This window comes from Bison bison, unplaced genomic scaffold, assembly GCF_000754665.1.
Source record: "Bison bison bison isolate TAMUID 2011002044 unplaced genomic scaffold, Bison_UMD1.0 scf7180017864163, whole genome shotgun sequence".
Classification (NCBI taxonomy): domain Eukaryota; kingdom Metazoa; phylum Chordata; class Mammalia; order Artiodactyla; family Bovidae; genus Bison; species Bison bison.
This window is the reverse complement of record NW_011494735.1, coordinates 9,478,858-9,550,946: the sequence shown is the minus strand read 5'-3', so window position 1 is coordinate 9,550,946 and position 72,089 is coordinate 9,478,858. Positions and strand designations below refer to the sequence as shown.

Here is a 72,089-nt window from a genome sequence, read left to right as displayed (position 1 = left end):
AACATATGTCTATATGTGTTTGTATACATGTCAATAGGAATACATATATATTATGTGCGTCTGTGTGTGTAAATTTGGGAGAGAGTATTTTTTATGTAAAATTCTTTGCGTTTGGGGACCAGTATAGACTCATATAACCATCTCCCCAATCGAGATACTAAATAATTTCATTCCTCTAAAAAAATTCCCTCCTGCTACCCCTTCACAGGCTAGTCCTTCCCAGACCCTTAACCCCTAACAGCCACTGATTTCTTCTCTATCTCTATAGTTTTGCCCTGTCCGTAATGTCATTTATTAGTAAATGCAATTAGATAGCATCTAGCATTCTGAAACTTTTCACTAGTACAATGCCTTTGAGATTAATTTGTGTTGTATGTATCAATAGTTCGTTTTTTTATTCTTAAGCAGTATTCTGTGCCATTGAGTCAGTGATGCTATCTAAACAAATGGCTGACTCAGTGGCATAGATGGAAGTACCATAGTTTATGCATTGGCCCATTGAAAGTCACTTGGGTTGTGTTTGGTTCTTGGCGATTATGAATAAACCTGCTGTAAACTTTTTTGTACAGTTTTTTGCACGAGTATAAGTTTTCATTTCTCTAGGGAAAAACATGGGAAAGGGGTTGCTGGGTCATACTAAATGTATGTTTACATTTATAAGTAATTGCTAAATTATTTTCCATGGTAACTGGGATGTTTTGCATTTCACAGCAGTAATGTAAGAGATGCACATTCTTAGTAGTGCTTGGTAGTGTTAAGGGGCCTTTTGTTTTTGTTTTAGTTTTTTGTTTGTTTGTTTCTTTAGTCATTCTAATCAGTGTGTTGTAGTTTTAACATACATTTCCCTAGTGGCTAATGATGTTGAGCATCTTTTACTTATTTGCTATCTGCATTCAGGTCTTTTGCCCATTTTTTCACTGGGTATTTGCTTTCTTGCCATCAAGTTTTGTGAGTTCTGGATACATTATTTTGTCAGATATATGATTTGCAAGTGTTTTCTTCCAGTCTATTCTTTATCATCCTCTTAATAGTGTCTTTTGCAGGGCAAATATTTTTTAACTTTGATGAAGTTCAATTTATCCATTTTTTTGAGAGATCATGCTTTGGTGTTATCTCTGAAAACTGTTTCCCAAACCCAAGGTCAAGAAGGTTTTCTTCTATGTATACTTCTGAAATCTTGATAATTTCATGTTTATACCAATGATCTATCTTGAGTTAACTTTAGTGTAAGGTGTGAAATTAGGATATTTTAAAATATGGATATCCAGTTATTCCAATACCATCTGTTGGAAAAAGTACCCTTTCTTCATTGAATTGCCATTGCACCTTTGTCAAAACTCAACTGACTATATATCTGTGCATCTATTTTCTGACTCTATTCTGTTCCATTAATCAATGACTTTATTGTTTCACCAATACGACTCAATTCTGATTACTGTGGCTTTATCATATGTCAAAATCAGGTACTATCATTCTTCTAATTTTTTTTTTCAAAATTGTTCTGTTACAGTTCTTGCGTCTTTACATGTAACTTTAGAATAATCTCATCTGTATCTACAAAATATCCTTATTGGATTTTTATTTTAATTCATTTAAATCCATATATCAGTTTGAAAAAAAATGGTTTCTTAAGTATATCAAGTTTTCTAATCCATGAATATGGTATCTCTTTTCACTCATTTGGGTCTTTCTTTTTTATTGAGTGTTTTTTAGCTTTAGTGTATAGATTCTGTACATGCTTGCAGTTGGAATTACTCTAAATTATTTTTATGGAACTATTTTAAATTGTATAGGGTTTTTTTTCAGTTTATAATTGAACAATTGAAACTTGCTAGTGTATAGAAATACTGACTGCCACATATGGTAGTGGAACTTTTTCAAAGGAAACTATAGGATGGTGACTGGAATCAAAACCATTTCACGTGAGGACAGTTGAAGAAATTTCATCAAAGAAATGGATAAATTTGCTTTCCAATAGAAGACTGAAGGAGATAAGATAGATTATCATAATTGACTTCAAACATTTGAAAAACTATGAGTAACTTTAGGAGTCATACATTTATTTTACAGAGTTAAAGTCTGAAATTAGTGACAAAGTTGGCATTTCCACTACCTAACACATTTAAGAATTAATCTGTTGCAAGCTGGAACTCTCCAAGAAAAAAAATCTGTGAATATTTTTTCACAGTTTTTTCTATCAGAAGTCAGCCAAACTAAATAGCCTACTTATTTCTAAGCTTTTAGAAACATGTCCTCTGAGATTCCTGGGTCTGCATTTTGGTGTCTGGTTAATTTGTGGGGGAATTCTCAGTCATTGTTACAAATGTTTCTTCTCCTTTCTCACTTTCTTCTCCTCTGATATTTCTATTGCACATACATTATACCTTTTGTTGTTGTCCTTGGATATTCTGTTCGTTTTTTTTAAAATTGTTCTTTGTTCTCTTTGCTTTTGGCATTTTGAGGATTCTATCGATATCTCTCTAGCTCAGAAAATCTTTCATATCTTTGGAAAGATAGTCCCAACCAAAGATGATTAATACCTTTGCTCACAAGACTTGGAGAAACACTAGAGACTCATGGAGAATTGCCTTGTAAAAGAGTAAGAAGGAAGGACAAAGAGAAGGGAGGGAGGAAGGAAGAAGTAAAAAAAAGTCAGGGAGAGAAGAAAGAGAGAAAAGAAGGGAGAGAGAGATTTTCATATACATTCCAAAGGAAACAAATTACCTCCAGAGGTAAAAGTTGCCTAAATTAAGCTTGTTCATATGCATTAAAGGGCTTCTCTGGTGGCTCAGAAGGTAAAGAATTCACCTGCAATCCAGGAGACTTCAGTTCTATCCCTGGGTTGGGAAGATCCCCTGGAGAAGGAAATGGCAACGCACTCCAGTATTCTTGTCTGGAGAACCCGTGGACAGAGGAGCCTGGTGGGCTACAGTCCATGGGGTTGCAGTCAGACATGACTGAGCAACTAAGCATAGCACATATGCATAAAAAGACTTACTGTTAGACCAGAAAGCAATATTGTACAACTCTATTTGTATATTTGAATGAGAAGGAAATTTAAGGATAATGGGCTATTTGAGGAGATTGCTAGAAATATTTTCATCTTCACCTCCATGACCCAGTCCCATTTCTGATTATTTCAGATATATTCCGTGATAGGAGTCTCTCTCCATCTCTGATTTTTGCAAAGAATAATAATACAATTGTCCTAAAAGCTTTTGAGATGCAAGCTTGACTCTAAACTGCGTTTATTCTAGAATGTAAGCAAGATTGAGCATATTTTGAGGCCTGATGGAAATAAGACTAAAGAGATCTATTTAGGAAGAAAAATGAATAGAGAATGAAGGAGCTATATATAAGTGGCGTATTTTGTCCAGTCAATGGATACAAAGCCAATGGTATTAGCAGTGACAAGACAACCTTGGTACAAATATTAGTACCACCTATGCCAATATGGCCGGGCAGTATCAGTGTACACTTGCCCCAGAACCAGCAGAGATGACACCCGCACTAGGTCTTACCTAACAATTGCACAAAGAAGACTCCCCAGCAAAGCAAAGTAAGTGAAGTGAAAGCCACTCAGTTGTGTCCAACTCTTTGCAACTCCACGGATGGACTGTTGTCCTCCAGGCTCCCCTGTCCATGGAGTTCTCCAGGCAAGAAAACTGGAGTGGGTTGCCATTTCCTTCTCCAGGGGAGCAAAGTAAAAGAGGAGGCAAATAATAACAGGTGACTTCTCACACGTAAGCCACTTTTCGCAGGAATGTCAAAGAGACAAATGTACATGCAGAGTGTATGGTGGCAGAGCCAGAGAAATGTTTCTTATTTATAATTGTTTTACTTACCCATTTTGCCTCCTAGATTGGAGTAACCTGAGAAACATGGTTTGCTTACAAAAGAGTGACTTCATTTCTGAACACCAACATCTTTCTTTAAGTTATTCACTATACATTTTATTCCTATACATTGTAAAAGAGAGATATTAAACATTAGATCAAGCTTGTTACTTCTGTTAGATTATTTATATCTTTAGTGATTTTTAATACACTATTTTAATTTTTTAAATTTATTTTTATTATTTATTTTTGGCTGCACTGGGTCTTTGTTGGTGCCCATAGACTGTCTTTAGTTGCCGCGAATGGGGGCTTCTCCTCGTTGCAGTGTGCAGGTATTTCATTGTGGTGACTTATCCTGTTGTGGAGCACAGGCTGCCGGCATGTGGGCTCAGTAATTGTAGCACACAGATTTAGTTACTCCAAGCCATGTGAAATCTTCCCTGACCAGGGATCGAACTGGTGTCCCCTGCATTGGCAGGCAAAGTCTCATCCTCTGTGCCACCAGGGAAGAGCAATATGCTTTATTTTTGAGAGCAGTTTTCCGTTCACAGCAAAACTGAGGGGAAGGTACAGAGTTTTCCCATATACCTCCTGCTCCCACACATGCACAGCCTCCCTCATTATCATCCCCACCAGGGTGGTATATTTGTTATAATTGCTGAAGACAGATATCTTTTAAAGACAAACCTAGAATTAACCTTGTGACATTCTTTCTCCCCTCAAGCAAACATTCCTAATTCTTAGATACAGAAACACATAATTTTATGTGTTACATACTTTTTAAATCAATGTAAGCACCTATATCAACATATATCAGAAATCTCAAACATAAAACAAATGTATTCACATAGTTAAAATTCTATCTGCAGCTCCCTCCTCTGTTCACTCTCTTGAAATGCAGTTTCCCTTCTGCCTTTTAAAAATAGGTCATGTAGGCAGTATTGTTTTATTACCAAAATTCCAAGGGATTTTCTCTGGACAACTCCATGTCTAAAAACTAGCATTTTCCTTTTTGATAACTTAAGCAGCTACAATATCAGGACAAGGAACCCAAATTCAATTGCACAGATTATTTGAATTCCTCTCATCAAAACCTCAGCATTTATTTTAATCACAAGATAGTTTTCAAGCCTGTAATATTTTTTGTTTAAACTGGAAATTGGCCCGTATCACTCAGACCTTGTTTTTCTAAGCTGAGTGTGTCACAGAACTTGCACGTAGCTCTGTACTTTCTTATGGAATGAATATACCGCAATGGCTGATCCAAAATTTCTCACAGTAACGTTTAAGGCAATAAGCAAGGATGGTCCTTTGGGAGACTTCTGAGTTGGGTGTGCTGGTATCACCACAGCATCAGAGACACAGCTTGTCATCTTGCCATGAAGAAGAAACTCTATCTTGTTCAGTAAAAATAATGATGAGCATATCATTGTTGAGTATTTTTGTGTTGAATGGAGAAACGAGTGTTTTAAACTATCTCCCAAATTCCTGCTGCCTTCAGGATAAGGACAAAACCCTTCATGATTGAACTCTTGGTTCTCAAGGGCCTTTTTAACTGTAACTCTGGAGGAGTACACTAATTTCTGTCCTGCGAAGCAGAACTACTTGTTCCCAGGACAGTTCTTGGACATTCCAGAACACATTTACAATGTCTTGCTTGACTACCAAGATAGACAATGACCATGTTAAGGATAGATTTTACTAAATTAATTTTCTGAGGGAAAACTCATTCCAAAGTTCATGTTAGACACCTCTCTAAACATCAGTATGTGTCAGGGAAAGCTATGTTATGCCAAAGTAGCAAATAATCCTATACTCTAAGTGACTGAAAAAGCTTGAGGCTAGTTTTTCTCACTCACAGAATATGTCCACAGCTGGTCAACAAGGAGGGCTTTGTGGGGAACAGTTACCCTCAGGCCAACAACAACCAAGCTGATGGGAAGATCTCATCCAGAATATGCCGGGCACAGTGACAGAGGGAAAAGAGAACAGCAGTGCACATCCTGGCTCCTAAATGTCTGTCTGATAGTGCCATGGGATGTTTTTGTTCAATTGCTAAGTTGTGTCTGATTTTTTGTGACTCAAAGGACTGCAGCTCTTCAAGTTTCTCTGTCCTTCACCATCTCCAGAGCTTGCTCAAACTCGTGTCCATTGACTCAGTGATGCCATCCAATCATCTCGTTCTCTTGTCTCCTCCTTCTCCTCCTGCCTTCAATCTTTCCCAGAATCAGGCTCTTATCCAATGAGTCCGCTCTTCGCATCAGGTGACCAAAGTATTGGAGTTTCAGCCTCAGCATCAGTCCTTCTGGTGAATATTCAAGGTTGATTTCCCTTAGAATTGACAGGTTTGATCTCCTTGCTGTCCAAGGGACTCTCAAGAGTCTTCTCCAGCACCACAATTCAAACATCAATTCTTTGGTGCAAAGCTTTCTTTATAGTCCAATTCTCACATCCGTACATGACTACTGGGAAAACCATTGCTTTGTTTATATGAAACTTTGTCAACAAAGTTATCTCTCTGCTTTTTAATACACTGTCTAGGTTTGTCATAGCTTTTCTTCTAAGGAGCAAGCATCTTTTCATTTCATGACTGCAGTCACCATCTGCAGTGATTTTGGAGTCCAAGAAAAGAACATCTGTCACTGCTCCACTTTTTCCCCTTCTATTTGCCATGAAGTGATGGGACCAAATGCCATGATCTTAGTTTTTAAATGTAGAATTTCAAGTCAGCTTTTTCACTCTCCACTTTCACCCTCATCAAGCTCTTTATTTCCTCTTCTACCATTAGAATGGTATCATCTGCATATCTGAGGTTGTTGAAAGCCTGGCATTTATCATGATGTACAGTACATAGAAGTTAAATAAGCAGAGTGACAACATACAGCCTTGTAGTACTCCTTTCCCACTTTTGAACCAGTCCATTGTTCCATGTAAGGTTCTAACTGTTGCTTCTTGACCTGCATACTAAGTTCTAAAGAGACAGTTAAGGTGGTCTGGTACTCCCATCTCTTTAAAAAAATTTCCACAGTTTGTTGTGATCCACACAGTCCAAGACTTTAGCGTAGTCAATGAAGCAGAAGTAGAGGTTTTTATGGAACTCCCTTGCTTTCTCCATGATCCAACAAATGTTGGCAATTCGATCTCCTGGTTCCTCTGACTCTTCCAAATCCAGCTTGTACATACGGAATTTCTTGGTTCACATATTGCTAAAACTGAGCTTGAAGGATTTGGAGCATAATCTTGCTAGCATATGAAATGAGTGCAACTATACAGTAGTTTGAACGTTCTTTGACATTGTCCTTCTTTGGAATTGTAATGAAAACTGATCTTTTCCAGTCCTGTGGCCACTGCTGCATTTTCCAAATTTGCTGGTATATTGAGTGCAGCACTTTCAAAGCATCATCTTTTAGAATTTGAAATAGCTCGATTCAAATTCCATCACCTCCACTAGCTTTGTTCTTAACAGTGCTTCCTAAGGCCAACTAGTTCACACTCCAGGTTGTCTGGTTCCAGGTAAGTGGCCACACCATTGTGGTATCCAGGTCATTAAGACCATTTTGTATAGTTCTGTGTATTCTTGCCACCTCTTCTTAACGTCTTCTGCTTCTGTTAGGTTCTTACCATTTCTATGCCCATTGTGCCCATCCTTGCATGAAATGTTCCCTTGATATCTCCAATTTTCTTGAAGAAATCTCTAGTCTTTCCCATTCTATTGTTTTCCTCTATTTCTTTGCATTGCTCACTTAAAAAGGCTTTCTTATCTCTCCTTGTTATTCTCTAGAACTCTACGTTCAGTTGGGTATATCTTTCCCTTTCTCCCTTGCCTTTAACTCCTCCTCTTTCCTAAGTTATTTGTAAAGCCTCCTCAGACAACCACTTTGTCTCCTTACATTTCTTTTTCTTGAGGATGGTTTTGGTCACTACCTCCTGTACAATGTTGTAAACCTTCATTCATAGTTCTTCAGATACTCTATCAAATCTAATCTCTTGAATCTATTTGTCACTTCCAGTGTATAATCATAAGGGATTTGATGTAGGTCATACCTGAATAGTCTAGTGGTTTCCCCTACTTTTTTCAATTTAAGTCTGAATTTTGCAGTAAGGAACTCATGATCTGAGCCACAGTCAGCTCCAGGTCTTGGTTTTACTGACTATATAGAGCTTCTCCATCCTTGGGTGCAAGAAACATAATCGATCCAATTTCAGTATTAACCATCTGGTGATGTCCATGTGTAGAGTCATCTCTTGTGTTGTTGGAAGAGGGTGTTTGCTATGACCAGTGCATTCTCTTAGCAAAACTCTGTTAGCCTTTGCCCTGCTTCTTTGTACTCCAGAGCCTAACTTACCTGTTATTCTGGGTATCTCTTGACTTTTTACTTTGCATTCCGATCCCCTGTGATGAGAAGGACATCTTTTTTTGGTGTTAGTTCTAGAAGGTGTCATAGCTCTTCATAGAATCGTTCAATTTCAGCTTCTTCATCATTAGTGGTTGGAGCATAGACTTGAGTTACTGTAATATTGAATAATTTGCCCTGAAAATGAATCAAGATCATAGTTTTTGAGATTGCACCCAAGTACTGCATTTCAGACTCTGTTGTTGACTGTGAGGACTACTCCATTTCTTCCAAGTGATTCTTGCCCACTGTAATAGATCTAATGCTCATCTGAATTAAATTCACCCATTACTGTTCATTTTCGTTCCCAAGATCTCAGTCTTGCCATCTCCTGCTTGACTATGACCAACTTACCTTGATTCATGGGTCTAATATTCCAGGTTTTACTGGAATAGACTACTTTCATCACCAGACAATATCCACAACTCAACGTCATTTCTGCTTTTGCCCAAGCACTTCATTCTTTCTGGAGCTGTTAGTAATTGCCATCCACTCTTCCCCAGTAACATATTTAGACACCTTCCAACCTGGGGGCAACTCATCTTTCAGTGTCGTATCTTTTTGCCTTTTCATAGTGTTCATGGTATTCTCCAGACAAGAATACTGGAGTAAGTTGCCATTTCCTCCTCCAGTGAACCACGTTTTGTCAGAACTCTTCACTGTGACCCGTCTGTCTTGGGTGACTCTGCACGACATGGCTCATAGCTTCTTCATTGAGTAATATAAACCCCTTCATCATGACAGTGTTGTGATCCAGGAAGAGGAAAATATTCTTAGACAAGAACAAAAGGTTAAGATAATACTTAAAAGTAGTTCATGTTAGTCAATTGCAGTATCTTCCCACATTGCAGTGCTGTGCAGCAAAGATGATCAATACCACCACATACAAATATGCACAAACCTCACAAGTACGTTCAATGAAAAAATCTATTCAGAAAACTACATAAAGTTTAAATACAATCAGACTCAAGTGACAATGAAAAAAAGGGGATTATCTTGTGGAGGATGGAGGTAATATTGACTGATGGGCTGGCTTCTGAGCTGCTTGTAATGTTGGTTTTCAATCTGGGTGTGAGTTTCAGAAAAGTATTCTCTTTGTGAAAATGTATTAAGCCATATACTTGTGATATTGCCCTTTTCTAATGGATATTACATTTTATACTTCATTATCTTCATTATACATTAGACTTCAATGAAAAGAAAGGAAAATGTGTCCTCATCTGTTGAAACTCAATGAAAAACCAATCCCACTCTCTAGAGACATTTTCACCACCCAACTCAGAGAGATTTTTCATTTATCCTCTACCCAGGACAAATGAAACTCCCTCAGGAAATAAACGGCACCTGATAAACTCACAAGGAAAAAATTAAAAACATTCAGATATGATCAATACCAACTGTTGTATTGATAACAGTATATGGTAAACATAAGTTTCCATTTCCCAAATAGAATACCATAAAAGCCTATTAATTGATGAAAATCTAAGTTTACTAGAGTTACTCTGGTAAGGAAAGACACAAACTGGACAGTCTGAGTGATGACTCAGAAGAAGAAAATCAAGACAAGATAAATATAGGATTTTAGGGCCCGAGCTAGGTGGTTTTAAAATGAGTCTTGGAGGGCAGGGAACTGGTTGGGATTGGGTAAAGTTTATGACTTAATCGTTTTGGGTTAATGAACACAAAGAAACTAAGTCTTAAAGCTAGTTCTTGATAAATAAGCCATTTTCATTTTCATCACTTTCAATTGTGTCAAATTTATATTCTTGTTGAGAAAATCTCTGATTAAAGTACAGATTATTCTTGTAATAGAAACTTTCATCAATTGTTTCTTCCTCCTCTTCTGGATTGTGCAGACAAGTGAAGAATTTGGTTCATTCAAAACTTTAGCCCAGCATAAAATAATTTTTTCTCTTAAGTAACTGTTATTTTGAGTCTCTGCTACATGTAGCCAAACCTAACCTTTACAGAAAATCCAATAAAATATTTGCAAACATTATGGGTCAAATTATATAAGGCTTTATTGAAAGACATTAAGTCAGACCTCAGTGGTATTTTACAACCCATTGTCATCTATATTTTGTTTTTGTCACTCAATGGTTTTTTTACATTTTTCCATTGACAAGTGTTTTTTGGAACCTGTGCCGTAGAGGATATCACACATGGCCACAGGAGACAAACACAGAGTGTTCCTTACTTGTATAGAATTAAACTAGACACAACTTGAATGCCCATAAATAGATTAAAAGATTCAATATTTTAAAAGTTAATTATCCCCAAATTATTCTATAAATACAATAAAATTCCAATTCAAATTCAAAAAGAGTTTTTAGTGCAATTAACAAATTAATTATAATGTACAGGGAAAAGCAAGGGCCAAGAATAGCCAAGTCAGTGGTTTTTTCAAAAAGAAAAGAACAAGTTAGGGAGACTTCTCTTTCTAAATATGAAGGCATACTATAAATCTTTAGAACTGACACAGTGAATGCTAACTATGAAAGTTACAGTTTTATTAAATGACACAGGAAAGGCAAGAAATAAGAACTAGATCTACACATAAAGTCTGATCTTGGAAGAAGAGGCATTGCAGATTAGTCATTAAATAAAGATCTAACAATAATTGTTAATGGGATAATCTGTAACATGTACAGGTGGGGCAGGAAGATCCCCTGGAGGAGGGCATGCCAATCCACTCCAGTATTCTTGCCTGGAGAATCCCATGGACAGTGGAGCCTGGCAGGCTACAGTCCATAGGGTCGCAAAGAGCAGACATGACTGAAGCAACTTACTATGCACACACTGGTGGGAAGTCTCAAATTGTAACATATCCTTCCTACTTATTCTATAGATTCATATACTTTTAACTGGTTCCAACAGGATTATCCAAGTAAATTTTTCTTAAAGAATGCATCCATGCACACATACCAATACACACACCAAACTATAAAAATGATTTATAAATTTAGCTCTACTAAAATTTAGGATGTCTTTACAAGAGAAGATAATATAAATAAAATTAGTAAACCAGCCAAAAAATAGAATGATTGCTATGTAAACTAAAAAGTCTTATAATCAAAAGTAAAAGATAAACAATGAATAGAAAACTATAACAAATATGGACAATTTACAGAAGAGGAACACACAAAAAAGCAGTAAATACATTGAAATATATCTTACCCTCACTATTAACCAGGGAAACAATAATTAAAACAGCAGAATTTCATTTTAACCATTACATAGGTAAAATTTTAAGAGCCAAATCAAATCTTTACCACTTGGTAATTAAAATTCCATGCACACTCTCTCCTATAACCACTACTAAATTAAGTAAAAAGCCTAAATGGCAAAGAGTAAAAACAGTATGCTTTCAAAGTATGACCAGTGTTGTAGATGAAAATTAATATATTTCCATGGTTTTATTATTAAGAAGGAATGATAAAAATTTTAAACCAGCTTTTCAACTGAAGAAAGAAAAAAAGGTCAACAAGTAGGATAATAGAAGGAAGAAAATAATTTTTAAATGCACAATCTAGTAATTGCAAAATAGAAAAACAGAGCTGATAAACACATCCAAATGGTAGGGAAGGGAAGGGAAAGCAAACAGTAAAATAATAAAATCAAATATAAAAACTTTAAAAACCTAATGCAGTAGAAAAAACAAAAACATGAAACTGGGAATGAGAGAAGGGATATATCTGAAAATTTTTGAATACCACTGAGATAAAATGTTCTCTCAGAAAATTCAGATTTCCAGAACAGACTCAAGAATTGTTAAAAATATGAATAAACCAATGAAATATTATTTAAAATCACCTTCAAAAATAGATCTGGGGCAATAAATATTACTGAAAGTGCAGTCAAACTGGCAAGGACCAGTATTACCTATGTTACTTATGCTCAAGAAAAGCTGAACTGCTTTCTAACCCATTTGAAGTAGCACCTAGCAATAACCTTAATGTAAAGTAAACATAGCGTAGTTTCTAAAAATAAACCTCAAACTCCTGAATGTGCAGTATTAATTTAAAGTGTCTATCCTGTTGGAAAAGTTCAGGGTGTGTTAATAGACATACAAATGTGTGAAGTTGATGAATTTAAGAAAATATGTATAAGCTATCAAGCCTTTGTAATGACAGACAGAAAAGGCACCTGTGGTTGCCAAGGGGAAGGGGGAGGTGGGAGAGGGATGGACTGGGAGCTTGGGATTAGCAGATACAAACTAGTATATATAGAATGGATCAACAAGAGCCTACTGTGTAGCACAGGACTGTTGTTCAGTTATTCAGTCCTGTCTGACTCTTTGCGACCCCATGGACTGCAGCATACCAGACTTCCCCACCTTCACTATCTCCAGGAGTTTGCTTAAACTCATGTCCATTGACTCGGTGATGCCATCCAACCATCTCATCCTCTGTGGCTCCCTTTTCCTCCTGTCTTCAATCTTTCCCAGAATCAGGGTCTTTTCCTATGAGTCGGCTCTTTGCATCAGGTGACCAAAGTATTGCAGCTTCAGCTTCAGCATCAGTCCTTCCAAAGAATATTCAGGGTCAATTTCCTTTAGGATTGATTGGTTTGATCTCCTTGCAGTCCAAGGAGCTCTCAAGAGTCTTCTTCTCCAGCACCACAGTTTGAAAGTATCAACTCTTAGGCACTCTGCCTTGCCATATGGTCCAACTCACATGACTACTGGAAAACCATAGCTTTGACTAGACAAACTATATTCAGTATCCTGTGATAAACTAGAATGGAAAAGAATATGAAAAGTATATGTGTGTGTGTGTGTGTATATGTATATATATATATATATAGGCAAGAATCCCTTAGAAGAAATGGCGTAGCCATTACAGTCAACAAAAGAGTCTGAAATGCAATACTTGGATGCAATCTCAATAACAACAGAATGATCTTTGTTCATTTCCAAGGCAAACCATTCAATACCACAGAATCCAAGTCTATGCCCTGACCAGTAACGCTGAAGAAGTTGAAGTTGAATGGTTCTATGAAGACCTACAAGACCTAGAACTAACACCCAAAAAAGATGTCCTTTTCATTATAGGGAACTGGAATGCAAAGTCAGAAGTCAAGAAATACCTGGAGTAACAGGCAAATTTGGCCTTGGAATACAAAATGAAGCAGGTCAAAGGCTAACAGTTTTGTCAAAAGAATGCACTGGTCATAGCAAACACCCTCTTCCAACAACACAAGAGAAGACTCTACACATGGACATCACCAGATGGTCAATACCAAAATCAGACTGATTATATTCTTTGCACCCAAGGATGGAGAAGCTCTATGCAGTCAGCAAAAATAAGACCGGGAGCTGACTGTGGCTCAGTTCATGAACTCCTTATTGCCAAATTCAGACTTAAATTGAAGAAAGTAGGGAAAACCACTAGACTATTCAGGTATGACCTAAATTAAATCCCTTACGATTATACAGTGGAAGTGAGAAATAGATTCAAGGGTTTAGATCTGAATGACAGAGTACCTGAAGAACTATGGATGGAGGTTCATGACATTGTACAGGAAGCAGTGATCAAGACCATCCCCAAGAAAAAGAAAGGCAAAAAGGCAAAATGGTTGTCTGAGGTGGTCTTACAAATAGCTGTGAAAAGAAGAGAAGCAAAAAGCAAAGGAGAAAAGGAAAGATATACCCATTTGAATGCAGAGTTCCAAAGAATGGCAAGGAGAGATAAGAAAACCTTCCTCAGTGATCAATGCAAAGAAATAGAGGAAAACAACAGAATGGGAAAGACTAGAGATCTCTTCAAGAAAATTAGAGATACCAAGGGAACATTTCATGCAAACATGGGCTCAATAAAGGACAGAAATGGTATGGACCTAACAGAAGCAGAAGATATTAAGAAGAGGTAGCAAGAATACACAGAGGAGTTATACAAAAAAGATCTTCATGACCCAGATAACCATGATGGTATGCTCTCTCACCTAGAGCCAGACATCCTGGAATGTGAAGTCAAGTGGGCCTTAGGAAGCATCACTACAAACAAAGGTAGGGGAAGTGATGGAATTCCAGTTGAGCTATTTCAAATCCTAAAAGATGATGCTTTTAAAGTGCTGCACTCAATATGCTAGCAAATTTGGAAAGTCCAGCAGTGGCCACAGGACTGGAAAAGGTCAGTTTTCATTCCAATCGAAAAAAAAGGCAATGCCAAAGAATGTTCAAACTACTGCACAATTGCACTCATCTCACATGTTAGCAAAGTAATACTCAAAATTCTCCAAGCCAGACTTCAACAGTATATGAATCGTGAACTTCCAGATGTTCAAGCTGGATTTAGAAAAGGCAGAGGAACCAGAGATCAAATTGCCAGCATCTGCTGAATCATCAAAAAAGCAAAAGCATTCTAGAAAAATATCTACTTCTGCTTTATTCATTACGCCAAAGCCTTTGACTGTGTGGATCACAATAAATTGTGGAAAATTCTGAAAGAGATGGGAATACCAGACCACCTGAGCTGCCTCTTGAGAAATCTGTATGCAGGTCAAGAAGCAACAGTTATAACTGGACACGGAACAACAGACTGCTTCCAAATCAGGAAAGGAGTACATTAAGTCTGTATATTGTCACCCTGCTTATTTAACTTATATGCAGAGTACATCATGAGAAACTCCAGGCTGGATGAAGCACAAGCTGGAATCAGGATTGCCAGGAGAAATACCAATAACCTCAGATATGCAGATGATACCACCCTTATAGCATAAAGTGAAGAGGAACTAAAGAACCTCTTGATGAAAGTGAAAAAGTTGGCTTAAAACTCAACATTCAGAAAACTAAGATCATAGCATCTGGTCCCAGCACTTCATGGCAAATAGAGGGGGAAACAATGGAAACAGTGACAGACTTTATTTTGGGGGGCTCCAAAATCACCGCAGATGGTGACTGCAGCCATGAAATTAAAAGATGCTTGCTCCCTGGAAGAAAAGTTATGACCAACCTAGACAGTATATTGAAAAGCAGAGTCATTACTTTGCCAACAAAGATCCGTCTAGTGAAAGCTATGGTTTTTCCAGTAGTCATATATGTGAGAGTTGGACTGTAAAGAAAGCTGAGCACTGAAGAATTGATGATTTGGAACTGTGGTGTTGGAGAAGACTCTTGAGAGTCCCTTTCACTGCAAGGAGATCCAACCAGTCCATCCTAAAGGAAATCAGTCCTGAAATTTCATTGGAAGGACTGATGCTGAGGCGGAAACTCTAATACTTTGGCCTCCTGATGCAAAGAACTGACTCATTTGAAAAGACTCTGATGCTGGGAAAGATGGAAGGCAGGAGGAGAAGGAGACCGAGAATGAGACAGTTGGATGGCATCACCAACTCGATGTACATGAATTTGAGTAAACTCCAGGAGTTGGTGATGAACAGGGAGGCCTGGCGTGCTGCAGTCCATGGGGTCCCAAAGAGTCAAACACGACTGAGCGACTGAACTGAACTGAACTGAACTAAGTATTCCTGAAATCTTGATAAACTTGGAGAATTCTGGTCAGGTATCACAAGAAATTTGTATTTGTGACCGTCTAAAAATGAACATGTACTATTTCTTGGGTAGTTAGTAGAAGGTATTAGGGCCGTAGAGCTAATTTACTATTTGTTGATTAATGGCTCTTCCTTTTGCAAACAGAAAAGAAAATTTCATCAAATAGTTTTTACACTTTATTTAGTTTAATTCGTCTCATGTTCCTTTATACCCTCCCTCCCATATTTTTTCTTCCCAGATCTGGTTCCCTATACATGGAGCTTCCAATCTCAGAAGATATTTACCTTTTCTCTTCTCTCTCTGTCACTTCTCTTTCTTTTCTTTCTTTCTCTTTCCCTCTCTCTTTCTCCATCTACCAATCCCAACCTAAGGAATTACAGAAATTCACAAAAAGTAGTCCTCAGCTACAGCTCAACTACTAAAAACAAAGAGAAAATAAAATGAATACTGCTATACTTAGATCAATTAAAAGCTTCCTTCATTTGTAACCTAAATACAGAACAAAAACATAATCAAATTATACAGTCATTGGTAGTTTGAAGTAAAACAACACTTTCATTTGTCTGCTCATCCTCTCTACTCAACAAAAGTTCAACTCCATATTAGCTATATCTTTTATACTGTTCTGAATAGTAAAACCATTAGTATATTTTACACTGGATGTTTTACTTAATTATAAAATAAATTCTTCCTATCTTTAAATGATTGTTTTTCCCACAGAAAAGATGGGCCAAACAAATTGTATGTAAAGCAACTGCCATATTTCCAAGAGATCACCAGAATAATCTGATGATTAAGAAATACAAAGTTTAGTAGATCTACCACAATACAGGATAGCAACACTTTGACAAAGGCTTAATAGCCTTAGAAGGAGAACAGAAGGTGATGTTCATAGGATATGGGAGTCTGAGTACAAATGGCTTCGGATAGCTCTTGCAAAGCAGAGAACTTTTGTTTGGGGGATTGGGCAGAATTTCTGACATAATAGTTCAGAGTTGGTGGTACGGTGACCAATTCGTCCTTGGTTTCCCTGGACTTTCCCAATTTTAGCTTGAAAATCCCACATGCCTGTGTGTATTCAAGTCACATCATTGCAATTAAACTTAATTTTTTCATATTTTTATTGTGGCAAGGTATATATAATAGGAAGTGGGCTTCCCTGGTGGCTCAGACAGTAAAGAATCTGCCTGCAATGTAGGAAACCAGGATTCAATCCCTGGGTCAGGGAGATCCCCTAGAGGAGGGTATGGCAACCCACTCCAGTATTCTTGCCTGGAGAATCCTGTGGACAGAGAAGCCTGGGGGGCTACAGTCCCTAAGAGTCACAAAGAATGGGACACAACTGAGCGAATGTGCACGGATGCACATATATGACATTTGCCATTCTTTGGGGCTTCCCTGATAGCTCAGTTGGTAAAGAATCCATCTGCAATGCAGGAGATCCCAGCTCGATTCCTGGGTCAGGAAGATCTGCTGGAGAAGGAATAGGCTACCCTACCCACTCCAACATTCTTAGGCTTCCCTTGTGGCTCAACGGATAAAGAATCCGCCTGCAATGCAGGAGACCTGGGTTCAATCCCTGGGTTGGGAAGATCCCCTGGAGAAGGGAAAGACTACCCACTCCAGTATTCTAGCCTGGAGAATTCCATGAACTATACAGTCCATGGGGTTGCAAAGAGTCGGACACGACTGAGGGACTTGCACTTTCACTTTCAAACATTTCTTAATGTATGAGTGGGAATCACATTCACAATGTTGTGCCGCTGCGGCTGCTGCTGCTAAGTCACTTCAGTCGTGTCCGACTCTGTGCGACCCCATAGACGGCAGCCCACCAGGCTCCTCTGTCCCTGGGATTCTCCAGGCAAGAGTACTGGATTGGGTTGCCATTGCTGCTGCTAAGTCGCTTCAGTCGTGTCCGACTCTGTGCGACCCCATAGACGGCAGCCCACCAGGCTCCCCTGTCCCTGGGATTCTCCAGGCAAGATCGCTGGAGTGGGTTGCCATTTCCTTCTCCAATGCATGAAAGTGAAAAGTGAAAGTGAAGTCGCTCAGTCTTGTCCGACTCTTAGCGACCCCATGGACTACAGCCTACCAGGCTCCTCCGTCCATGGGATTTTCCAGGCGAGAGTACTGGAGTGGGGTGCCATTGCCTTCTCCGGGTTGCCATTACCACCACTTAATTTTTTTTAATGGAAATTTATGTTCATTCGTTTTTCAGTACAGCCGGCTGGGGCTGGGGATCACATGTTGAACAGAAATTTTCCTAGTTCATACTTTCATCTGGCCTTCAGGAACCAAGGTGCTGTTTTGGTTTTTTTTCTTTGCAGTCAAATAAGGTATAAAGTCTTTCTGTACACCGGAAGGTAAGCAGGATTGAAAAGGGCCTTGGATACCCTGCAGAGGTCAGGGAGCAGCACGAGAGAAGGTGAGATCTTCCAGAGCCCAATTCCAGGCTCCAAGGCAGGGAGGATTACAGCACTCCCCGAGGGGGCGGAGCCTACGGCAGGGCGGGACAGAGAAGCCACAGAGGTTGGGCGGGGTCAAGGGCGGGGCCTGAGCTGGGCGAGTCTGTTTCTGGTGACTCCCTCCCGCCGCGCTTAGGCCTGCTCCCGAAGCCAGCAGGACCGCGGCGCAGAAAGGCAGTCTAGTCCCTGGCCCACCTCCATGTTGGTGGTGACCTGAGCGGAAGCCTAAGTGGGATGCGGCTGACGCGGAAGCGTCTCTGCTCGATTTTTATCGCCGTGTACTGCCTCTTCTCGCTCTACGCCGCCTACCACGTCTTCTTCGGGCGCCGCCGCCGGACGCCGGACGTGCCTTTGCGGGGCCTCAGGAAGGGGGTTGTCCCGGTGCGGGAGAGGCGCGGCCGAGGTAGGATACCGGACCGCGGCCTCTCTTCTCGGCTGCGCGCCGGGTCGCGGGGCTGAGGGATGGTAGGGGCCGGGATAGCCGAGCCACGCTGCCACCAATCCGGCTCTCGGGTCCAGGATGGCTCCGGGGCGCACTTCTCCCCTTCCAGCTCTCGGTAGCCACCCCAGGCCTCGGGAAATCTCACATGCTGTCGCCACTCCCCACCCCTGGGGCTAACAGGTGCACACACTTTTAAAAACACATCTTGAATATCCAAGACGTTGTCACAAAATGCCAGATTCTCTGGAATGCCGCTGGCTTAAAGACATCTATTCCCATATTGAAACAAAAGAAAGTGAAAAATGAAGTCGCTCAATCGTGTCCGACTCTTTGCGACCCCATGGACTGTAGCCTACCACGGTCCTCCGTCCATGGGATTTTCCAGGCAAGAGTACTGGAGTGGGTTGCCATTTCCTTCTCCAGAGAATCTACCTGACCCTGGAGTGGGTTGCCATTTCCTTCCCGACCCTGGAGTGGGTTGCCATTTCCTTTTCCAGAGAATCTTCCCGACCCAGGGATCGAACCCCAATCTCCCTCATTGTAGGCAGACGCGTTACCGTCTGAGCCACCAGAGAAGCCTATTGAAACAAAGAGCCTTCTCTAATCCTGCGGTGACTTCGGAAGACTAGAGTGTTTTATCTCCAAGTTTTGATCCCTTTTTTGTATTTTGTTGACCCATGTCAGGTTCGGACTCAGGCTTATTTCTTTCTTTCAGAATTTTGCACAATAGTATCTGAAACTGTTGGACACTTTTCATGTTGAAGTCAAGTTTTATGTATAGTTTGCGTAACGTATATACAATCTATATAGAATTGGCAAAAGTTAAGCTTTAATAATACATATTACTGTACCCAGTTATTTTAGAAGGCTTTTTTGGGGAGCCTAACATTTTGTTAACATTTTATTTCAAGTTCTTTTGGGGTAATGGTTCAATCAAAATTAAGTTCTGATTTCCTTTTTAAAATTTTTATTGTGTGTTTAACCTGTTCAAATTCTCTTGCTTAATCTCTTTGAAAAATTGAAGTTAGGATGCAGGTAAAACTCCCTGACTTTCCAGGTGGCTGAGTGGTGAAGGATCCACCTGCCAATGCAGGAGATGTGGGTTGGAACCCTGAATAGGAAAGATCCCCTAGAGAAAAAAAAAGTAGCAGCCACTACAGTATTCTCACCTGGAAAATGCATGGACAGAGAAGCCTGGCAGGCTATAGTCCATGGGGATGCAAAAGAGTCGTACACTACTTAGCGACTAAACAACAACATCTAATTTAAATGGCTTGAATTTATCTATAACTGATGCTCTGCCTTATTGATAACACTTGGTACTCTTTTTATAACACAGAACAATCTACTTTGAGAAGTGAAGAATGGAATCCTTGGGAAGAAGATGAAAAAAAAGAACAACAACACAGACTTAAAACTAGCCTTCAGATAGTAAATAAGTCCACAAAAGAGAAAAAACTCTTCCATGTACAAATCTGGGGCAAAGCTGCCATTGGTAAGTTAATGTTTAAAGCTAAGATATGTAAAAGCATCATATAAAAGCACTATTAATACATTTAAAGTCCATTTCATCATTTGTTAAGATACATACTACATTTTTTTCACTTTTTTTCAGTATACCATTTCTATTTTTATTAGACAACATCTGTGTAAACACACACAAACATATGCATGTGCACCTGTCTTTAGCAGAGCACAGCTTTATCTGTAGACACAAAGAGCAGGTTGTGTGAACATCATTATATTAAAATGCCTATGTCAGCTGAATTTTCATGGAACTATGTGTTTATTAGACACTTGATGCAGAGTGTAAGATGTGGCCTCTGACCTTAATGGCCAAACAAGTTTAGGAAACATTGAACTAAACAAAGTTAAACAAGGTTCTTTGTTGCAGAAACTTTGTCAGAGGTTTTAATATGCCAGTGTTCATCATGAATGCCTCAGAAAGGGATATAGTATGTAGTTGATTAAACTTGGTTGCCCACTAAAGCAATTTTGCTCTGAGTATCATGAGAGTATAGTGTTCCAAATTATACAATATGCTCAATTAGAGAAAATGGCAACCCACTTCAGTACTCTTGCCTGGAGAATCCCATGGAGGGAGGAGCCTGGTAGGCTACAGTCCATGGGGTCTCAAAGAGTTGGACACAACTGAGCGACTTCACTCACTCACTCACTCACCCACCCTCAATGACAAAAGAGTCAGAAAGAACTTAGTCAATTAGAAGTGAGTTTTTTGGCCATTAAACATGCGTTAAATTTATATACAGTAAGGGATATGGATAAAAGGTACCAGGTGAAAGGAAAGTAAACAGAATAGTAGTACCTGACCCATAATGTTTCATAAATTCATAAACATTTGCATACATATATACTGCCTTGAAAATTACTGATCTCTAAAGTTCAAGTACCCAGACCCAGACCTCTAATCATCAAGTTCTAGCAATTTTTTTCTCTATTAGAACCTGTCATATTAATTTGTTTCTTTAAATTTGCACTTCCTCATTCTAGTCTTTAATTAAATATACTTCTTAACAGTTTTCATTATTCTAGACTTTTCTGATTTCAATCTAATAGGTACAAACTGGTCAGATGAGATTTATCAAGCATTGCATTCATCAGCCTGTTCCCCAGGCACAGTCATAGGATACCAGTTACAGAAATTCCCATTCAAAAGGGAGAAAATGGAAGAAGAATGGAGTCACAGGTTTAAGCATCTTTGATATCCAACCACGCAGACTCCATTAGGTTTCAAGCCCTGGGAGTGAGTAATCTATGGCTCAAATGTTCTTTCTGGATTTTTCAGCTCCGTGCTTGAGAAGTCATCGTTCCATTTTCAGGAAGGTTAGCATGTGTTTGCAGCTCAGTAGCTTTATCAGCCTGTTTCCTGCTGTTAGGATTTTCCAATAAGCTTGTTTCATTTCAACTCTCTCTCTGTCCCTTTTAGTCCAAGTTGGCAGTGTTTCTATTAATATAACGTTCTCAAGAACCATGTCAGTCTCCCATATGTATGACATAAAGATTCGCTTTATTAGACAAGAGTTCCTCCACAGGTGTTTCCTGGATAACCCCATCTCTATTTCTAGCTTCTGCTGATAATGGCTAAGAAAATTCACAAATCAACACCTAATACTAAAAACAAAACAAAACAAACCCCTCTACGTGATTGAATATTCTGACCAGACATTAGCAAAAGGATGTCAGCTACATCTTTAGTCTTCCATTTTCAGGAAGGTTAGCATGCTTTCTTGACAGTGAATCCCCTAATTTTTCCTCTCTTTTGCAATCTGAAGAGGCTAAGAATTTTCAAAATCATCAAGTCATGATTCCTTTTTGCTTAATGTTTTTCTAAGTCTCTCTTTTCAACTCATATCTTATTGTAATCAGCGAGAAGAAATGAGGCCACAGCTACAACACTTTACTTAGAAATTTCTTCAACTAACTATCCAAGTTTATCATTTACAAGTTCTGCTTTGCACATAAGTGCAGGAAACAATTCAGCTGAACTTTCTACTTCTGTTTATAACAAGGATCTTCTTTACTCCAAACTCTAATAACATGTTCCTCACTTCCTTTGAGCCCTCATCAACAGCACTTTTAATGTGCCTATTTCTTCTAAAAATCGGTTTATGATGATTTTGATATTCTCTAAAATGATACAAGTTTTTTCCTACTGTTCTCCTAACTTTCTCCCGAGTTTTCACCAGCTGAGTCACTAACATCCATATTTCTACCTACAGTCTGTTTAAGTCAGTCTAATCTAAGTGTTTTTTAATCATTGTTCTCAAAATTTTTTCAACCTTTCCCCATTACCCAATTCCAAAGCCACTTCCAGATTTTTAAGTATTTGTTACAGCAGCACCCCATTTCTATAGCTACATAATATGTAGTTTCCTTTAGCTGCTATAACCAATTACCAAAAAGTTAGTGGCTTAAAACATATTTTTTATTTAAATTTAATTATTTTTAATTGGAAGATAATTGCTTTACAATGTTGTATTGATTTCTGGTGTACAACAGTGTGAACCAGCCATAAGTATACATATAGCCCTCCCTCTTGAACCTCTCCCACCCCACCCTCCATCCCACCCCTTTAGGTCATCACAGAGCACCAGGCTGAGCTCCCTGTGTTATATAGCAACTTCCCACTAGCTATTTATTTTACACATTGAAATGTATATGTTTCAGTGCCGCTCTTTCAATTTACCCCACTCTCTCCTTCCCCTGCTGTGTCCACAAGTCAGGAGACCACCTGCAGTGCAGGAGACTGCCTGCAATGCAGGAGACCTGGGTTCTGCCCCTGGGTTGGGAAGATCCCCTGGAGAAGGAAATGGCAACCCACTTTGGTATACTTGCCTGGGAAATCCCATGGATAAACAAGCCTGGCAGGCTACAGTCCATGGTGCTAAGAGTTGGACACAACTTAGCAACTAAACCACCAGCCACTACCATGGCTGAGCAACATTCCATTGTATATAAAAACAACATATATTTTTTAATCTATAATTATAAGTTTCAAGTGTACTACATAATGATTTGATATAGGTGTATATTGTGAAAGGATCAATACAGTAAGTCTAGTGAACATCCATCACCTCACATAGTTAAAACTTTTTTCTTGTGATGTGAACTTTATGATCTACTCTCTTAGCAACTTTCAAATATGCAAATACAGCATTATTAACTTTGGTCACCATTAATTTATTATATTATGTTTCTGAAGGCAGAAATCTAAAGTGTGCCTCGGGCTATTCCATTTGGATGCTCTAGAGAAGCATCTGTTTCCTTGCTTTTTACTGCCTTCTAGTAACTGCTTTCATTCCTTGACCCATAGCCCCACCTCTTCCTGACTTCTCCTTCTTCCTCAAACCTCTTTCCCTCATTTTGACACTCCTGGCTCCCTCTCCTGAGGATCCTTGTGATTATATAGGACCCACCCAGAACAGACTGGTTCAAAATTGGGAAAGGAGTATGTCAAAGCTGTATATTGTCACCTTGCTTATTTAGCTTATATGTAGAGTACATCATGTGAAATGCTAGGCTGGCTGAATCATAAGTGGAATCAAGATTGCCAGGAGAAATATCAAGAACCTCAGATATGCAGATGATACCACTCTAATGGCAGAAAGCAAAGGAATTAAGGAGTCTCTTGATGAAGGTGAAAGAGGAGAGTGAAAAGGCTAACTTAAAACTTATTCAGAAAACTAAGATCATGGCATCTGGTCCCGTCACTTCATGGCAAATAGATGGAGAAAAAGTGAAAACAGTGGCAGATTTTATTTTCTTGGACTCCAAAATCACTATGGACAGTGACCACAGCCACAAAATTAAAAGATGCTTGCTCATTAGAAGAAAAGCTACGACAAACCTCAGTTCAGTTCAGTCACTCAGTCTGCAACTCCATGGACTGCAGCATGCCAAGCTTCCCTGTCCATCACCAACTTCCAGAGCTTGCTCAAACTCATGTCCATTGAGTCGATGATGCCAACCATCTCATCCTCTATTGTCCCCTTCTCCTCCTGCCTTCCATCTTTCCCAGCATCAGGGTCTTTTCAAATGAGTCAGTTCTTCTCATCGGGTGACCAAAGTATTAGAGTTTCAGCTTCAACATCAGTCTTTCCAATGAATATTCAGGACTGATTTCCTTTAGGATGGACTGGTTGGATCTCCTTGCAGTCCAAGGGACTCTCGAGTCTTCTCCAACACCACACTTCAAAAGCATCACTTCTTTGGTGCTCAGCTTTCTTGTAGTCCAACTCTCACATCCATACATGACTACTGGAAAAACCGTAGCTTTGACTAGATGGACTTTTGTTGCCAAAATAATGTCTGCTTTTTAATATACTGTCTAGCTTTTCTTCCAAGGAGCAAGTGTCTTTTAATTTCATGGCTGCAGTCACCATCTGCAGTGATTTTGGAGCCCCCCAAAATAAAATCTCTTGTGGTTTCCATTGTTTCCCCAACTATTTGCCGTGAAGTGATGGGCCTAGAGAACGTATTAAAAGCTAAGCGCTGAAGAATTGATGCTTTTAAACTGTGATTCTAGAGAAGATCTTGAGAGTCCCTTGCACAGCAAGGATATCAAATCAGTCAATCTTAAAGAAATCAACCCTGAATACTCTTTGGAAGGACTGACGCTGAAGCTGAAACTCCAGTACTTTGGCCACCTGATGTGAAGAGCCAACTCATTGGAACAGACCCTGATGCTGGGAAAGATTGAGGGCAGGAGGAAATGGGGGCGACAGAGGATAAGATGATAGGATGGCATCATCAACTAAACGGACATGAGTTTGAGCAGACTCTGGGAGATAGTGAAGGACAGGGAAGACTGGCGTGCCACAGTCCATGGGGTCACAAAGAGTCGGACATGACTTAAGGATTGAACAACAGCAACAACACCCAGATAATCCAGCACTGAACAACATCAACACCTAGATAATCCAGCATAATCTCTACACCTTAGCATCCTTATCTTAATCACATTTAGAAAGCCTCTTTTGCTTTCTAAAGGTAATGTATTTACAGGTCCTAGAGATTTCATCTTTGGCCATCTTGGGTTGGGAGAAAACATTACTAAACCTACTGTATTTGGAAAGCTTTATCTGATTAGCCTAGTCTTTTAACATGGGTTTTTTGTACATGTCTTTTAGTGTGATGAGAATGTAACAAAACACATCTTCCAATGTAACTTTTTAGTTACATTTAGGTAACTGGGCTCCCCAATTACCTCATCGTCTCCAGACCTCATCATCTCCAGAATACCTTATTGTGTGACACTGCTCTCCTCTACTCTCAGAGCTTTCATATAGATGAAATCATAATAAAACATAGGGGCTGGCCTAAAGAGATAGGATGCAGTGGCATTTGTCTGCAGACGGCATCATGTAGTGAAGGATGTGTGCTCAATTGGGAAGGAGGTAATATCTCCTTGATATACTGAATGTATATGCATACATGAGACCCTCTGGTTCTATTTGGCATAAGATGGTAAATCCATCCCCAGCTTGTTAGAGTATAGAAACAGTTCTAATCTAAGGTAACTTATACTGTAATATAACACATTTCAGGATAAGATAGGTAGTCCAATGATAGGGGTTTCTCAAATTTAGAATCATAGAGTTTATTATCTTTAGTATATCCCACATTTGCCACATTTTACACTGACAACATCTGAGTTAGTCTCTTGTACATTAGCTGCCATATTGATGATTTTGAGCCCAAAGAGGAATAGAATCTGATTTCTGATCAAATAATATGAAAGAGCAGAACATAAAGTCATCTCACACAATAGAGTAAACCAGATGGTAAATGCTTTCATTTTTTGTTTTTTTAATTATCAGGTTTGTATCTCTGGGAGCACATTTTCGAAGGTTTACTTGAACCCACTGATGTGACTGCTCAGTGGAGAGAAGGAAATTCAGTTGTTGGAAGAACACATTACAGGTATTAACTGTGCAGTATTAACCTTTGATACGGTGCTGTACAATGTTTTATATCAATACCAGAAGAAAACTCAGAGGAAAATATGTTCATAGAAAATATTTCCACTTTAACTTGTGAAGAATGGAGAATCTCATGAATATATATTTGTAGTTATAGCTTACCTTAAACATTTTCTTATAAAATTGGATATTACAAAATTCTGCTTTTTTTGGAATTCTGTATATGTTTTATTTTAATCAAAACATTTCTGATTATATGGAAAAGTCCATGCTCTAAATTTTGTAACATTTGGTTATTAATAAATATTTAACATTCTATCTTGGGGGAATGATACATAAACAAGGTTTTTATTTTTCTCTTTCATGTAATAGAGTCACATATTTTTATAATACTCACATGGTAGCTAAAGCTACTGCTATTAGTTCTGAAATTTTTATCCATTAAAACATTTCATATATGAGTTCTATCATGATTTGATAGTATAGATTACCATTTTACTGCAATATTCAGAAATCTTTTTTTAGATTGAATAAAACCAATGTATTATGAAGATTTTTTTTGCATTCTTATTTTTATAACTGTGATTGCATATTTTCTGAAGGTTTTTAAACAGCATTAAGAATTTTATTTAGAAAAATTGTGGCAATGAAATAATATTGTTTTCTATTAGATTTTGCCTTCCAATTGAAATAAAAACCAAAAATAATTATTTTAAATGCTTATTTCATTTAACAGTTATATTATTCAGGGGGAAAAAATGTGAACTAACAATTATGGCTTTCATTAGGATTCTATTTATTTCCCACAGAGATTAAGAGGAAAGGCTATGGTTAATATGATGCTGGAAAAGATTGAGGGCAGGAGGAGAAGGGGACGACAGAGGATGAGATGGTTGGATGGCATCACCGACTCGATGGATATGGGTTTGGGTGGACTCTGGGAGTTGGTGATGGACAGGGAGGCCTGGCGTGCTGCAGTTAATGGGGTAGCAAAGAGTCGGACGCGACTGAACTGAACTGAATATGAGTTTCATTTGAATTTTCTTTTAATTCTTTATTTACTGTATACTCACTTGGAAATCAATTTCATTGCATGTATCTTTTCAAAGAAATCATTCTTGAAAAGCAAACAGACTTTTAAATCATCATTGGTAATGATTATTTTTCCTTTTATCTCCAGGCTCATAGATGGGATTATAGATGTAATCCAACTGAAGAGTTTATACATAATTCTAAACTAAAATTGTTGGATTCAGGTGTCTGAAAGTAGATGTGTGTTTTACATATAAATCTAACGTTTTGCTGTTTTAAATGTAAGCATATGTTATGAGTATTAGTCTAATAGATCTACCTACAACATATAGAATTTCCAAAAGAATTATTTAAAATTTATTGAGAAGTTAACATACAGTGTTATTATATTGATAGCAAAGATTTTGAGCAAATAGTCTTAACTCCAAAAAGAAAAACTCACTTCCTGTTTCCTTCTGAAATACTTACCTGAGATTTTATATTATGATTAAATATCAACACTATTTCCTTTTAGATTTCAAGAGAACTGTGTATTCAGGGAAGTTCACTGTTATAGCTGATTTTTGTAAACAAGTTACTAAAGGTTTGCTGCTGCTAAGTTGCTTCAGTCGTGTCCGACTCCATGCAACCCCAAAGACGGCAGCCCACGAGGCACCCCCGTCCCTGGGATTCTCCAGGCAAGAACACTGGAGTGGGTTGCCATTTCCTTCTCCAGTGCATGAAAGTGAAAAGTGAAAATGAAGTCGCTCAGTCGTGTCCGACTCTTAGCGACCCCATGGACTGTGGCCTCCGTCCATGGGATTTTCCAGGCAAGAGTGCTGGAGTGGGGTGCCATTGCCTTCTTCTACTAAAGGTTTAGGCTCATGGAAAGTAGCATATATAATTTATCCAAAATTAATAATCTTCTATTAAATTGCAGTTTTGAGTTGAATCAGGCTTCATGGGTACTAACTAAAATGTTTTGACACATTTGTTTTTTACTTTCCCCAAAGTTGGAAGTAGTGGCTCATCTTGAAGATACAGAAAGAGTTTCTGAATACTATCAAGATCCTTTAAATAAGCAAAAATACATTCTATTTAAACCTTTAAGTTTGCAAAGAATTTATATTATTTAATTTTAATTTCACAACAGTTCTGAGGCAGAAAATAAAAAGGATATCATCAGTGTTCCAGGGTAAATCAGGCTCCTGAATGCTTATTCTTAACAATTCATAGGCCCAAGTGATGTAATCCAAGGTACCAGGTAAATAATTCAGAATGGAAATACAGCTATCAGACAGTCCCTGTGCCTTTATTGGCCTGACCAGCTCCTTACTTCCTTAAAGGCAGGCTATAAGTGATACCTAAATATTTGGGAGTTGTTTGATTAAATATGGAATTAAATGTGCAATATAGCTATATGTAGCACTTCATGTTTCAGAAGGAAAGAAATGAAATGACTCCGTGTTCACCACTGAGTCCATACCATATATAGTCTGTGCTGAGGATGTGAGTAGTTGAACACATGTGGGGCAGACTGAACCTGTGATTCAGCCTGGTGAAGTCCTGTCATCTCTGGACAGGGTAGCAGTGTGACTGAGTTATGGGCACAGACTCCAGAGCCAGAATATCTGAGTTCCAGTTCCAGCTTTACCTCTCATTAGTTGTCTGACCTTGGGCAAATTTCTTAACATCTCTGTGCCTGGATTTCCTTGAATTTAAAATAAGGCAAATAATAGTTTCTATTTTACAGTATTCTTTTGAAAATCAAAAGCATAATAGGTATATGGTGCTTAGACTAGTATCAGGCACATAGTAGTCACTGTAAAAGTCTTGTTACTAGTTTTATTATATTTACTCTACTTAAATAGGTATTGCACCATCTCTGTATCTTTCAGTTCTCCTTTTTCTATGTTTCCATCATTGTCTATTATCTCTCCATCACATGGCTTCCCAACAAGCACCTTATTGATACATTTTTATGTTAATGTGTTCAGTTATGTTACAAGCTAGCATGGAACCCATTCATCTCTTGAGGAAACTTTGCCTGTCTCTACTCACATCCATCATATGTTGTTCATTTATAGTTTAATTTCATAGGGAAACTTATTTTTAATTTCTTAGGAGGAATCTTCTATTCATCATGGCATTTGCTTTATTCCCAGAAGACTGCCTTCAGAATTCTGTAATGTCCCTGTGCAGGCATTATCATAAGATATATAAATGCCTACCCATTTGATAAAACAAAAGTTAGATGCTAAGTTGCTTAATTCATTATTGTCTAAATTCAATTATGGTATTTTCAGTGAGCATCTGATCCTTATGAAAAAGGTCAACGTTCTTTAAATATCATGATAGAATAAAATATGTCTGATCCTATTTTTAGAATTTCCAGGTATTACTATTATAAGGAGTTAATGAACTCACTATTCATTACAATGAGTGAAAGCATTTATAGATAATATTAATGGTTATACTATATTTAAGTCATATACTGGATCATAGATCAATACAGATCTCAAATAAACTTTTCATTGGTAACCAAAGATACTATAGTTAATTTTTCATAATGCTCATTCTCCCTCTCCAGCCAGACTAATAAGAGGGTGGGAGTGTTTCAGCATAAACATTGAATTAGGAAGGCATGGAGTCATGGCAGTGATACTGGCCGTGAGAATGGGGTGAATTGCAGCAGCTATTCAAAAGTAAGGGCCATTCATGAATTCAGCATACCTATTTTATAAAACTGAATTTTCTAAAACTGTCAGTCAAAAACGATGTAAAATCAATGGCTGAGAGCTATGTGGATGGTTTAGTTTGTGTACTTATTATTGATCAAGGCATTTGCCAGTCTCTTGGCTGGCAAATTATTAATCTTATCAGTAACTCACTTAATATAATAACATACAGCATTTTTTCGGTAGCACTTACTGAATTTAGGAAAAATGAAACTATTTACACTGGATTCTAAAAAATATGTTTTGCTCACGTTCAGCTTAGAATTCAATATTCAGATTATTTCTCTGGACTATCTAAGTATCAAAAGTACTTATTGGGAGCAAAGTTTTTAACTGAATCTAGGAGAAGGCAATGGAGAAGGAAATGGCAACCCACTCCAGTGTTCTTGCCTGGAGAATCCCAGGGACGGGGGAGCCTGGTGGGCTGCTGTCTATGGGGTCACACAGAGTCGGACACGACTGAAGCGACTTAGCAGCAGCAGCAGCAGCAGGAGAAGGCAATGGCACCCCACTCCAGTACTCTTGCCTGGAAAATTCCATGGACGGAGGAGCCTGGTAGGCTGCAGTCCTTGGGGTCGCTAAGAGTCGGACATGACTGAGCGACTTCACTTTCACTTTTCACTTTCATGCTCTGGAGAAGGAAATGGCAACCCACTCCAGTGTTCTTGCCTGGAGAATCCCAGGGACGGGGGAGCCTGGTGGGCTGCCGTCTCTGGGGTCACACAGGTCGGACACAACTGAAGTGACTTAGCAGCAGCAGCAGAAAAAGTACAAATATTGAAGAATAGAAGTTCTGACTATTAAATATATGCTAAGAAATCTAGAAGAGGAAGTCACTGTTTCAAAATTCCATGTATAGCTCCATAAATATGTTCATTTTTCAGTTAATGGATATTTATGACTGATGCATGATTCGTAACTTTAGGAAACAAAAACACAATGTTTCATCATGAGTAAATATACTATAATATCTTATACATATGCCTGAGCATGCATGCATGCACACTGAATGCTCAGTCTTTTCAGTCGTGTCTGACTCTTTGTGACTCTATGGACTGTAGCCCGCCAGGCTCCTCTGTCCATGGGCTTCTTCAGGAAGAATACTGGAGGGGGTTGCCAAACCCCCTCCTGCAGGGGATCTTCCCAACCCAGGGATTGAACCCACGTCTCCTTCGACTCCTACATTGCAGGTGGATTCTTTGGCGCTGAGCCACTGGGGAAGCCCACATATGGCATACTGTATAGCTGGAAATTTATTACTAAATTGAATTTTGTAATATGATTCATATTTTAAATGCAGTAGGATAACTTAAATAAATCGGTAGAGCAAAATAACTCTCTTAAAGAGAATTACGGCTTACTTATTCGACGTTTACTGAGTTGCCTGCTAGTTGGTTCACACTAGGTTCTGAAGATCTCAAAATGAATAAAATACTTTTCCCTCAGGGAGTTCACACACTAGAGGCTGAGATAAATACATTAATAACTTTGAATCTGTATACAGAGCATAATGATAAAGACGTGTATACTCCTTAGTTGTTAGGGAAATATAGAGGGAGGGTCACTAAGTCACTGTAAGTAGAGTTGGGGGTATGGCATCTATCAAGAAAGGCTTCCTAGAGGAGGTGATAGCTGAGCTGAGTCTTAAAAGATTAGTAGAATTTAGAAAGGCACCAAGAGGAGTGATTATATTCCCAGCAGAGGCAGTATCAGAACTGATACACAGCTTGGTTTGTGCACAAAATTTCAGGCCATTCAGAACCCCCAGAACATGAAGGTGGAGTAGAGTAGCTGATATTGGAAGTGGAGGGCAAGGGCCAGATCATGGCGGGCCTTGTAATGTGCCACATTAAAGCTCTTGGACTTTGTTCTTGTTCAGTGAAAAGCAGTTGAGGATGATTAAGCTAGATAGTGTGGTATTGTCATACGTTTTTGGTGTTGATGTCTCTAGTAGCTGTGTGGAAAAATGATTTGAAGGAGACAACTGAAATCAGGTAGGCCACAACTTTGCATTAGAAAACTCTTAAGTATCCTGCTGAGATATAAATAAGGGATGAAATTGGGAAGTGGTATTCTGACAGAGTCAGGAATTTGAGAAACTTAGGGGCAAAACTATCAGAATTTAAGGATTATTAGATGAGAGCAAGAATCAAATGTGACAGTTCCCTGGTTGCTAGCTTGCATGACAAGATAGCTAGTATGCATTCAACATAGAAAGTACAGGAAGAATAAAAGCAGATTTTCCACTCTTCTCTAGCCCACTACTCAGCACCAGCCTAACCCCCTTTTTCACAGCAGGCAAACCTGCCTATTTCCTCAAGAATACCCATAACTGTCGCCCTTAACTAGCTCCTCTAACATTTATGTACATGATCTCTAAGTGATCCCTCACCTAACCTTCTCTTTTTCTTAGCTCACAGACGGTGAGGTGATTCCCTAGCTCAGTATTAACTTCATCTACCTGTGCATCCTTTCTACATACTGCAAGACCTTGCTCCATTGGTTACTTCCTTGCTCGCCTCATCTTCAGCCTTTCATTTATTACTTTCTTGCCTTCTCCTCCACACTTTCAGAAGAGTTGTCTGTGCTTACTGTCCCCACTTACTTTTATTGTAAATTTATTTACGTATGCTGTTGCTGCTGCTGCTGCTGCTAAGTCGCTTCAGTCGTGTCCGACTCTGTGCGACCCCATAGACGGCAGCTCACCAAGCTCCCCCGTCCCTGGGATTCTCCAGGCAAGAACACTGGAGTGGGTTGCCATTTCCTTCTCTAATGCATGAAAGTGAAAAGTGAAAAGTGAAAGTGAAGTCGCTCAGTCATGTCCAACTCTTAGCAACCCCAAGGACCACAGCCTACCAGGCTCCTCCGTCCATGGGATTTTCCAGGCAAGAGTACTGGAGTGGGGTGCCATTGCCTTCTCCGTGTTTTAAGTATAGTTGATTTATAATGTTGTATTAATTTCAGTATAGCAGAGTGATTCAGTTAAACACACACACAGACATTCATACACAGACATTCTTTTTCATACTCTTTTTCCATTTGGGTTTATCACAGGATGTTCAATATAGTTCCTTGTTGTTTATCCATTCTATATATAATTGTTTACATCTGCTAACTCAGACTTCCAATCCATCTTCCCTACTCCCCGTCCCCCTTGGCAACCACAAGTCTGCTCTCTATGCCTGTGATTCTGTTTCATGGATAGATTCATTTGTGTCATATGTTAGATTCCACATGTAAATGATATCATATGGGTTTTGTCTTTTTATGACTTGGTTCACTTGGTATGATAATGTCTAGGTCCACCCATATAGCTGCAAATGGCATTGTTTCCTTCTTTTTTACGGCCGAGTAGTATTCCATTGTGTATATATAGCACATCTTTATCCATTCATCTGTCAGTGAGCATTTAGGCTGCTTCTACATCTTGGCTGCTGTGAATAGCGCTACCATGGACATAGGAGTCCTTGTATCTTTTTGAATTACAGTTTTATTTGAATATATGCTCAGAAGTGAGATTGCTAGATCATATGGCAACTCTATTTTTAACTCTATTTTTAGTTTTTTGAGGAACTTTCATACTGCTTTCCATAGTGGCTCTACCAACTTACGTTCCCACCAACAGTGAAGGGAGGCTCCCTTTTCTCCACACCCTCTTCAGCATTTGTTAATTTGTAGACTTTTTAATGGTGGCCGTTCTGACTTTTATGAATTTTGAGTTGCACTTCTCCTCACTGAACTTCTTACTGTCCCCTTACTTCTCATTCACGTCTCAACTCATTGCAGTTTGACTAGCACACCTCCCAACACACACATACACATAACTATCTGAATCGTAAGGGAATTTTTTTTTACCCCTAAAGTTTCTTTATCTAAATCCATGTTTCCCAAATTATGTACTAAAGTACCCTGGGGCACCACAAAATATTATTAATATTTGTGGGAATGACAGTTACACTTCACATCTGTCAAACACCATGCAAATTACTAGTTTGAGGTAGTTCACATTTCAACATTAGATCACCCTGCATCCACTTCAGAGATGTTACGCGTTTGTGGAGCTGAGTTTCTCATGATTGCTGTGATCAAATCGAGGTACCACTCAGAAATCGAAGTGGAATAAGCAGTGACTGAGGCAGTGTCCTCTCTGATTCCAAGGTTTGAGAAGTTGTGTAGTGCTCCGTAGGTACACACATCCCATTATTAAGCATGTGTAGTTAGTTAAGAGCAAAGAGTCAGATACGGCTGAGTGACTGAACTGAACTGAAATAGGAATATTACTTTTTTCTTCCGTGTATGCATGTTATTTTTTAAGTGGCTTCTAAGCTCTTGGACAGAAATACTTAACAAGTTATTTGAATCTAACAATTTAAAAAACATTGCTCATGAACCATTACTCATTATTTTTGGTTTGGTAGATACTATGAAAAAATTACCAAAACACTGAAAGTTTCCTGGGAACCAAAAAAATTGGGGACCTTCTGATCTATACCTTGACTCCGCAGCATTGACCCCAGGGCTTTCACCTTTACTTGAACATGGCCTCGAGGTCTGGAAAACCAGTTGGTCAGCGCGTGAGGGGTGACATGCCTGCTTGCTGGAATTTGAGAGCCTCCTACAAAAAGGGAGCTGTAGAGACTACACAATGGGTCAGATGTGCCCTGAACAAATCATGCTTTTGTTAATTTGCATGGATCAATAAAATCAGAAGTATTCCTCCCTATCCCTTCATTTTGGGATCTTCACTGCATCATTCGGGATCTTTCACTGTGGCATGTGGGCTGTTAGTTCCTTGACCAGGGATCAGACCTGCATCCCCTCTGTTGCAAGATGGATTCTTAACCACTGGACCACCAGGGAAGTCCCCCTGCCTATAACTTTTGTGGTTTAGTCACTAAATTGTGTCTGACTCTTTGCAACCCCATGGACTGTAGCCCTCCAGGCTGCTCTGTGCATGGAATTCTCCAGGCAAGAATACTGGAGTGGATTGCCATTTCCTTCTCCAGCTTATAGCTTTAAAGGAGACAGAAATGTTCATGTGCTACCAATAATAACTATTTTAAATTTACCATAACTATCCTCATCATCTCTAAAGTGCTTTCTAGCCCCTCAGACTCTGCAGAGTCTCCTAAATGACTAAATGATCACTGAATCATTTGGCATCTTCCTGTCCAAGGCAAATTCAAAAAACACAGTTTTGTTCCCATAGCTTATCATCACTGTAGAACAATGTCATAAAAATCACACAGTACATAAACAAAATATAAATACATATTTATACTAATTTGAGCTAACATACTAATTTGAGCTAACCATAGTGTCTTGGGAAAAATTCAAGCTCTCAAGTTAGATCTTGATTCAAATCTCAATGCTGCCATCACAGGCTGTGTAACTTCAGCCTTATTTCCCAAATGCAAAATGGGGGCCTAATGTCCTCTGCAGAGTTGCTGTAGAGGTTAAAGGAGAACCTGTGCAGAGTGCCTATGTACCATGTATATAAAAGGCATTTAATAAATGTTAGTTTTTTATCCCAAACAATAATAAGCAATAAAAGCAGGATTTCAACATATTTGTACTAAATATTTAAAGACTCTAGCAAGTTATTAAAAAATGGTTGAGCAGGTTGCAAAGAATCCAGGACCATCTACTTTTACCATAGGTTAAATGGTACTTTTTATATTTAATACATATTCATTTAAAATATTTCAGTGGTACTGGTTGTTCAAAGCAGCACATGATATGAAAATGGGAGTTATGAAATGTATCTACTCCTTTTATGATATTTTTAAATACTTTAAAGAATAGGGAGTTTTACAATAGATTCCCATTTCTCCACCACCTGGAACCAGGTGGCACAGTGGTAAAGAATCCAGTGCAGGAGACAATAGAGATACATTTTCAATCCCTGGATAGGAAAGATCCCCTGAAGAAGGAAATGGCAACCCTCTCCAGTATTCCTGCCTGGAAGATTCCATGGACAGAGGAGCCTAGCGGACTCCAGTCTATGGGTCACAGAGTTGGACACGACAGCACACCCACACACAGAACGAACAGGTTCTGGCTCTCGGTCATATTTGCTTCAGATATATAACTTTCCTCTTAAAAGAATTAAATATTTCCAATAAAGGCATTACATGCTCTCTTCATATTGTTCCTCATGTCCTTTCCTCTTCCTTCCTCCTCAGTCACTATCGTGAAATGGTTATATATCTTCCCATTCAAATTTTTATATTTACACTTTTACTAGATATATAAGCATAAATTTTTTTCCTGTGGTATTTTCAAATTTGCATATAATTAATCTGTCTACAACCAAAACTTCCCATTAATCTACATCTCTGTCCCACCATCCAAACTTGTTCAAAAAAAGTATTATAGAAATTGTTTCTAGGAAGTATATGGATTAAGTCTCATTGTATATTTTACATAAAATGACATAGAACTTCTGGTACCAAACGATTTTGTTCTCTTCTTGTTTGTCTCTTGTTTTTCTTTTGTTTTTAACAGCTTCATCACTGGTCCGGCTGTGGTCCCAGGGTACTTCTCTGTTGATGTGAACAATGTGGTCCTGGTTCTAAATGGAAGAGAAAAGGCGAAGGTCTTTTATGCCACCCAGTGGTTACTTTATGCACAGAATTTAGTGCAAACTCAAAAACTCCAGCATCTTGCTGTTGTTTTGCTAGGAAATGAACATTGTAATAATGAATGGATAAACCAATTCCTCAAAAGAAATGGAGGCTCTGTGGAACGACTTTTCATAATATATGACAGCCCCTGGATTAATGACATGGATGTTTTTCAGTGGCCTTTAGGAGTAGCAACGTAAGTACAAATTATTTTTACATGTTTCTAGGCTCTAAGACCTGAATCTCTGTACCAGGAGGATTGTGTTTTAGATTTGTGATAAATGTAGTTCTTCTGAGCTCCTTGAGGCCATGTGCCACCTTTTCTATGGGCAGAAATGTGGTTTGGCCTCATGCTTTGGTAATAATAGTTGATATTTTTAGGGTATTTTAGACTTTGATGAGGAGACCAGATAAGTTACATTTTTGTATTTTAGAACCCCAAGGCATAGTAAATTTTCAAATTGATCAGTAGTGCCTTAAAGAGATATTTAGCAGTGGATGGCAGAGAGACAGATTTTCTAAAAACAATTATAGAATCTCTTCATCTATATCTATATAACTATTATATAGATACTTAGTTTTCCTAAATCCCTACTTTAGATCAAGTATTACATCAAGAGCACCCTGACCCTTCGGTTTGGGAGGATTATAATATACTCAGATCTGACACTGAGATTGGTTGAGTTTGCACAGATCTCTTGCATGTGCTCAGTCATGTCTGACACTTTGCAACTCCCTGTACTGTATCCCACCAGGCTCCTGTGTCCATGGAATTTTCCAGGCAAGAATACTAGAGTGGGTTGCCATTCCTACTCCAGGGGAATCTTCCTGACCCAGGGATCAAACACACATCTCTAGAACCTCCTGCATTGGCAGGCGAATTCTTTACCACTTCCCCACCTTGGAAGCCCTCTCCCCCAAATTAATTTATATATTATTTTGGGGTCTTTTTGTCTATCTTGTTGTTGTTGTTTAGTCACTAAATTGTGTCTGACTCTTTTGTGACCCCATTTACTGTAGCCTACCAGACTTCTCTGTCTGTAGGATTTCCCAGGCAAGAAGACTGGAATGGGTTCCATTTCCTTCTCCAGGCTATATTCCCAAATTAGGGATTGAACTCACGTCTCCTGCATTGGCAGGAAGATTCTTTACCACTGAGCTACCAGTCTATCTTTCTATTAAAAGGAAGGTTAGTTAAATAATATGTAATATATATGAGGCCTTTCTTTAAAATTGGAAACTTATTTTTTTAATCATTCTGTTAATACAGGGCCTTTGAGTAACAATAAGTTGACTTCAAGTTGCCACTAGTACATAAACTTCCTGATAGCAGGGATTTTTGTCTCCTTTTTGCACTACTTTATCTGTAGAGCCTAAAACAGTACATACACAGATTAGGCACTCAACAAATATATGTCAAATGGATGAATTATGAAATAGCTAACTAATGTGGTACTTGAATCAGATATTCATTTTCTATTATTTTATCACGGGTTACAAGATGTGACCTTTGACTGTCACCAGGGAAGCACATTGACAAAACATAGTCTCTGGCCTTCCATGTCCAGATTCTGACTCAACAGGTTTAGGGTAGGGAAGAAGCAGACAAAAGGTTTGCTAGGTATAGCCAGGTTTAAGATGCTCTGAAAAATCTAGCCTTTGAGTAGAATGTTTGAAATAAAATAATTATTTCTTTATAGTGTACTACATCACCTATTCATACAGTATAGGAGGGAAACTCATCATAATTCTGGTACTGTTGGACAAATATCTTTCTTATAGACCAGTGGTTCTCAACCAGGTGCAGTTTTGCCCTCCCCCTAGGAGACATTTGGCAATGTCTGGAGATACATTTGATTGTTACAAGTGGAGAGAGGAGGCGATACTGGCATCTGGTGAATAGAGGCCAGGGGTGCTGTTCAATATCTTACAGTATAGAGGATAGCCTCCACAGCGAAGAATTATCCCGCCCAAAGGGCAGTAATGCTGAGATTGAGGAAGCCATTATAGCCCTAACTGTTACGTTAAGCTTTGCTCTTACGTGAAGGTTGTAGTTCAGGCACGTAATTTGTTGCCTCTTATTCCCAAATGCCCGTAAGAATGAGCCGATTGCAACAGGCCTCTTCTGTGTGGGATATAAGATTTTGGGTTTTTTAAAAAATCTACTTGAAAAGCTTTTGGAATTGGAATTCTTTGTTATAGCAATAAAAAGAAACAAAATAGTGTCATTTGCAGAGACATGAATGATCTAGAGACTGTCATATGGAGTGAAGTCAGAAAGAGAAAAACAAATATCATATAATATTGCTTATATGAGGAACCTAGAAACATAGTACAGATGAACTTACTTGCAAAGCAGAAATAGAGACACAGATGTAGAGAACAGACATATGGGTAACTTATGGATATGAAGGGGGAAGGAGGGGTAGGATGAATGGAAGATTAGGATTGACATATATTCACTGTATAAAATAGATAACTAATGGGACCCTAACGTGCAGCACAGGGAACTCTACTCAGTACTTTGTGGTGACCTAAATAGGAAGGAAGACTTATGTATTCGTATGGCTGATTCACTTTGCTGTACAACAGAAACTAACAAAACATTGTAAAGCAACTATACTCCAATAATTTTTTTAAAAAATCATGATTATTACGAATGTAGAAGATTCTTTATACTTTGAAGATCTTAAGTTCTTCCTGTCTTATAACTTCAGATCAGTAATAGAAGTTGAATATAAAAAAGCAAAGCATTTTAGGTGCATAATTTCTGTAGCAACCTTGTAAAGGATGTCAAAGTGAGAATGTTTTTTTTAAGTGAGTAGATTCAGGAACTTTTCCAAAGTAAGCATGGAAAATTTAACTTGAGATTTAAAGAATCTTATTTTAAATCTCTCTTTTCTACATCATCATGCTACCTAAGATGTTAGATTATGCAAATTTTGCTAATCCTCTTGTCATATATTAACTCACATGTACTTACTCTTACAGATACAGGAATTTTCCTGTGGTGGAGGTGAACTGGTCAATGCTACATAATGAAAGGCCATACTTGTGTAATTTTGTAGGAACCGTTTATGAAAATTCATCCAGACAAGCACTAATGAAAATTTTGAAACAGGATGGGAATGATAAGCTTTGTTGGGTTTCAGCAAGAGAACAGTAAGTTCTATGTTTACTTGATTCATCCAGCATGTTTCCAATCTGTGAAACATGTTTCCAGGCTTTATGTGACCCTACAGATTTCCACAGACATTTTTAACTCCATTAATACCAGTCTTTCCCCAGAAGATATATTAATAATTAAAGCTGTGATGAAACAGTGTTGTATACATTAAAAATAGAGAGCATCTCCCATTGGTAACTGTCATATGCACATGTCAATTGTTAGGTTTCCTCAATAATATTTGTTAGTCAGACTTGAACACAGGAGATTGTGGATGACAATAAGAATCTTAGGTTCATCTCTGAGATGTTCAGCAAACCAGTTCAGTGTTCCAAGACTGGCATGCCGTATGCCTCACAGCTTCAGGAACCTGGCATCACCCTGAGGACAGAGGCCATTCTTTGAACCCCGAGATCTAACATAGGACCTTGCATAAAGTAGGCCAGGACAAGTGGGGAATGGATGGATGGATGGATGGATTTAATAGGGTTAACTTTCTTCCATCTTTTACATGGTAATCATGAAACAGGTGTTCGTGGACTGAAGGAAGAAATTTGGAGATCACTTATTTTATTTTCGGAGAAGGCAATGGCACCCCACTCCAGTACTCTTGCCTGGAAAATTCCATGGACGGAGGAGCCTAGTAGGCTGAAGTCCATGGGGTCACTAGGAGTCGGACATGACTAAGCGACTTCCCTTTCACTTTTCACTTTCATGCATTGGAGAAGGAAATGGCAACCCACTCCAATGTTCTTGCCTGGAGAATCCCAGGGACGGGGGAGCCTGGTGGGCTGCCGTCTGGGTCACACAGAGTTGGACACGACTGAAGCAACTTAGCAGCAGTAGCAGTATTTTATTTTTAAATAAACAGAGTTTCATGTAAAGCAGTGTCATCAGAGAAGTAATGCCTTTTAAAAAAATGTCCTTTTACATCTAGAAATACATTAATTGGAGCAGATACTGTATTCTAGAAAACATGACTCTACTACAACCAAGAATACTCTACCCAGTAAAGTTCTCATTCAGATTTGATGGAGTGATCAAAAGTTTTACTGAGAAGCAAAAGCTAAAAGAGTATAGCACCACCAAACCAGCCTTAAATGTTAAAAGAGCTTCTCTAGGTGAGAAAAGAAAAGGCCACAAGAAAGAAGCAACTTACAAAGTGAAAAAGTAAAGACAAACGTACAGTGAAGGTGGGAAACCATCCACACATGAAGCCAGTAGGGACAAAAGAAAAAAGTAGTAAAGTCATCTATATCCATAATAAGCATTTAAGGGATATACAAAACAATTAGATGCAAAATATGATATCAAAAACAGTAATTATGAGGGGAGAAGAGTACAAATGCAGGGGTTTTAAAATTCATTTGAAGGTAAGAGATCAGCAACTTAAAGTGATAGAAAAAGGTGGTTCTTTGAAAAGATAAACCCAAATGTATAAACCTTTAACAAGACTCTTAAAGAAAAAAAAAAAAAAAACGAAGAGCACCCAAATCAATAAAATCAGAAATGAAAAAGAAAAAGTTACAGCCAATATTACAAAAATACAAGGGATCATAAGAGACTACTATGTACAACTATATGCAAATACAATGGACAACCTAGGGGACGTGGACAAATTCTTAGAAAGGTAGAATCTCCCAAAACTGAACCAGAAAGAAACAGAAAATATGAACAAACTGATTACCAATAATGAAATTAAATCAGTAATTTAAACACTTCCAACAAACAAGTCCAGCACCAGATGGCTTCACAGGTAAATTCTACCAAACATTTAAGGAAGAGTTGACATCTGTCCTCAAACTATTTTTTAAAAATTGCAGAGGAAAAAACACTTTCAAACTCATTCTACAAGGCTATCATCACCCTATGTGATACACCACATTAGCAAAGTGAAGAATAAAAACCATATGATCTTCTCCATAGACACAGAAAAAACTTTTGATAACGTTCAACATTCATTTATGATAAAAACTCTCCAGGAAGTGGGCATAGAGGGAACTTGCCTCAACATAATAAAGGCCATATACAACAAAACAGGAACAAGACAAGATGCCCACGCTCACCGCTTTTATTCAGCACAGTTTCAGAAGTCTTGGCCACAGCAATCAGAGAAGAAAAAGAAATGGAATCCAGATTGGAAAGGAAGAAGGAAAACTGTCACTGTTTTCAGATGACGTGATACTATACACAGAAAATCCTAAAGACACCACCAGAAAACTACTAGAGCTCATCAGTGAGTTTGGTAAAGTTGCAGGACACAGAATTAGCATATAGAAATTGGTTACATTTCTGTATACTAACAATTAGTGTACTATCAGGAAGAGAAGTTACCATCTTATCAAATAAACTACCTAGGAATAAACCTACCTAAGAAGGGAAAAGACCTATGCTCAGAAAGCTATAAAACACTGATGAAAGAAATTGAAGACAACATAAACAGATGGAAAGATAAATCTTGTTCATCTTGTTCTCACAATAAAAGAATACTATTAAGGTGACCATACTACCCAAGGCAATCTATGGATTCAAGGCAATCCCTATCAAAATACCAATGGCATTTTTCACAGAATTAGAACAAATCATTTTAAATTGTTTGGAAACACAAAAACCCCAAATAGCCAAAGAAAAAAAAATCTTAAGAAAGAAGAATGATTTGGAGGAATCATGCTCCCTAACTTCAGACTGCACTACAAAACTACAGTCATCAATACAGTGTGATACTGGCACAAAACAGACACGAAGATCAGTGGAGCAGAGTACAGAGCTCAGATATAAATCCACACACTATGGTCAATTAAGCTGTGACAAAGGAGGCGAGAATATACAATGGAGAAAAGACAGTTTCTTCAGTAAGTGATGCTGGGAAAATTGGACAGGTGCATGTAAAAGAATGAAGTTAGAACATTCTCTAACACAATATAAAAAAATAAACTCAAAATGGATTAAAGACCTAAATATAAAGAACAGATACTATAAAACTAGAAGAAAACATAGGTAGAATTCTCTTTGACATAAATAACAGCAATTTTTTTTTCAGATCTGTTTTCTAAAGCAAAGAAAACAAAAATAAGCAAATTAAACTTAAACTTTATTTTAAATTTTAAATTTTGTTTAAATTAAATAAACAAATTAAACTTAAGTTTACCTAATTAAACTTAAAAGCTTTTGCACAGCAAAGGAAACCATCAATAAAACAACAACAACAACAAAACCTAACAGGTTAATATCATATATATATATATAAATAGCTCATCCAACTCAACACCAAAGAAAGCAAATGGCCAAGTTAAAAAAATGGGCAGAAGAACTAAAAAGACATTTTTCCAAAGAGGAAATGCAGATGGCCAACAGGCACATGAAAGTACGCTTAACATGGATACATCAGGGAAATGCAAATCAATGCCACATGTGTGAGGAACAAGGGACACTGTGCCTGGAGTGGAAGGAGTGAGGGGAAAATATGAAAGTTGATTGTACAAACAGGCTTACTCTTGATATTCCTTTACTACCATTGAACCAGGAGGTAGAGTAGCAGTCCTCCTTGCTTCTCATTGCTGCTTCCAGACCTCTTTCCCTTTTCCCTCCCTAAAACAATATCAGTTTTGAATCTCATACCAGCAGACGAAAGTATTCACTACTCTTTCTCTTTGAAATCATAATGGAGAGAAATAAATTGGGAGATTGACTTATACACCCTACTATGAATAAAATAGATAACTAATAAGAGTCTACTATATAGCACACAGAACTCTACCCAGTACTCTATAATGACCTATATGAGAAAAGAATCTAAAAAAGAGTGGATATATGTTTATGTATAAATGACTTATTGCCATATAGCAGAAATTAACATTGTAAATCAACAATATTCCAATAAAAATTAATTTTAAAAAATAGCTCCTTTATAAAGAAATCATATAAACCTTGGGTTTATCTCCTTAATTCTTTAGGAGTCTAGTTCCTGATACACTCTCATTCTCTCCGACATTTCTCCAGCCTCATTCTTAGTGATCCCCAAATCCACATAGATGGTCTTTGCATAGCCTTGGTCCTGCACTTCCTTTACTTCCTCTCCTCCAGTGATTTGGGTCTCCACTTCGGTCATTCACTGTCATGGTCATTTTCTAGACCTCATGATTACACATACTGCATGATCTCAAGTTCCAGCAATTCTCTCTGTAACCATCTTTTTCTGACATTCCCACTCATTCCCTGTAATAATCTGATTTCAGCAATTTAGCTGGGACTTACACGTCCTTGTTCCTACTACCTTTCCGTTGTCCTTCACTCACCTAATCTTTACTTTCTTATTGACCCCACTTATACTTCGTAATCAATCATGACTGCATATACATTCAGCTTCTTCGTTTCTTAATCTGGCAAATCCTAACTGGTTAAATCCAGCTCTGTTGCCTGCTCCATACCTCCACCTGTGCAGCCACACTTGGAGAAAGGTGCTGACTGATCTCACTTGAAATATCTGACCTTGAATGTCTGGCAGTCATCCATTTCTGTTTTCCATGTGTTCTCCCCTCTTTCCTGGAAGACCGTTTCATACCCTCTTTTCTCTACCCAGCTGCTCTTACCTTATAACCCTATTGTTTATTTCCCTGAGAAAATAGGAGAAAACATCTAGCTTTCTCTCAGTTTCTACCCTTGCCCCATACAGTCTGTTCTCAACACAGTAGCCAAACTGATTTTGCTCAAACACAGATGAGGTCAGTTACCCCTCTGATCGAAACTGTGTGATAGGGTACTCTGACTCCATTTTCTGCACCTCTCCCTTTCAGCCACCCAGGCTTCCTTGCTGTCCCTTGAAAATGCCAGGCATGTACCATCTCGTGGCCTTTATGCCTGCTCTACTTTCTGTTCTCTCCCCAGATACCTGCGTGGTTTGCTCCCTCATCTCTGGCTGCACATTCGGTTGCCCCTGAGTGAGACGCTCCCTGATCACCTATTTACACTTGCAGTACTACCCTACCAGAAACTCCCTCCTCACTTCTGTGCTCTGGTTTTCCACACAGTGCTTAACACCTTCTAAATAATTGGCTTGACCTGGTTACTATCCGTCTCCACCACTTGAACTGAGATATAAGCTCCATAAGGGCAGGAATTTGGAGGGTGAGGTAGAGAGAGAAGACCTAGCACTCACAAAATTTTGGCTGGTACAACATTCATTCAGAAACTGTATAATCACTAGATTTTAAGTGTACAACTGCAAACTTCTCAAATTCTTAACTATTTTCAAGAAATCTGTTTGGGCAAGACTTGACTCATCTTTTCTGCCTGCCATCTCTATAGTGTGTTTACCATTTCCTGTAACCAACATTAAAAGATAAAATATTTTCTTCCACAAAGATATGCTTAGTAAAGTGAAAACTACAGTTATTTTTCTGATTTTCTAGGTGGCAGCCTCAAGAAACAAATGAAAGCCTTAAGAATTATCAAGATGCTCTGCTTCAGAGTGATCTCACCTTGTGCCCAGCAGGAGTAAACACGGAGTGTTACAGAATATATGAGGCTTGCTCCTATGGCTCTGTTCCTGTGGTGGAAGATGTAATGACAGCTGGCAGCTGTGGAAATTCATCTGTGTACCTTAATGCTCCTCTGCAGTTGCTCAAGTCCATGAACGCTCCTTTCATCTTTATTAAGAACTGGAAGGAACTTCCTGCTATCTTAGAAAAAGAGAAGACTATAAATTTAGAGGAAAAGATTCAAAGAAGAAAAAGATTACTTCACTGGTATCAACACTTCAAAACAGAGCTAAAAATGAGGTTTACTAATATTTTAGAAAGTTCATTTTTAAAGAACAATAAAAATTAACTGTAATTCATTGTTTTCAAGCCAAGGTCTGTGTTTTTAAATCATTTCTAATGCTGTGTGTATGTGTATGTGTATTTAGAAATGTTCTTTAAGGTACCCAGTAGACTCTAGATTATGTCTGTAGTATTGACCAAGTACAGCCTTACTGGACCACTCCTGAAAATAAAGTTAAAATAGACTCATTTGTACAAAGTTGAGTGATTCAACATTTATCAACTCTTCTCACTCGATAAATCTGCTCAAGGAAAGCAGCATGGTTTCGTGGAGAGACTGGGCTGTGGAGTCAGACCAAGCCTGGGTTAGAACCTCACTGCTGCACCTACTGTCTGGGGACCTTGGGCCAGCCACCTCATTGTTCCTTTCCATGTAGAACGGAGATGATGGTACCTCATAGAGCTGATTGTAAATATGAAACGAAATAATATATAAAGGACTCAACAATTGAAATAATCTCTAATTCATTTTTCATTCCTTACTAGTTAATAATAGGGTTAAATTTAAATATTTTAACACACAATCATTTCCATAATTTGAGAGTAATCATATGTCGTGTTGGGAATGTATGTGGACAGATCTTAAAGAGTTAGACTTTATTTATTTATATGTTATTTTTTGGTTATTATATTTAAGTCTTTTTATTGTGCTGAAGTACACATAACAAAATTTACCATCTTTAAGATTGCCAAGTGTACAGTTCAATGGTATTATATACAATTATAATGTTTTACAACCATCATCACTATCCGTTTCCATAGGTTTTTCCATCTTGTAGAAGAACTGAAACTCTATACCCATTTAACAACGACTCTCCCTTTTTGCCTTGTTCCAGGTCCTGGCAACCACCGCTCTACTTTCTGTTTCTACGATTTTGACTATTCCACGTACCTTAAAGTGGAATCATACAGTGTTTCTCTTTTTGTGACTGACTTGTTTTACTTAGCATAATGTCCTCAGGGTTCATCTATGTTGTAGCATATGTCAGAATTTCCTTCTTTTTAAAGCTAAATAGTGCTCCACTGTATGTATATACCATATTTTATTTACTTATTCTTCTATCAGTGGCCACTTGGATTGTCTCCACTTTTTGGCTATTGTGAATAGTGATGTGATAAGCAGGAATATACAAATATCTCTTTGTGATCCTGTCTTCAGTTCTTTTAGGTATACCCAGAAATGGAATTGCTGGATTATAGGGTAATTTGGTTTTTAATTTTATGAGATACCTTCATCCTGTTTTGCAGAGTAGCTGTACCATTTCAGATTCTCACCAACAGTGTACAAACATTCTAATTTCTCCACTTCCTTGCCAACACTTGTTATTTTCTGATATTTTGATAATAGCCATCCTAACAGGTGTGAGGTGGTATGTGATTATAGTTTTTGACTTGCATTTCCCTAGTGATTACTGATAATGAGCATATGTCTTGTGTGGATAAATATCTATTCAAGTTCTTTACCTATTTTGTTGTTGTTGTTAGTTACAGAGTTGATAAAAGTTGATGCTTTTTATATAAATCTTTTTTTTATATAATTTCCTAAAAGTGAAATCACTGGGCCAAAATGTGTACACACATTAAGGCTTTTTTAAAACTTTATTTTATATTGAAATATAGCTGATTAACAATGTGATAGTTTCAGGTGGACAGCAGAGGGACTCAGCCATACGTATACATGTATCCATTGTCCACCAAACTCCCCTCCCACACAGGCTGCCACATAACATTGAGCAGAGTTCCTGTGCTCTACAGTAAGTCCTTGTTGGTTATCCATGTTAAATATAGCACTGCACACATGTCAATCCCCAACTCCCGAGCTATCCTTTCCCCCTTCCTCGTGTCCCCCACATCCCCTCCCAGCAACCATAGTTGGTTCCCTAAGACTTGTATGTCTGTTTATGTCTTGTAAATAAGTTCATTTTGTATTATTTCTGTTTAGATTCTGCATCTATGAGATGTCATACAATATTTCTCCTTCTCTGTCTGACTTCAGTGGACTTAGAATTTTAGATTACTCAAGTTTTGTTGGATCACAAAGGTTGAGGTAGATGCCTAGAAACAGAATTTGGTCATAATCTATGCAAAACGTGGACTGGGGGCAATCAGAGTGAGAAAATTAACATCTAAACTCAACAAGAGTTGTCACTGAAGCGTGGAGTAAGACAGGGCAACTCAAAGAAGAGTGCTTTGTGCAACGCTGTCTGATGTCCTCAGAGAGCAGTGGCTTTGATTAAGGCTGAGAGAGCGCTCTTGTATCGTCAGGTCTTTGGGCTTCTGAAAGGATGCAGGGGACCTTGGGCTCAATCAGTTGCTTTGCCTGGCTTTTTATTTTCTCAGAAATCCTATTCCTTGACTCTTGTGAAACCAAGCAACTAACATTCCTTCCAGGAGTTTTTTGTCTCCTTATTGTATGAACAGCCATAGATACTGGACAAGTGTAAATACCCACAGTTTCTTATAGCCAGAGCTCCCACAGAAGTATTCACATTATCAGAAGTTCTGGAAACTTCAAGAAAAAGGATCTTATCTTTGCATGACATTGGAAAATCACCATGGTGCGTGCCACATCATGGTGCCATGTTATCTTCTATTTGTTTTCTAGAGAACATATTTGTCTCTTTCGTTATAACAGTGATTATATGCTTTACCAGTCCCAATGCAAATGAGAGACTCAAGCTGGAATCATCAAGATTGCTCGGAGAAATATCAATCACCTCAAATATGCAGATGACACCACCCTTATGGCAGAAAGTGAAGAGGAACTCAAAAGCCTCTTGATGAAAGTGAAAGAGGAGAGTGAAAAAGTTGGCTTAAAGCTCAACATTCAGAAAATGAAGATCATGGCATCTGGTCCCATCACTTCATGGGAAATAGATGGGGAAACAGTGGAAACAGTGTCAGACTTTCTTTTTTGGGGCTCCAAAATCACTGCAGATGGTAACTGCAGCCATGAAATTAAAAGACACTTACTCCTTGGAAGGAAAGTTATGACCTAGATAGCATATTCAAAAGCAGAGACATTACTTTGCGAACAAATGTTCGTCTAGTCAAGGCTATGGTTTTTCCAGTAGTCATGTATGGACGTGACAGTTGGACTGTGAAGAAAGCTGAGCACTGAAGAATTGATGCTTTTGAACTGTGGTGTTGGAGAAGACTCTTGAGAGTCCCATGGACTGCAAGGAGATCCAACCAGTCCATTCTGAAGGAGATCAGCCCTGGATTTTCTTTGGAAGGAATGATGCTAAAGCTGCAACTCCAGTACTTTGGCCACCTCATGTGAACAGTTGACTCATTGGAAAAGACTCTGATGCTGGGAGGGATTGGGGGCAGGAGGAGAAGGGGACGACAGAGGATGAGATGGCTGGATGGCATCACCGACTCGATGGACATGAGTTTGGGTGAACTCTGGGAGTTGGTGATGGACAGGGAGACCTGGCGTGCTGCAATTCATGGGGTCGCAAAGAGTCGGACACAACTGAGCAACAACTGAACTGAACTGACTGAAGTGTATTTTATTATTTACCTTTCTGAAATGGAAATGGAAAATACAGTTGTTGTAACTTTCTTTCCTGAGTACACCTACAGAAAAGCTGTTTTCTGGTTTGTTTTTTAAATTTTTTTTTCTAATTTTATTTTATTTTTAAACTTTACATAATTGTATTAGTTTTGCCAAATATCAAAATGAATCCGCCACAGGTATACATGTGTTTCCCCATCCTGAACCCTCCTCCCTCCTCCCTCCCCATACCATCCCCCTGGGCCGTCCCAGTGCACCAGCCCCAAGCATCCAGCATCGTGCATCGAACCTGGACTGGCAACTCGTTTCCTACATGATATTTTACATGTCTCATTGCCATTCTCCCAAATCATCCCACCCTCTCCCTCTCCCACAGAGTCCATAAGACTGTTGTATACATCAGTGTCTCTTTTGCTGTCTCGTACACCGGGTTATTGTTACCATCTTTCTAAATTCCATATATATGCGTTAGTATACTGTATTTATGTTTTTTTATTGAAATACAGCCGAGTTACATGTTGTGTTAATTTCTGCTGTACACCATGGTGATTCAGTATACATACATATATATGTTCTTTTCATATATATGTTTTTTTCATTACAGCTTATCATAGAATATTGAGTATACTTCTCTATCCTGTACAGTAGGACCTTGTTGTTTATCCTTTCTGCATAGAATAGTTTATATCTGCCAACCCTAAATTCCCACTCCATCCCTCTCTCACCTACCCTCCCCACTGGTAACCACAAATTTGTTCTCTGTGTCTGGGAGTCTGTTTCTTTTTGTTCAGTTCAGTTCAGTCACTCAGTCATGTCAGACTCTTTGCGACCCTATGGACTGCAGCACGCCAGGCTTCCCTGTCCATCACCAAACCTGGAGTTTACTCATAAACTCATGTCCATCAAGTCGGTGATGCCATCCAACCATCTCATCCTCTGTTGTCCCCTTCTCCTCCTGCCCTCAATCTTTCCCAGCACAAGGGTCTTTTCAAATGAGTCAGTTCTTCACATCAGGTGGCCAAAGTATTGGAGTTTCAGCTTCAACATCAGTCCTTCCAATGAATATTCAGAGTTGATTTCCCTTAGGATTGACTGGTTGGATCTCCGTGTAGTCCAAGGGATTCTCAAGAGTTTTCTCCAACACCACAGTTCAAAGACATCAATTCTTAGGTGCTAAGCTTTGTTTATACTCCAAATCTCACATCCATACATGACTACAAGAAAAACCATAGCTTTCATAGATGGACCTTTGTTGGCAAAGTATGTCTCTGATTTTTAATATGCTGTCTAGGTTGGTCATAGCTTTTCTTCCAAGGAGTAAGCATCTTTTAATTTCATGGCTGCAATCACCATCTGTGGTGATTTTGGAGCCCCCCAAAATAAAATCTCACTGTTTCCATTCTTTCCCATTCTATTTGCCATGAAGTGATTGGACCAGATGCCATGATCTTCGTTTTCTAAATGCTGAGCTTCAAGCCAACTTTTTCACTCTCCTCTTTAACTTTCATTAAGAGGCTCTTTAGTTCTTCTTCACTTTCTGCCATAAGGGTGGTGTCATCTGCATATCTGAGGTTACTTATATTCCTTCCAGCAATCTTGATGCCACTTGTGCTTCATCCAGCCCGACATTTTGCATGATGCACTCTGCATATAAGTTAAACAAGCAGGCTGACAATATACAGCCTTGACGTACTCCTTTCCTGATTTGGAATCAGTCTGTTGTTCCATGTCCAGTTCTAACTGCTGTTTCATGACCTGCATACAGATTTCTCAGGAGGCAGGTCAGGTGGTCTGGTGTTCCCATCTCTTGAAGAATTTTCCACAGTTTGTTGTGATCCACACAGTCAAAGGCTTTGGCGTAATCAATAAAGCAGAAATAGGTGTTTTTCTAGAACTGTCTTGCTTTTTCGATGATCCAGGGATGCTGGCAATTTGATCTCTGGTTCCTCTGCCTTTTCTAGAACCAGCTTGAACATCTGGAAGTTCATGGTTCACATACTGTTGAAGTCTGGCTTGGAGAATTTTGAGCATTACTTTACTAGCGTGTGAGATGAGTGCAATTGTGCAGTAGTTTGAGCATTCTTTGGCATTGCCTTTCTTAGGGATTGGAATGAAAACTGACCTTTTCCAGTCCTGTGGCCACTGCTGAGTTTTCCAAATTTGCGAGCATATTGACTGCAACACTTTCATAGCATCATCTTTTAGGATTTGAAATAGCTCAATTCAAATTCCATCACCTCCACTAGCTTTGTTCACAGTGATGCTTCATAAGGCCCACTTGACTTCACATTCCAGGATGTCTGGCTCTAGGCAAGGGATCACACCATCGTGGTTATCTTGGTCATGAAGATCTTTTTTGTATGGTTCTTTTGTATATTCTTGCCACCTCTTCTTAATATCTTCTGCTTCTGTTAGGTCCATACCATTTCTGTCCTTTATTGTGCTCATCTTTGCATGAAATGTTCCCTTGGTATCTAATTTTCTTGAAGAGATCTCTAGTCTTTCCCATTCTGTTGTTTTCCTCTATTTCTTTGCATTGATCACTGAGGAAGGCTTTCTTATCTCTCCTTGCTATTCTTTAGAACTCTGCATTCAGATGAGTATATCTTTCCTTTTCTCCTTTGCCTTTAGCTTCTCTTCTTTTCTCAGCTATTTGTGAGGCCTCCTCAGACAACCACTTTGCCTTTTTGCATTTCTTTTTCTTGGGGATGGTCTTGATCACTGCCTCCTTACAGTGTCACATCCATAGTTCCTCAGGCACTCTATCAGATCTAATCCCTTGAATCTGTTTCTCACTTCCACTGTATAATCATAAGGGATTTGATTTAGGTCATACCTGAATAGTCTAGTGGTTTTCCCTACCTTCTTCAATTTATGTCTGAATTTGGCAATATGAAGTTCATGATCTGAGCCACAGTCAGCTCCCAGTCTTGTTTTTGCTGACTGTATAGAGCTTCTCCATCTTTGGCTGCAAAGAATATAATCAGTCTGATTTCGGTATTGACCCTCTGGTAATGTCCATGTGTAGAGTCTTCTCTTGTGTTGTTGGAAGAGGGTGTTTGCTATGACCAGTGCATTCTTTTGGCAAAATTCTGTTAGCCTTTGACCTGCTTCGTTTTGCACCACAAGGTCAAATTTGCCTGTTATTCCACGTATCTCTTGACTTCCTACTTTTGCATTCCAGTCCCCTATAATGATAAGGACATCTTTTTTGGATGTTAGTTCTAGAAGGTCTTATAGGTCTTCATGCTGCTGCTGCTAAGTCGCTTCAGTCGTGTCCGACTCTGTGCGACCCCATAGACGGCAGCCCACCAGGCTCCCCCGTCCCTGGGATTCTCCAGGCAAGAACACTGGAGTGGGTTGCCATTTCCTTCTCCAATGCATGAAAGTGAAACGTGAAAGTGAAGTCGCTCAGTCGTGTCTGACCCTTAGCGACCCCATGGACTGCAGCCTACCAGGCTCCTCCATCCATGGGATTTTCCAGGCAAGAGTACTGGAGTGGGGTGCCATTGCCTTCTCCGATAGGTCTTCATAGAACCGTTCAATTTCAGCTTCTTCAGCATTACTGGTAGGGGCAGAGACTTGGATTACTGTGATATTGAATGGTTTGCCTTTGAAACGAATAGAGATTATTCTGTTGGTTTTAAGATCGCATCCAAGTACTGCATTTTGGACTCTTGTTAACTATGATGACTCCTCCATTTCTTCTAAGGGATTCTTGTCCACAGTAGTAGATATAATGGTCATCTGAGTTAAATTCATCCGTTCCAGTGCATTTTAGTTCACTGATTCCTAAAATGTCAGTGTTCACTCTTAAACCATCTCCTGTTTGATAACTTCCGATTTGCCTTGATTCATGGACCTAACATTCCGGGTTCCTATGCAAAATTGTTCTTTACAGCATCGGACTTTACTTCCATCACCAGTCACATCCACAACTGGGTGTTGTTTTTGCTTTGGCTCCATCTTTTCATTCTTTCTGGAGTTATTTCTCCGCAGATCTCCTGTAGCATATTGGGCACCTGCCAACCTAGGGAGTTCATCTTTCAGTGTCCTATCTTTTTGCCTTTTCATACTGTTCATGGGGTTCTCAGGGCAAGAATACTGAAGTGATTTGCCATTGCCTTCTCCAGTGGACCACGTTTTGTCAGAACTCTCTACCATGACCTGTCCATCTTGGGTGGCCCTACATGGCATGGCTCATGGTTTCATTGAGTTAGACAAGGCTGTGGTCCATGTCATCAGTTTGTTTAGTTTTCTGTGTGGTTTTTCATTCTGTCTGTCCTCTGATGGATAAGGATAAGAGGCTTTTGGAAGCTTCCTGATGGGAGAAACTGACTAAGGGGGAAACTGGGTCTTGTTCTGATGGGCAGTGCCATGTTCATTAAATCTTTAATCCAATTTTCTGTTGATGGGCAGGGCTGTGTTCCCTCCCTGTTGTTTGACCTGAGCCCAAACTATGGTGGAGGAAATGATATGTTCATTTGTGTTGTGTTTTAGATTCCACCTGTAAGTGATATCATAAGGTATTTGTCTTTCTCTTTCTGACTTACTTCACTTAGTATGATAATCTCAGTGTTGTTGCAAAATGTTGTTTTTCATTCTTTTTATGGCTGAGTAGTATTCCGTTGTATATATGTACCACATCTTTATCCATTCATCTGTCAGTGAACTTTTAGGTTCCTCCCACTTCTTGGCTATTATGAATAGTGCTGCTGTGAACATAGGGGTGCATGTATCTTTTTGAATTATATTCTTGTCCAGAATCCTTGTTTTTGAAAACCATATAGCATAAGAGGAATCCCCTGCTGGGCTGAAGGAGGCCTCCTTATACTACCTAAACCCCCCAAAGTGGCTCTTAATCCTTTCCAGGAAGGTAGAGTTGGGCCTAGATTTCTAATATGTCCCTTGTTTGTTTTTCTTTTTGATTGCTCTTCTCTTGAAATCTGTTGTTTGAAAGGTTTGTTTAAAGCTTTTAAAAACTACTAGAAGCAAAGCAGGAAATGTGATAATGGATCATTAACTGAGAAGCATGTTTCTAACCAATGTTGACATTTATTCATGATGTTTTCTGTCTGTTACCATTTACTGGAACTCCACCAGGGATTTATTTTCTTTGCATCAAAGCTCTTCCCTTCAGTCAGCTTTGGCTAGGTTATACTGCTGGTTTTGTCTGTATTCAAACTTGTGATGTTTTGTTCATCATGGATTCTTTTTGCATTAATTGTGACCTTTCTAAAAACATTGCATAAAATTTCACTCATCTTGATTCCTGAGTTGTTTGAAATCCTGTGAATTTTGCCCTCAAGGAGAGTGCCTTACACCCATCACCCTAGATAACTAACAACCAAACCCCAAATCTTAGTGACTTACAAGAACAAAAATATTTCTTTCTTTCTCATATTTCTTTGGGGTGACAGGTCAGCTGCAACTTTGATGGACTCAGCTAGGCTCTGCTCAGCTGGGCTCCACATGTCTTCTTTTTCCAGAAGTGTAAAAGGGAGTTGAAGAGTAAATTTTACATGTTTAGAGGAGTTTTCCTTCATCCCAAGGTCATGTCTTTGTTTTTTTGTTTATTTGGTTTTGGTTGTTTTGTTTTGTTTTGCTTTTTAATGAGTAAATGTGTGTTCTAAGCTGAAAATCACATTTGTTTTTCTTCACCTTCAGAGTTCTTATTTAAAATGTTTTTCTTTTATCCCAAATGATACCTCATCATAGAAGAAAATACAAATAAGGAAAAGTAAGAAATAAAAATCATATCCATAATCCAAATATGTCAAAGTCATGTATTCTCTCACATGTACTGCCAAATTGTAAATGTATGTATAATCCTTATACCAGTAAAAATTTGACTTTACATCTGAATATCTACATGTAATCTCCTTTTGTGAGGGAGGTTGTGCCTTCTTTTCCTTTTTTTTTTTAAACTATTAATTTTGTAATGGGGTTTAGCCAACTAACAATACTGTGATAATTTAGGTGAACAGCAAAGGGACTCAGCCATATGTATACATGTATTTACTCTCCCCTCAAACTTCCCTCCCATCTGGGCTGCCACATAACCAAGCAGAGTTCCATGTGCTATACAGTAGGTCCTTCTTGGTTATCCATTTTAAATATAGCAGCGTGTACTACATGTAATATCCTTTTTAAAAAATGCTATTTTACTAACAAGCACATGGAAAGATGCTCAGCATCATCAATCACTAGGAAAATGCAAATCAGTGCCACAATATGATACCACTTCACACCAACTAGGATGGCAAGAATATAAGACAATGGAAAATAACAAGTGTTGGTGAGGATATTAGGTAATTAGAACCTTATATGCTGCTGTTAGGAACATAACATGGTGCAGCCACTGTGGAAAATAGTCTGGTGTTTCCTCAATAAATTAAACCTAGAACTACCATATGACCCAGCCATCCCATGCCTAGGTATGTACCCAAAAGAACTGAAAACCAGGTGTTCAAACAAAAACTTGTACTCAACTCTTTGTTGTGGCATTATCCTTGGGAAATAATCTGATTATCCATTAACAGATGAATAGATAAATGAAGTGTATCCATAATAAGAAATGATTGGGTTATAAAAAGGAATTAAGCACTGATACATGCTACAACATTAACGAACTTTGAAAACACTATGCTAAGTGAAAGGAGCTGGACACAAAAGGTCACATATGATTCCACTTATATGATACGTCCTAAATAGGCAAATCCACAGATAGAGCCAGGAGCTGGAGGGTGGAGGAGAAAAGAAAAGTTGACTGTTAATGGGAATGGGTCTCCTTTCAGGTGATGAGTAGATAGAGGAGAGCTGGTTGTACAACACTATGAATGTATTAGATGCATGGGATCACACCCAAAATCAAGTTTTTGATGCAAATAAAAACAGGACCGGTTATTCTCTTTTATAGATAAAGATTGAAAGCAATTGGCAGCAAGACCCAGTGTGGACACAATTAAAACTGACAGCACCTACAGGTAATTATGAGAAGTCTTACAAACACCATAGTGTTAGAGATTCAGATGCACTTTTAAAAGTGCAAAATGCCAGATGTTGTAATTCTATGTCAAGTCCATTAACCCCATCTCTTCTGGATACTTGGTAGCTTTGGTTTCCTTTGTTTAGTTGCTCAGTGTTTGACAAAGAGTGCAACTTTCCCTTCTATGATAAATGGTTTAACTCTTACACACTTGAAGCAGCAGGGGGCCTGTATTCATTCACTCTTTCATTCGCCCTATATTTAGACATCATCTCCTAACTGACATTTGTAAGTCATTTCATGCTTACAGCCTCTTAGAAAATATGTATACTCTTAACTAGAAGTGGCAGCATGGCAAACAGAAAATGTGCTGACAAGGGACTCCAAGGACATTGATTTTGAGACCTAGCCCCACCAATCTAGTTACTTTTCTGGAATAAGTAACTCAGTCTCTTTGAACCTTAGCTTTCTTATCTGTAAAATGGGAGTGCATATTGGACACTCAAGACAGATGAAGACAACGTGAAAAGGTAAAGAGTCCAAAAAGCTTGAGGTGAGGTAAAACTCATGATATTCTTCAGTGAGGCCAGCCCAGTTTCTTTTTTTTTTAATCATTATTTATTTCACTGTTTGAGTCTTAGAAGTGGCATGCTCAGTCTTCCTTGCAGCATGTGAGATCTCATTCCCTGACCAGGGATCGAACCCAGGTGCCCTGCTTTGGGAGCTCAGAGTCTTATCCACTGGACCACCAGGGAAATCCCCAGCCCAGGTTCTTAATGCTAGCTGTCCATTAGAACTACCTGAGAAAAATTTAAACTACCCACGTTTGTGATTCTGTTCATTAGTCTGGGGTGGGGCTCAGACATTGATATTCTAATGCCATGGTTCTCAGACTTTGAAAGTAAAAGTCATTCAGTCCTGTCTGACTCTTTGCAACCCCATGGACTGTACAGTCCATGGAATTCTCCAGACCAGAATACTGGAGTGGGTAGCCTATCCCTTCTCCAGGGGATTGTCCCAACCCAGGTATCAAACCCAGATGCCTGCATTGCAAGCAGATTTACCAGCTGAGCCACAAGGGAAGCCCAAGAATGCTGGAGTGGGTAGCCTATTCCTTCTCCAGCAGATCTTCCTGACCCAGGAATTGAACTAGGGTCTCCTGCATTGGAGGCAGATTCTTTACCAACTGTGCTATCAGGGAGCCCTTAGCAAACATAAGAATCACCTAAAGAGTTTGGGAGAATACCCCCAGAGTTTCTGATTCCCTAGGTCTAGGACTGGGCTGAAAATTCACATTTCTAACAGTTTCCCAGATGATGTGATTACTGGTGACCTACTCACTTGGAGAAATCATTCAACGTGTATTTAGAAAGGATTAGTAGAAAATGCCATAAGGGCATTTGAGGGTATATACATTTTTCTCTTACTAACTGAGGACAGTAATATGTCATCACTCTGAAATTCCTCTTTATTTTATTAAGCATGTGCAGAGGATTCTCATAAAATATATGTGTTAAGAAATTGACACTAGAGATTGTTCCCCTATGAGGGGAGCTGATAAATGTATTTCTCACTGAATACATTTGGTACTGAATAAATTTTGCATCATATGCAATTATTTACAAATGAATACATTAATTAATTTAAAGTAAATCCAATAAAATCTTGGCTCAACTTAATGAGTAACAAAAATAATAGAGGAATCATGCTCCCTGGCCCTTACTACAAAGCTTCAGTAAGCAAAATAGCGTGATACTGGCACAAAAACAAACATATAGATCAATGGAATAGAATAAAAGGCCCAGAAATAAACTCATGTGCTTATGGTAAATTAGTGTATGACAAAGGAGGCAAGAATATACAATGGAGGAGAGACAGTCTCTTCAATAAGTGGTGCTGGGAACAGAATGAAATTAGAACTTTCTCTAACACTACATACAAAAATAAATTCAAAATGGATTAAAACTCCAAATATGAGACCAGATACTATAAAATTCCTAGAGGAAAGCATGGCAGAACACTCTTTGACAGAAATCTCAGCAATATTTTTTTTTGTATCCCTGTCCTAAAGCAAAGGAAACAAAATAAAAAGCAAATTAGAGCTTATTAAACTTAAAATCCTTTGCACAGAAAGGAAGTCATAAACAAAATGAAATTATAACCTATAGACTAGAAGGAAATATTTGTAAATGATGCTACCAACAAAGGCTTACTTTCTAAAATGTACAAATGGCTCATACAGCTTAATAGTTTAAAAAATCAAAAAATGGGCAGAAGATCTAAATAGACATTTCTCCAAAGAAGACATATAGGTGGCCACAGACACAAGAAAAGATGCTCAAAATCACTGATCATGAGAGAAATGCAAATCAAAACTAGAGTGAGATATCACCTCATACTAGTCCGAGTGGCTGTCATTAAAGGTGGGATTAACATATTCACACTACTATATATAAAATAGATAAACAAGGACCTACTGTATAGCACAGAGAATTATAGTCAGTATCTTCTAGTAACCTATAATGGAAAATAACCTGAAAAAGGATATATATATCTCTGAATCACTTTGCTGTATACCTGAAACTAATCCAATATTGCAAATTAACTATATTTTAATTTTCTTAATGGTTATTAAAATCTAATAGAGAAACCCTCTGAATATATTATATATGACTATCATCTTCCCCATATTGGAGTTCCCCAATATTCCTTGCATTGCACTAAAATTCATTTAAGCAGTCATAAATAAGTTTGTTTGTTTGTTTGTTAAGGACAGAAGAAAGGAGGAATGATAGGAAGGAGGAGAGAGAGAAATGGAAAGGAAAGGAAAGAAACATGAGCAGGTATACTAAAGTTTGTGATTTGGGCTGAGTCAGCTTCATTTTTCAGAAGGAAAAAAATCACATCAGAAAACTAGATAAATATCAGGATTAAAAGGTACAGAATAAATGCAATATAAGGAAAGGCATCAAGGGTAAATTATCAATTGATAACACTTTAAAATACCTCATTGAGAAGATTCCCACACCACAAAGACTTAGGAGAAAAGAGAGAAGGAAGATATATCTATCTGCCTGTGAGAGTTGGATTGGATGGTGGATAAGAAAATAGATAGGTAAAATATATTTATTTTTAATCTTTACATGTTGTATATATTGAGGAAGTTTAGGTGGTTGTTGTTTAATCATTAAGTCATTTTTGAAACCCTATGGACTGCCAGACTCCTGGGTCCATGGGCTATCCCGGGCAAGAATACTGGAGTGGGTTTCCATTTCCTTCTGTAGGGGATCTTCTCAACCCAGGGATAGAACCAGCGTCTCCTGCTTAGCAGGTGGATTCTTTACCACTGAGGCACCAGGGAAGCCCAAAGTAGAAACAGAGAAACATCTCAATTATAATATGTAATAGAAAGTGAGTAACTTTTCACTGTGCGAGTTTAGGCCTTTGGCCTGAAGAGGGCGATATGAAACTACAAATAGCATAATGGTTTCCTGATTTTGCTTCTGATATTTCTGAACTGAGGAGCCATAAAAGAGCCTGGGACTGGGGAAAGGAAGCCTGTTGGCATTTGGACAAATAAGTCTTTGGAGCTAGCAACTGTCTCCAAAACTGCAGCTTTGAAACTGTTGAGTAGAACACCCAGCCACTGGTGCTCAGGCATGATTTTCTGTCCCTTTCCTTTTTGTTGTTCCATCACTCAGTCGTGTCTGACTCTGCGACCCCCTGGACTGCAGCACGCAGGCTTCCCTTTACAACCTAAGAATTAATATTATATTCTTATTGTTAGAAGCTTCCTATTCTTTTTACATGAAATTATTCAGTTCAGTTCAGTCGCTCAGTCGTGTCCGACTCTTTGCGAATCCATGAATCGCAGCACGCCAGGCCTCCCTGTCCATCACCAACTCCCAGAGTTCACCCAGGCTCACGTCCATAGAGTCAGTGATGCCATCCAGCCATCTCATTCTCTGTCGTCCCCTTCTCCTCCTGCCCCCAATCCCTCCCAGCATCAGTCTTTTCCAATGAGTCAACTCTTCGCATGAGGTGGCCAAAGTACTGGAGTTTCAGCTTTAGCATGAAATGATTAGAATGTAGAATGTGTTCACTGTTTAATGAAAAACAGGTTTGTGTTAGTGAAGACCTATTGCACAATCAGAAATCTAAAAAGTAGGAAGTTTTTCAAAAGGTTGTTCAAGTTTCTCAGAACTTTAGTAGTCTTTTGTTCTTTTTAACATGAAAAGACAAATATGATTACTTATATTTTATGAGATGTAATAGATTTATTAGTTTCTCATGTAAATTTCACTTGCTGCTGTTGCTGCTAAGTCACTTCAATTGTGTCCGACTCTGTGTGACCCCATAGACAGCAGCCCACCAGGCTCAAGTTTACTTAAATTGAAAACGGGCCTACTTAACTAACCACCATGGCCTAGAGAGGTCCAGTTATGTTTTCACATACGGCATGTCCTGTGTGCATGGGGACTGTCTCCTATATTGTTTCACATTCTCCAGACAATTCAAGGAAGAGCAAAGACAAACGACCGATAAACGTGTAAACATGTTCATCCTTGCCAGTAATCAGGGAAATGCAAATCGAAATCAAAAGGAGATACCATTTTAGATTCATTGTACAGGCAAAAATTTTGAAGCCACATTTGAATTTGTTGGAAAATGGGCACCTCCACACGCTGCTGGAAGAGTTTAAATTGGCACAACCACACTAGAGAGCAATTTGGTATGTGTAATAAAGTTAATGATGCATATACCCTGCAGTCCAGTAGTTCTGCTCCCCTTAAGTTGGAAACATGGCTGCACATTTAAACTCATTATCCCAGTGGGCTATCACCCCATCACCCTATAAGAAACTCTTGCACGTGTGCATCTGGAAACAAATTCAAAAATATTCTTAGCAACATTGTTTATAACCACAAAAGAACTGTCCAACAGCATACATGTCCATTAGCTGGACTTCAGTTCAGTCACTCAGTCCTGTCCAACTCTTTGCAACCCCATGAACTGCAGCATGTCAGGCCTCCCTGTCCATTACCAACTCCCAGAGTCCACCCAAACCCATGTCCATCGAGCTGTTGATGCCATCCAACCATCTTATCCTCTATCGTCCACTTCTCCTCCTGCCCTCAATCTTTCCCAGCATCAGGGTCTTTTCAAATGAGTAAGCTCTTTGCATCAGGTGGCCAAAGTACTGGAGTTTCAGCTTTAGCATCAGTCCTTCCAATGAACACCCAGGACTGATCTCCTTTAGGATGGACTGGTTGGAGCTCCTTGCAGTCCAAGGGACTCTCAAGAGTCTTCTCCAACACCACACTTCAAAAGCATCAATTCTTTGGCACTCAGCTTTCTTTATAGTCCAACTCTCACATCCATACATGACCCCTGGAAAAACCATAGCCTTGACTAGATGGACGTTTGTTGGCAAAGTAATATCTCTGCTTTTCAATATGCTATCTAGGTTGGTCATAACTTTCCTTCCAAGGAGTAAATGTCTTTTAATTTCATGGTCACAATCACCATCTGCAGTGATTTTGGAGCCCAGAAAAATAAAGTCTGACACTGTTTCCACTGTTTCCCCATCTATTTGCCATGAAGTGATGGGACCAGATGCCATGATCTTAGTTTTCTGAATGTTGAGCTTTATGCCTACTTTTTTACTCTCCTCTTTCACTTTCATCAAGAGGCTCTTTAGTTCTTCTTTCACTTTCTGCCATAAGGGTGGTGTCATCTGCATATCTGAGGTTACTGATATTTTTCCCGGCAATCTTGATTCCAGCTTGTGCTTCTTCCAGCCCAGCGTTTCTTATGATGTACTCTGCATATAAGTTAAATAAACAGGGTGACAGTATACAGCCTTGACGTATTCCTTTTCCTTTCTGGAACCGGTCTGTTGTTCTATGTCCAGTTCTAACTGTTGCTTTCTGACCTGCATACAAGTTTCTCAAGAGGCAGGTCAGGTGGTCTGGTATTCCCATCTCTTTCAGAATTTTCCACAGTTTCTTGTGATCCACACAGTCAAAGGCTTTGGCATAGTCAATAAAGCAGAAATAGATGTTTCTCTGGAACTCTCTTGTTTTTTCGATGATCCAGCGGATGTTGGCAATTTGAGCTCTGGAGAACAGAGAAATAAATTATGGTGTAGTCACTCAGAAAACTAATGAAACTGCACAAACTGCTGGGACCTGCAACAACATGACTGCATTTCACAGATATAATTTTGATAAGCAGTCAGCAGCACAGAGCACACGCAATGGAAATCTACATCACAACCCAGAGTCTAGTCATAGCTGCTCTCCCAGGCAAAGGGCTGTGCCCTAGATCTGGCCTGGCTTGGAATGTTGAGTTTGTGCCCTGTGTTTAATTGGGACATCCCTCTTCTGCTCTCAGAAGTTGGCACTCTTGGTCTCAGATCTTTGGAGTTAGATTGAGACTTAAACCAGTCACTTCCTTGGTCCTCAGGCCATTGGGTTTGGACTAGAACCATACCATGATGTTTGTGCGTCTCCACCTTGCAGACAGAAGATCATGGGCCTTCTCAGCCTTCATACTCACATGACCTGATCCCTCATAATAGGTATCTTTTAATGCATATCCTTTGGTGATTTCCATTTGGAAATCAAGTCTGGCTTTGTGTGGGAAGGCACGCCTAAACCTGGCAGATTCTGAAATACTTAATCCCTGTATTAGTTAGGGTTCTCCAAAGAAGCAGGACCAAAGGATATGCATTAAAAGATACCTATTATGGGACACAAAAGGCAGAGACTAACCCAAAGTCCTCAGCCTCCTTTTATTTCTTGAAACAAGACCACCAAGAATCTTAGGTATTCCTGGCTCTTCCCCTGCCCTCTGTCTTCAGTGACACATAGATGGCCAAGGGCTCAGAACTGGCTCCATTCACGGGTCTTTGGGGGCAGATGAGAGAGGAGCCATCTTCTACCTGCCCCTGAGCCACTGTCCACACAAATGGGTGACCACTCAAAAGAGGGAAAAGTGTTTTGAGGGGAAGGAGGAGGAGATGTTCAGACGTCTTTTTTTGCTTTCTTCAGAGAAGACTTCATGGGCTAAATCGTGACAGCTAATCACCATTCCCCTGGGAGCACTGAGGGGAGGGGTATTTCTCCCTATTCTGTAATAAAAAGAAAGTAAACACAATCTGTCCAATAAAAGGGGGGTGGGGACCAACTGTTACCTGGGAATTAGGAGACTGTTGCATAGTCTGTTCCAGTGCCACAAATATAGAGGTAACAGCTTAGTGGTTAAGTATTAGACTCTGGACCCAGACTTCCCTGGTTCTGATTCCAGCTTTGCTGCTTGCTAGCTATACATCGTCCTTGGGAAAGACTTGTCACTTTCTGTATCTTAATGTTGTCATCTATAAAATGGGGCTGATACTGATAGCACCAAACCCATAGGGCTGTGATGAGGATTAAATGAGATATGCAGGTAAAGTGGTTGGAGCTGCACATCTAAATGAGTGTTCTTTGTTGTTAGTATTGTTGATGTTGTTCTGGGAAGGAAAATAAATACCTTTGTGGAATCTTAGGTAATAATAACAGTATTTGCAGTCTTCTTATTCCAAATTGGATGCTAGACCTCATCAAAGAGATGGAATAACATAGGAATTTCCAGTACTAGGGAAAGGCCAATAAGGGAGACATTTTGGCCAAAGAGCTTGTTGCGGGGCCCTGAGTCACCTCATGTGGGCAGTTTCTTGCTCTGCCTCTTTACCCTACTGTGACCTCTGGCACTAACCCACAGCTTATGACTGTGCCCAAACTGGATTAACAAATGGATCTGGGGACCTCCTTTCCACCCAGATCACCTGCCCTGGGTTTCCAGTAAGCCAGTGAACCCAGTTTGAATTTGAAGAGTTCATTCCCAGGTGTACAGCTGGAGAGTCTGATGTTCCTCCACGTACCTCACAGTAGATGCTCCTGCCATTCTGAACACACTGAAATCTCTGTCTCTGATGAAATCATGTTCTCCTAAGCTGCACTCCTAGACTACAGAGCTCTAGAGTTTATGATGCCGTTTCAAATACATTTTCTCTCTGATTCCAGCTCTTAAATTACACATTCATTCCACTGTTTCATAAGCAAGAAAACAAAAGATCAAAGAGGCCAAAGCAACAAAACTGGAACCAAAGCCCAGCTTTCCTCTCAACCCAAGGCTCTTTCCATTCCATCTCAGTCACCTCACTCTTAACAGATCTTACTCTCAGAGACTCCACTTGAGGGTGCCTCAGCTAACCACAGTCCTCTTACCTGCGTTCTTAGTGTTAGAGCGCTTTTATTTTCATTCATTATGCTTCTTTGGATAATTTAACCTCATCGAAATTAAACATTATCCTCAAATACAAAGAATTTCCACTGAAGAGCAATACAATATCCAAATTATGCAGTCTGTCATATGACATCATCATTCATTCATGATTTTCAACTAGACAGTTATTGAGCATCTGCTATACGCCAGGAACAGTAGTCAAGCATGCTCCATCACCAGACAGATCACAAGAGGATCAGAGAAATAGAAAACTAAGAACATAGAGTGGTAAGTGCTCTGCTGAAAGGAAGCATAAAGTGCTGGGCCAGGGTGGGGGTGAGAGGGCATGAGAAAGGGATTTAATGTGGCCTGGGGGAGGGTGTTCAGGGAACGTGTTTCCAGGATGATGGTCTAGGTAAGTTATAAATGCCGAGACATTAGGCAGGCAGAGGATGGGAGTGGGCAGTTACAGTGTGCTCATGTGTATAAGTGTGTGCATTCTACGGGGACTCACCCAGAACCCCTGAATTGGTATGAAGATTATTTTAGGCTGAAAACATTTGATATTCCAAAGAGACAGAAAAAAGCCTTCTTGGAGCTTCACTTATCTGACTAAAAGCAGCAACTTCTGGGAAACGAGGCTACCATAAATCCCCTCTCCAGGAGGTTTCATGGCCATGAAGAAGCTGGAAAGACCACTCTCACCTGCCTAATCAAACATTATTACAGACTTTCTCATCTCTTGTTTGTGGCTCTAAAAACCCATTTGTCTTTCCTTAAGACATTTCTTTGTTCTTTCTAGAGAAGCCTGTTCTTCCCCCTTCTTTAATAGTTAGGTATATAAGCCTTTAACCAGTTAGCAAGCTAGCTATTTTTTTTTGTTAGCATTGGTATGCATACAAATACCTTTTTTTCTACTAATCTGTCTCTTGTCAATTTAATTCACAGGCCCTAAAAAACTGAACCAAAGAGGGTAGAGAAAAGTCTTCCTCGCCAACAGTTCCAAGTAGAGGAATAGCCCTTGCAAAAGTGTGAGGGTGTGAGGGAGCGGCACGATGCATCCAAAGCACAATGAGAGATGGAGTGCGGCTGAAGCAAGGGAGAGTGTGGGTGTGGCAAGAAATGAAGCCGTGTTGCTGTGACGGTCAATCATGAAGGCGCTGAGGACTGTCACAAATGTACCTTAGTCAAATAATAGGTAAAGATCACCATTAGTACTTGAGGATTCTGAAGGGATGTCAGATATGGCCAAAGTCTATCTGCTATTCTGCGTCAGACTGTATTTATAGACAGGGCCCTATCTATAACTTTTATTATGACTAACCCCATCAATAAAAAAGATCTGATATGGCTGGAGCGAGTTTAAAAATAAAATTTAAAAAAAAAAGACTCAAAAAAAAAAAAAAGATCTGTGCATTCAGTATCTGTTTATTTTTTAATAAAGTACATACGTAAACTATAGTTTCATATGTCTTACTCCTGTAAGACTGTTTACAAAATATAGCATATACAAAAAAGGAAGTTAAAAAAGAATATGGATATTATAATGTCTTTCCAAACCCCATAATCTTACACCTCTTGGGGCAAAAGTTCCTTTCTATTGGGAATGCCTACCTTCAGCAAATGAAATGAGATACAGGTCTAACTCCGAGTTCTTCCAAGGAAAATTCAGAAGATGAGGCAGGAAAAATTGTCCAGAAAAAAAGCCCCCAGGAGATAATAGTGACACCAGTCTCTATTAGACTTTTAAGAGAGTGGTTCTCTTAGAAACTGAATTGTTTCTTAGGAAACTTTTGACCATGTCAGAAGTTGACTTGTCTCCATATTCAGAGAGGAGTGATGTTAGCATTCAGTGAACAGGTCCAAGGCTGGATGTCCTGCAACACCCAGGTCAGTCTCCTATTAATCAAGAATTGTCCCACCAGCCATTCATATATGTGAAATATTCGTTTAAATTATATGAAGCTTTAGTCTTACTCCAATTAACTTGTTAAACGCACAGTAGTTTTGATACATATTAGCATGCTGGTTTTATTCTAACATTCATGCATACCTTTGATTTGCACTCATTGACCTGTACATTTATTTTTTTCTTTTTTCCCACAGCTTTAATGAGGTACAATTGACATATAAAATTTGTGCATCCTGTATGGAATATCTTCTGGTCTTATTACTTCGCTCTTATTTAAACTTATCTGACTACTTCAAGCCTTCTACTGAGTTGGGTCTGAGTGTTTACATACTGAAATTTATATCACTTCATTACTTACTTTGGTTTTTTTGGTCTTCATTTTGCAGGTAGGATATTATATTGATTGCATAAAGAAAAATATGAGTACAGGTAAATGTTACTTTCTATACATTTTCTTTTAGGATAGCAAGTTGGGTGTTACAAAATCATTTATTATAAAAAAGTGGTAGTTAGGGTAGTGACTATTCTTCATACTACTGTATTAGTGAATGCAGGCCATTATACACTTGTCAAAACCCATAGAATATATGGCACAAAGAGTGAACCCTGATGTAAACTATGGATTTCAGCAAATAATAATATATCAATTTTGACTCATCAGTGGTAACAAAGGTACCTCAAGAAAGCAAAATATTAACAAGGAAAATGTTAATAAAGGGGAAGTGTCAGGAGCGAGGGAGTGTACCTGTGCTCTCTCTTCCCTGTGGCCCTAACACTGCTCAAAAAACAAAGAAATTTTTTAAAATTTAAGGCAACACTGGTTCTGATTGGCTTAAGAACTGCTGCTTTAAAGAAAGACCTACTACATAAAAATTCGATGTATATTAAAAAAAAAAACACAGATGATAATTGTTTTCCAAACCTTCCACTTCCCTGGTATACTCACCAGGAACATTTCTGTGTCTAAAATGAGGAGTAACTGTGCAGACTTGGCTCTCTGTAGAAGAGGCGACAAAATTAGGCAGTTTTAAAATGTCTGCTGCCAAAGTATAACGACAAGAAAAGGAGGGGTATGTCATTCATTTCCTAAATTATAAGCATTCGAGATGCATGTATTTCTTGGAATAATTAAACTTTTTGTGAGTGTTTGCACTGCATACTAATCCATCTCTGGATTCTGACAGCTGAATTGAAACTGCCATTTCTCGCCTAACTTTCTTTGGCTGTTTTCCTCTGAGTAATCATATCTTTTTTTTTTTTATTTATAAGTAATGGGTTTTAATACTTTCATCAGGATGGGTTCATTGACTATTCATATTCTGCTTATATTGTGCGGCAGCCACATGGGAAGTCGTAGTAGGATTTCAAAGCAGAAAATAGTAACTCTGATGAGAAGACTGTTATGTGTGGGTGTTTGGAAGTTATGAATATGAGATTAAACAAGCAAATTCTATTTTAATGATTTGTGCAAAATGGAAATGTGATTTTGGGCAGATGGTTAAAAATATTCTAAAGCACTTTTATTCAAAGAAAATTACAGATATTTAAAAACCCCGATTTATTTTAGCTTTAGTTTTCTTGAAAATTGGAGAAGAATTTTTTGGTGGGGAGGGGAGTTGAATTACACAAATGAACATTTGAGAAGAATCATTCATTTTATTGTTCTCTTTTGCTGCTTCTCTCCCTGTGACTAATGTCTGTACCTCTTCCTTTCTCATCCTTCCTCTCCTACCCTCTGTCCTTAGTATCTCCTGCACCGACCCCCTCAGGGTGTTATCTATACTCATCTTTATTGTAACATTCTGCCCTCATCCCTGCCAGGGAAAGTGCATCAGAATGAAACTGGCAAGATCTTTTGACAGCTTGTCTTTACTCCTCTGTTGCCAGGAAAGGGAAAATGGCTATTTATATGGTCCATTTCCACAAGCTGCTGTTAAATTATGGGCCAAGTTCTTTTACTACAGTGATTAATATTTCTTGATTGACTACCTGGCAGACTGCATGGGGCCAATCCAACCTAGGAGCAACTGGGATTTCCCTAGATCTGGGCAGGGTTCAATAGAGCCTTCACTTGGATATTCGGAAGTGGGTTTTTATTATCGAATTTTGTTTACACTAATTCAGCCTGATGGAATTGGGTTGAATCATATGGCATTGCTATCTATTATATCAAAAATGGTCAAATATCAGCATTGTCATATGATTCAACTTCATAGACAATAATTATGTGTTGATTAGGACTGAATAGACTATCAAATCATTCTATAAAAGATGTAAGGTAGTGTACTGGAAATATAGACACACCATAAACCAATAAACTACAAAACAAAACCATTAAGAATAAAGAAATTCTCAACTAACACAGGAAGTTTAGACAAGGAAGTAAATAAGAGATGAACACCCTATAAGGTCCTCCGCAATTGCAACAGTTTTGCTATACACTTGGAAGTTAACTTTCTGCACCAAAACCATAACAGCAATGCAAGAACAGCCAACATTATGTGCCTGGCTTGGTGTGTGTTTTATATACATTTTGCATTTAAGCCCTACCACAAAGTTATTAGGGAAATTATTATCCTCCTTTTATAAATGAAAAAAGTTAAATTTTATTATCTTAAAGGTGAAAACAGTCCAGTTTCTTAGATATACATTAAATTGAAAAAAAACCTTAACCATATCATCAGTCTCACTTGAGTAAATGTGGCAAATCTTTTATAGGGATACACTTTTAATAGCCCTTGGGCCAAGATTCTCAAGCAGTAAGAATCACTGGGAGACTTTCCCCTAACCCAAAATTTGGACCCTATTTGTCTTTGGTCCTCCAACGGTGGTCTTCAAGGCAGCATTACTGACATGCTTAGGAGCTTATTAGAAGTGCAGGATCTCAGGCCTCACTCCAGTACAACCTTATTTTAACAAGGTTAAATATGCACAGGTGATTTGTATGCACACTGAAGTCAAGAAGTGTGGCTTTAAGTACAGAAGAGCTCCCATGTGCATGAATTCTAAACAGACCCCCAAGGTGATTCTGATATAGGTGGTCAATGGTAAGATCATACTTTATAAAACCCTGCCCCAGGACATGATAATCTTCGGAATGTAATCTTTGGAAAGCTCTGCTGCAAGAATTTGAGATGCCAAGAGGGGTGTCCACAGAGTCAAGACAATATAAGATATGGATGCACAACAATTGGTGTTCTGATACTCTGCTGCTAAGTCGCCTCAGTCGTGTCTGACTCTGTGCGACCCCATAGACGGCAGTCCACCAGGCTCCCCTATCCCTGGGATTCTCCAGGCAAGAACACTGGAGTGGGTTGCCATTTCCTTCTCCAATGCATGAAAGTGAAAAGTGAAAGTGAAGTCGCTCAGTCATGTCCGACCCTCAGCGACCCCATGGACTGCAGCCTTCCAGGCTCCTCTGTCCATGGGATTTTCCAGGGAAGAGTACTGGAGTAGGGTGTCATTGCCTTCTCTGTCTGATACTCTAGCTGGATCCAATAATATAACCTAGAATACTGGCAGGGCTTCATCAGCTTTTTCATCCCAGCGGGCAGAGTAGACTGTATCCCTGATGTGAAGAGTAGTAGCAGACTGGTCTACCTTGGACGTGAAATTCTTATACACTAAAACTATAAAAAAAAATTATGTGAATTTGGTATTGACTCCTTAATGTGTTTATATTTAACTTTTAAATGACTGAAATTATCTGCTACTAGGACAAAGTGATGCTGCAATAAAGTGCATGGTGTATTTTGTGGCTGCGAGGAACCAGGTATATTCTCCTACCTATTTCCAGGGTTACTGATCAAATAATGAATTTACTTCTGGAAATTTGGAGTGGTCCTAAAATGAAAATATTAGATAACAGAGTGGCTTAATTTGTAGTATGGATCCCACTTTCAGGCACCCCAGATTTCTCACTGCTTGCCCCTAAAGAATGAGAATGTGAGCGGGGAGGGGCAGGTTTTAGGGGCAAAGAGCAGCCATCTCTGTTGCAAAACTAAGAAAACAGGTACCACAAGGGGGAGCAAAGTCACAGAATTAGAGTCACAGTTGACTGTCTCCCAATTTGACTGACCCTAGCTTTCTGGATTTTGTGTCATAGGCATTCTCAGGATAAGGTTTGCGAGGCAAAATATGGGAAAGTTGAGGAGAACTTGAAGAGATTAAGAAGTGACTTGTGAATCACTCTGAATGGCTGGATCAGAAGAGATCCGCCAAGGGAAAACCATCAGTCAGTCAGACGCAGGTCACTACACGTGAACCTCCTTCACAAGTGTTTAGTAGCGTTAGTCACTCAGTCGTTTCTGACTCTTTGCGATCCCATGGACTGTAGCCCGCCAGGCTCCTCTGTCCATGGGATTCTCCAGGCAAGAATACTGGAATGAATTGCCATTCCCTTCTCCAGAGGATCTTCCAGACCCAGGGATCAAACCCGGGACTCCTGCGTTGCAGGCAGATTCTTTACCGTTTGAGCTACAGGGAAGACCCCATCACAAGTGTATAGGAACTGTAAGTTCATAGGCAGAAGAGTGGCAAACCAGGAAAACTCACTTTAGAGGAAAGCAGATATGGGCTGGAATGCTGGCCTTTGCAGTTACTGGACTTTCCAGGTTCTCTCTGTAAAATGAGGACAATAGCAATCACCTTGTAAGCTTCTTATAAGAATGTATGCAAAATGATTTGTTTTGTATTTGTGACCCTACCTTCTACAGCAATAAAATGGTGGCTTACTAATATTAAGACATGGACATTTAAAAAAAAAGTTTATTGACAGTTTATTGGGCACCATGATAAACTCAAAAATGATTAAGATACTGTCTCCAATGTTTAAATTGCTTTCTGTCAGATTACAGCTGAGATAACAAAGATAACTAATACTCACTGGGTAGGTACAAAGGTCTGGAGTTCTTAGAAGTACTTTTTAAGGATTGTCTCAGTAAGTGCTTATAACAGTCCCAGGAATGAGGCATTTACCCATTTTTCAGATGAGGAGACTGAGGCCCCAGGAGATGCAGTAGTTTTTATCAGCTCCCTTGGGAAGCAGCAGAGCTAGTATTCATCTCTGGGTACCCTGTCTTTGGGGCTTATAACCACCTAAAGGTTACAAGGTCTAGACTCAGCCAACAGTTCATTTCCAGTGGCTGCACTCTCTGCTGCTGTGTTATGTTTCCCAGGTGCAAATATGAAATAAATCTCAGTGGCTCCATGGGTGAATGATATGAATATATTTGGATTTGACTACAGTTACTGCCAAAGTAACTGAGAAATCTGTATGCAGGTTAAGAAGCAACAGTTAGAACTGGACATGGAACAACGGACTGGTTCCAAATCAGGAAAGGAGTACGTCAAGGCTGTAAATCGTCACCCTGCTTATTTAACTTACATACAGAGTACATCATGCGAAATGCCAGGCTGGATGAAGCACAAGCTGTGATCAAGATTGCCGGGAGAAATATCAATAACCTCAGATATGCAGATGACACCACACTTATGGCAGAAAGTGAAGAACTAAAGAGCCTCTTGATGAAAGTGAAAGAGGTGAGTGAAAAAGTTGGCTTAAAGCTCAACATTCAGAAAATGAAGAATGAAGATCATGGCATCTATCCCATCACTTCATGGCAAATAGGTGGGGAAACAGTGAGAGACTTTATTTTGGGGGGGCTCCAAAATCACTGCAGATGGTGACTGCAGCCATCAAAAAGATGCTTGCTCTTTGGAAGTAAAGCTATCTAGGTAGATAGCATATTAAAAAGCAGAGTCATTACTTAACCAACAAAGGTCCATCTAGTCAAAGCTATGGTTTTTCCAGTGGTCATGTATGGATGTGCTGCTGCTGCTGCTAAGTCACTTCAGTCGTGTCCGACTCTGTGCGACCCCATAGACAGCAGCCCACCAGGCTCCGCAAAGTTGGACTATAAAGAAAGCTGTGCCGAAGAATTGATGCTTTTGAAGTGTGGTGTTGGA

At 39.0% G+C, this 72,089-nt stretch overlaps 1 protein-coding gene across 2 annotated transcripts; it reads left to right on the top strand.

The window, feature by feature from the left end:
- Window positions 1–18,281: 18,281 nt before the first annotated feature.
- TMEM5 (transmembrane protein 5) lies at window positions 18,282–45,885 on the top strand. 2 transcript variants are annotated; one of them, XM_010841595.1, is made up of 6 exons: window positions 18,282–18,590; window positions 19,969–20,124; window positions 25,970–26,072; window positions 36,328–36,642; window positions 39,438–39,608; window positions 45,021–45,885. In XM_010841595.1, exons 1-6 carry the CDS (start codon window positions 18,422–18,424, stop codon window positions 45,436–45,438), a joined length of 1,332 nt encoding a protein of 443 aa, XP_010839897.1. In that variant the 5' UTR covers window positions 18,282–18,421; the 3' UTR covers window positions 45,439–45,885. The 2 variants fall into 2 exon arrangements, with proteins under 2 accessions (XP_010839897.1, XP_010839898.1); XM_010841596.1 differs by lacking the exon at window positions 39,438–39,608 and having other exon boundaries at window positions 18,283–18,590.
- The last annotated feature ends 26,204 nt before the right edge of the window (window positions 45,886–72,089 follow it).

Bases quoted from the DNA above. Each gene is read 5' to 3' on its own strand.
- TMEM5 (XM_010841595.1), top strand. From the start codon at position 18,422: ATGCGGCTGACGCGGAAGCGTCTCTGCTCGATTTTTATCGCCGTGTAC. The intron at 18,591-19,968 runs GTAGGATACCGG...TTTATAACACAG, and splicing joins GCGGGAGAGGCGCGGCCGAG to AACAATCTACTTTGAGAAGT. The intron at 20,125-25,969 runs GTAAGTTAATGT...TTTAATTATCAG, and splicing joins CTGGGGCAAAGCTGCCATTG to GTTTGTATCTCTGGGAGCAC.